General features: G+C 47.1%; 1 protein-coding gene across 1 annotated transcript; it reads left to right on the top strand.

Annotated features, from left to right (window-relative positions):
- Positions 1–24,880: 24,880 nt before the first annotated feature.
- MFAP3 (microfibril associated protein 3) lies at positions 24,881–47,185 on the top strand. The gene is made up of 3 exons (XM_069653981.1): positions 24,881–25,101; positions 44,817–45,240; positions 46,082–47,185. Exons 2-3 carry the CDS (start codon positions 44,952–44,954, stop codon positions 46,861–46,863), a joined length of 1,071 nt encoding a protein of 356 aa, XP_069510082.1. The 5' UTR covers positions 24,881–25,101; positions 44,817–44,951; the 3' UTR covers positions 46,864–47,185.
- Positions 47,186–72,089: the final 24,904 nt, after the last annotated feature.

Raw genomic sequence — 72,089 nt, 5'->3', positions numbered from 1 at the left:
ACCAGATACAAGCCCTCTGACCCAGCGGATACTGTTAGGGCCTTGAAAATTGAGAGTGTTTATGCTAAGGCCAGAACCTACCTGAATCGGTCACATATAATGGACCTTTTACACAATATCATTCTTCTAAGATACGTTAACACTGGTGATATTGCCCTGGTTGACATTCGTGAAGATGTCAGCAAGGCTACTTCAATAGTTTATTTTTTCACTGTGAAAACCCTTTCATACATTTTGGAACATTGTTACTCCTTCTATAAATTAGGGTATGAATGCTCAATGTTTGTGACAAGCAAGAGACCCTCAACTGTGAGGGGCCACTGACATGGCAAGTAGGGTCACAAGCGATAAAGGCCGACTGCCTGTGCAATCTAACTCCCTCCCAGTACCAAATACTAATGCAACCAACACAGCCCCTAAGCACAGACACGACTACACTGTCCACGACACACAGCAAACACACATAAGAAAGCAGTAACAAAGGTGAATAATCTGTAGAGGAGTCGCATTGGTCGTAGTTGGCCAACATGGTGGCAAGTCGGGGGGGAACTGCGATCCTAACCCTGGGCTTACATCCCAGTTTTTCCTGTTAAGCTGGAACACCGATGGCTCAACTCATCTGTTCAGTGAAGACGGTCTACTGGAGCAAATAGATTGTCTGAGCATAATAGCTTTACAGGAAACATGGTTGATAAATCCTTTAGTAGTGGATGGGTGGCATTTGATAACTCACCCTGCGGTTTAGGGTACCAGAGGATGCCCTTAAGGGGGGGCTGATCTTGGGCGTAAGAAGACCTATTAGAATGGAAGAGGTACCTTCTGCATCCCAGAACATTCTTATTGGGAAAGATGCCTTTCCTCAAGACTACCCTCAAACTACAGTCCGAGAGCTCTGTGTAATCAACATCTACGTACCCCTTTATGTCAAGAGCTATTGTGTGGTGATGAGGGTGCTAGAGGAAACACTCATTTGAATACCAGAAGCATAATACTGGTTTGTGGCTATTTCCAACTACCCTTTGATTAGACGGCAGCGACATGTTGGGCTCAGCCCCATTACCCGCACCCCCCTCCCCACCCCCGGGGACTAGAAGGATCAATGCAAAACAGCGGCTAAAGTGGATTTGCTTGATGGCCGAGGGTGGGCTTTCTATGGTTTATGGAGTGGTTCCTTCTGACTCTCCCATTAACTTCACTCGTGTAAGCAGCACTTCGAGCAATATACTGGACTACGTATTTGTTTCTAAACCATGCGTCAATAATTGAGGATATGTGTGTGTCGACACAAACGTGATCACTATCCCCTCATAGTAAGGCTACATCTACCAGGGCCATCCATTAGCAACATAACATCTGGTCAACTGTCTGTAAATAACACTTTGAACCAGATTTCATGGAAGGACTCTAACAACGAAAAAAAGTACTACCAGCCATCCTATATGCACCAACCATATACAGGGAGTGTTTTTGGGAAATCAACGCTACAACGGCGTCAAGCTTTCAAGATCAGCCCTTGAGGCATTTGTCGCTATGGTGGAGAGTATCTGTGAGTGGGGTACAGTCAAAAGTAAAACTATCAGTAGGGCCGGTTTCATCATTAACAAAATACATAGGCATCCCTATGATAGGGCTATAAGAGACAGTGAAAGGGCCCTAAGGAGTGAACTGTGTGCGCTCGCAAGGACGAGTTAGATCCGAGCAAGCCTAGTCGAAAACACAAAGTCATACAAAACAGATACTTTAAATAGCTGAGAAGGCACAAGTATCCGACTGAATTTTATAAATGGAAAGCTTTGGTATTTGCATCCCAATCCAATGATTCTGCTGAGTTTTGGCGGATCATTGGAGATGGGGCCTCGAAGAACATGGGAAACACGGTCCTAAATGGTGTATCAGAAACAGCATGGAAGGCACACATTGAAAAGGAACTAGGGGCCGTGCATGGGGAGATACGGAGTAAATATGACCAATGTTCCATCTGGTCATATCGTCAGACATCTAGAGACATTTGTAAGCTCATTAACATCACCAAATCCTCCAGGGCACCAGGGCCCGACAGAATCTGTAACTCCCTTAAAAAATCTGCCACCGACGCCTGGTCCGAGGCACTTCATGTGCTTTTTTACTCTATTGGAATTTCTCGAAAATGTCACCTTCCTGGCGTAACAGCATTGTCGTTCTTCTTTACAAAAAGGGTAGCTCAGTAGATCCAGGTAATATCAGATACTGGCAATGCTGGATGCCCCGGCTAGGATTTTTGCCAGAGTACTTTTATTGGAATGAAACATGGGCAGAGGTTTGTGATATTATCCAACACCACCACTAACATCCATTTATAGATTTTAGTGCCGCTTTTGAAACTGTTGACCGCAATTGTCTCTTGCACAAGCTCGCAGGATGGGGTATTCCCCCAGGCTTATTGAGCATGATCATCTCTCTCTATGAGAACACCTGAATTAAGATCAGGATGGACCAACACGGAAAAACTACTGCATGGATACCCACACAAAAAGGTTTAAAGCAAGGCTGTAATCTTGCTCCAATACTTTTTAATCTTTATCTTGCCAATATGGGCAATGCACTGACCAGCTCAGCTTCTATCCCCCCGAAACTGAGATCAGTTGCAATGAAATGGTTGGGAGATGTGGATGACATTGTAGTTCTTGACTTAACTCCACTGGGTTTGCAGGCTACCCTGAATAACCTGAAGGAATACACGCAACTCACTGGTGGTGAACACGTTGAAGACAAAAATTATGGTTTTCTGCCCACCTAGAAGAAAAGTAAAGAGTGTTACGTGGGAGATGAATGGATGGGAAATTGAAGTGGTCAATACCTACAAGTATTTGGGTTTGCATCTTCACAACAAGCTATAAGGCACAGTACATTTAGATTATGTCCGCACAAGAACCTCCACCCTAATCGGTACCATTCGCACGTTTGCGAACAAAGGAGGAGGGTTCTCAATTGATGCACTGCTTAAACTATATCAAGCAAAGGGGACTTCCACAATTCTATATGGAGCGGAACTATGGGCGATGGAATACCTTGCAATGGTCAGCAAACTTGAATGCATTGTCTTAAAAAGGCTACTAAGACTACCCCAGCATATCCTCCATTGACATGATCTTCTTGAGTATAATGTGTTGCCCATAGCCTCAAGAATTCAACTTTGTTGACTGACCACAGCTGGGAAATTGGCAAATGCACCGGCCCAGTCAGTTATGAGCCTCATACAAATGGTCATATTCACACGAACAGCAACACACGAACAGCAACAAAGCCACAGAACAATCTAGCTAAAATAAATACACTTATGAATCACTGGTCACAGCAAGGTGACTTAACACCAGACATTACGTTGTGCACCTTCAAGAAGCAACTCAAGGCAATGTTGAGTGAGAGTATCCACAAGCAATATATGGCAAATCTCACTGCTAAAATCATGCCTTGGAATTCTATCAGTACATGCAGCATTGGAACACACTACCTCCATACAGTCATCATTTTATAGGCAACTCTCTTGTCTGGGACTATATTAAACAAACTCAACACCGTCAGGACCAGGGAGGGCGCGTGGTATGGTCTTCCAAGGGAAAGTATGGAAAGCCTACTCTGTGGGGCAGAGATTCTGGAAACAGTGAAACACCATCTGTTTGAGTGTGAGGTTTTGGGGACATTGAGACAAACCACACAGTTGGCCATGGACATAACAGATGTCGAAAGAACGAACAGAGGATGGGAATGGTTTCTGAGCGAAAAGAGTGAAGCGTGTTCTACTTTACACTCTTGTGGAGGAATACCTCCACTATTCTGGAAATTTGGAGCTGAAATGATCACTGGACAATATCCAGATTTTCTCCTCACTTTTATATATCTTTCATACTAAGATTCCAATGCATGGAGTATGGTTTGTATTTTAGATTTGCACAGGAATCTTTCCTTTTCTTGGTTGTGTGAAAGGTTTGCTTCAAATTAAATCACAATAAAGTAAATAAAGTCTTTTTCAAAAAGGCTTAAAGTAAACCTCACCACAGAATACTTGTAGTACTGTTAGGAGCTTTTCATTCTGGCAGGCAAGTATACCAGAACAGGGACTTTCTAGTGGTAGTCCTGGCAGGTTAGTGAACCAGGAAGAAATCATTTTTGATACAGAATTGTGGTTGAAGGGTGTGAAGAAGAAGCAAGCAGTGGCAAGTCCACTAAAGTGTTTCACGAATTGTAGTGGAATCATCCAGACAAAACAGTGTTGTTGATACAGAGGAACTGTGAAAGTGTGTGTTTGTTTCTTACTAAGAAGTAGTCATGTTGAACTTTTGTTTATACCTGAAGAGATAAAGAATTGTCACCAGGTTGAACTGTTGGTTAAAGACCAATTGAAAGGCTCTTTGAAGCAAGAAGAACTTTATGATCTGAACTTTGCTACAAAATTGAATTTTCTTATTTGAGTCTTTTATTGAAATTCCTGCTTTGAATCTGGCAAAGGGGATCTGGCCCAGTTTACAAGGATACACAGTTATTAGATTTATGTTGAATCTAACTGTTATTTATGTTACAATTGAATTGTCATCCATTACCTTTTTCAGTTTGATGTATGTATAGTTGTGATGGACAGAGTCCTTTTATTAGAGTGCTTTCCTTGAGTTATTTTATAGGCATGGAAATCCCCCTTAGGTTAGGGATAGCAAGCCATTTGTCAAAACGCATATTATTTAATTAAATGGGTTCTTGTGAAAAACCTTTACCAAGTTGTCTGCCTCACATTTCTGACCCCTCACAGTGCAGAGGAGCCAACTTTTGATTTTTATTATGGGGGCAGGAATTCCAGAAACCCCACCATGAGTATGAGAGGACAACAAGCCCAATCGCTTCTCTGGTAGAACGGTGCATTTTACAGCACATACATTTTAAAAGGAATTGCAAACAGTCATATGATTTAAAGGTAGTGTGAGAAACCTGAGGGAATCCTCACTCCTACTCCCCCTGGATCCTCTGCTCAGGTGGCCAGGGAATGGTCATTGCTCTTGGATCCTGACCCAGGGGTTGGAGAAGCGATGGAGGATCACCTGGGGGGGGAGGGTCCTTGGGAATTGGGAACAGGGTACCCCCCAGGCGAGACATGGTATCCCCCTTTTCCCTGAGAAAACCAACCTAACCCTCCACCAGCCTTTATGCGCTATTGTACAACAATGGCCTTCAATTTTCCTCCTCATTCAACCTACTACAGTACTGGGACAAGGAAGAGGCGACTAGGAGTAGTGAACACTACTAACCTATTTCACCACTCTATTACTGGGAAGAAGAAGATGTGTACAGAGTATTGAGAAGGCATGTTGTTCTAATTGCAGTCAAGCAATTCTAATTGAAGACGCACACCTGCAACCTGTCGACTGGTTGCAGGTATATAAAAAGGGAGGAAACCAGCAGCACAGAGCAACAGGGAGGCATGTGTGGTAGATTCCAGCAGGAAGTCTAGTTTGGAAGGAGGCAGCCGTGGTGGGTCCTGCAGCGCAGCCAGGCCACTGGCAGAAGACCAAAAGGACTTGTGGTGCCCAGATCAGACAGGCCGTGAAGGAGCCGCAAGTCTGGGAGCCTCCATGCTCGAAGCAGTGCAGCCAGAGGTACGAGCGGAGAAGACGTAGTAAGGAAGCTGGCAGCATCCATGGAAGCAGAGCGGAGAGCAAGAACTGAAAAGCCACAGGAGAGTGAGTGGAGCTTGCGAGCAAAAGGAAATCGGCGAGTGAGGCTGAATTCAGGAAGTGCAGCCACCCAGAAGGAACGCACAAGACTGGTGAGTGAAGAAGGCAAGTCACTCGGACTGGGGCGCTCCTGGGGACTGTGGGGAATGAGAGGCAAGTGCCAAAAAAGTGAAACTGTAGGAGATTAATGAAACGAACCCAAGGCCGCAGGTTGGGTGAAATAGAAATGGCAAAGCAAATAGAACAAGTATTGAATACTGCACTGAATTCAACTTTTATGAGCAAAGGTATAACAAATGAGAAATGCATATGAACTACAACCATTGTTTTGTGAAAGCCAATTAAGCTGCAAGAAAGTAAGAACAGAAGATTACAAGAGGGCATAACGGCAAGGTGGTAAAGGAGTGAAATAACCACCAAGTGAACTTCTGTAATTGAATACAGTGTGGCAAGAAGTAAGGATTGGTTCAAGTTGTGTGACACAGTGTGGCAAAGTCAAGAGGCTGACAAGGAGAGGCCAAGTGAGTGAAAGCATCCAAAAAGGAACAGAAGCAGAAGATCCTCTGTTGGTCAAAAAGCCTACGTTCCTGGTTGCATGGCCTGTAATGGGTGGACCGTGTGCCTGGTTGCACGACCTGTAATGGGTGGACTGTGTGGTCTGACACCAGCACCTAGACCAGAGAACCTTCAACTGTGGAAGCAAAAGACCTTGTTTAAGCAAACCATGAAAGAATTAGTTGAAATAGTTATTAGGCTTACCCAGAAGGAAATAAAACCTTGCTTTGAACACTGAGTAACAGAGGCCAAGCAGAGGTTGGCAAGTTGAAGTCTTGGGGAAGAGAATCCTGAGACTTCATGAACTTAGATGTTGTCTTGAGGACAGAGCACTCAATCACCTTTTCTGTGAAACTCTTTTGCCTTGAACTTGGGGAGGGGAACCACGAGGATTTGTGGAACTGTTTTGAATTTAAAAACTGCAACCCAGAGACTTTTGTGGATGTTTCTTGAACTTGGGGAAGGGAGGTTGAAAAGGAAGCTAAGAGCTGGAAGAAGCTCAGAATGTTTGTTGTATCACCATTACTTGTGTTGCCGACATCCCTACACATTGTTTGGCTTTAGTTGTGAGGGCAAGGATAGGTTTTGGACACAGGCAGACTTTTAAGTTGAACTTTCAGACTCAGACATTTCTTAGTTTTGTTCAGGTAGGGAAATCACACATTAGCCTAGGGCAAGTTAGGCCTTCAACTATCCTGACATTTCAGTTAATAAAACCTTTTGTTTTGAACTTTGAATCTGTTGTCTGTGTATTGCTTTATGATGCCTTTGCAGGAGCTTGAAGCATATAGCAGACACAAATCACTCAACTTGCTGAGATAAATTGGCAGCCTTCTGCTTTACAACACATCACTTTACTTTTAAAGAATTCCACACTGGGTGTAGCTCCCCAATTGTGCTCAAGATGGCTATACTACAACCGGCACAGTTCATTTACATGAGTTAAAAGTCAATAGTGTTTAATCTCCAGCCATAGCGACTGTGCACAGACTAATTTAGGATGTACAGTCAGAAATTGAAAACTACATCTCTAGAGGGCAAATTGAGCTTCTTGCTCCCATTGTAAAAGAACTAAGTTCTCAGTACGCACTTGCCCACCTGTCTCTGCTCTTATTGGTAATATCTCTTTTGTTTTGCTTTTTTAGTTTTTAAAAATACTTTGTCCATTGCTTTTTCCCTGAAATGACAAAAACATCATAAACAGTTCTTCTAAGGCAGTATTTGGTTGAGTCTTGCTGTAAACAAGTGATCATGTGAGATTTACTACAATTACATTGTTAACATGTAAAGACGTACAGTTATCAGCAGATGGAGAATGTACCTGTCATTACATCTAAGCAGCATTCTCACCCTTATCTGAAGTGACCAGCAATTGCAGAAATGTCATGGCTAACCCTTGTTACTATAGAATGTGTCTCTGTGATAGTAAACTGAGGTATGTACTAAATTGCTGCTAAATAGCCTTAGGTTGACTCTGTCGTGGTAATGTGGCTCTCAAGGATGCTTCATTTGTTTACCAAAGATCTCAGGCAAGTTTTATGTGTTGGAGGTGCGCCCATGTACCATGTTTTTGCTCGTTACTACGGAGGCGATGTACAGGAACCTACGTGTTCGTACATCTTGTGTTTCAAATAGGGAGTCAGCTGCAGAGTCTTTTGGTGATCAACAGAGAAGGTTCCCTTTTGCTGCTGCTGCGGTCTCTCACTCAGTGAGGAACTTTGTTTAGTCCTCTTTCTATTGTCACTTTCTACATGCTCAAAACACCCAGCATACCGCAGAGTTGGCTGCAGAGTCTTTTGGGCTCTGCGGGCTCCGCGGCGCCACCTGCGCTTCCACGCAGCTTTGAGTGATATTGTGCACCCCATCCACCCTTGCCTCCCAGAGCGCACTCCACACAGGACCCTGTGTCCTCCACCCGCCCGCTCCCAAGCCTCGCCCCTGGGCAACATCTGAAGCACTTCCCCCTACCCCCTAGCCACCCCTGCTGCCGCCTGCCCCCAGCCTCCCACACCCAGCTGTGTCCCTTGTTAGCAGAACCACCACCCATTCCCTAACCTACCTCCGCAACCCCCCCCGAGTGAACAGCTGATTTAAGCCGGCTCGCCTCAACTGCTCCCTCCGCCAGGCCGGAGGAGCCCACTGACGGTGCTCCAACAAGAAGAACTAGTAGCCTCTGCTGCTCTCACTGTCCTGCTTCCTGGCTGACGTACCCCGCTGCCTCCACCTCGCTCCCAGTTCCCTCGCCACTCCGCCTTCCGCGTTCTCGAGAGGAGCTCCTACAACAACCCCAGATCCCGCGCCCACAACACTGAGACCGGCTCGTTTCCCCCCCTGCAGCAAAAACCACACCAAGATACAGGACGCGTCTGAATTCGAGCGCTCGCCAGCAACAAGAACAGTGCACCAACAGCCCAAAACACCAACTGTTGAAGAAAACGGGTAAAGGGATACGCACAAACTCGAAACTTTTCAAGTTCATTGAACCAATAGACCAAATCATTAATCACTGGAGAAAACGTATAAGGTGACACGTATGAACTCGAGTCTCATCCAGCACTAAGCTTATTGCAACAACAGATCAAAACACCAACCATAGAAGAAATCTGGTAACAGGACGCATAAGAACTCGACCATCTCCCCGCATCAAGTTCATTGCACCAACACAGGAAAACATCAAAAGTTGAACAAAGCTAGAAGGAGACCGAAAGGGTTCGTCCCTTGGATCCTCCTAGCCACCCACTCTGCGCATTACTAACAACAACGCGCCCAGCTCCCCAAAGCCCTTGAAACAGACACTGGAAAGCCCACCAGGAGACCGAAAGGGCCTGTCCCTTGGATCCTGGCATCAATAACACACCTTGTGGAAATACAGTAGCCCCGGGCAGGAGACTGAAAGGGCTCATCCCTTGGATCCAACCAACACCCCCGGCTAAATCCACAGAACCTCCACCAACAACTGCATATGCTCTAAAAGGACAGGCAGGAGACCAAAAGGGCAAGTCCCTTGGAGCCAGCCGATTCCGCAACAGCATACACGGCCTCCTTTAACCCAAAGAGACAAAGGAATTTGAGTGCACCTGCACACACGACAGCGGCTCCATAGCCTGCCTGCACCAGACTACCGGCGACCACCTGGCGTGTCTAACAATCCTTCCAATCAGCCAACACCAAGGTGCCTCAGCCCCTCTCTCACGCACCACCTTTCTGGGCGCCTCAGTGTGCAAAGCAATACAGATACTGTGCACTGACCTTTGGAATACTAGAAAGAGCCAGCACTCCTGACAGCACAACGCTAAAGTAACACCTACGACCAATCTGACCATCTTTAATAGAATGTCTACAAGTCGCCCAACCAAACATCCCACCCTTGACGGCCCCGAAACAAGATTGCGGACAAAACTTGGCGCTGCCGCAATGTCACAACTAGACTCTTCCCAATAAACTATGGAACAATCGCTTCCGGGATCATCCAAACAAAAAGGGGCTGCTGAACATCCCTTGCAGAAGCATGAGCTCACCCCTCCAAATTGCCAGGTTTCCAACATCCCAGCAGTTCCCACCCCTGTCTGCTGCCACAGCACAGAAAAATGTTCAATCCGAGCCTGCACAAGAAACTTCCTGTGGGTTACGCCAATTGTATTATGAAGAGAAAGACACCAAGCCAACAACCACACAACCACAGATCCAGCGAACCAACCCAGCAATACGAGCACCACCCCCTAACAACTCAACAACTGCTTTGTGATGATCAAATATCTGCGACCACAAACGACCAAACTCGTTCCGACCCAGACAATCCACAGACCATTCAACTGACCACTGGAGCCCCAGAAAACATACCAGAAACCACAACTCCGACCGCTATCCAGGAATCTTCCATACGCGCTCCAAACGATCAGAGTAAGCAGTCATTGGGAAAAGATACTCCAAATGCCTCAAGAAATCACCAAAAAGAATGCATACCCAACACAAACTCTCACCAGCCACTAAGCCCAGCAACTCTACCAACAAAGAAAGAAAAGGCAAGGCTAGCAAAACTATCCTGGCTAAAAACCCATAACTCTCTAAAACTTTCCCAACCACTGGAAATTGAACCAACAACAGAAGCAACCAAAGTAGCAAGACTCTCCATGGACATTACTGAACTTGAATCAATCATGACAAACATAGGCAAAAGAAAATAACTATTTGGTACACTAACCGGCAATCACCAATCACACTTAACCTCAACCCCCTGCTCAAAGCCACTAAATCAGCAGTTGCCCCTCCAGTCGCACATCAAAACAAGGATCCAAAGTCTATGCCTGTCACACAACTACTGCCAACTCATTTCATCTATGACTCAGATGAATCTTACCACACCCCGGATACAATGACCAAAAAGCCACAACCTCCACCAGCTCCCAAATCTTCACAAAACAAAATGACAAACACAATACCGGAAAACCTTTCCATGGATGATCATAACAATCCGAGGATTCCAACTACCATGTTGGACCTGCAAAACATGCTCATCTCAGTATTGTCGCAATCAATGACTCACTTCCTTAAACTGCGAGAAAACATGAAACATAACATTAGAGACCAAGCCACACTACTAGCCATGATTCGTGCCAAACAAACCTATACACAGAAAACTTCATCACCACCATTGAAACCCGTCTCAATACAGAAGCAGAGCAATCAAACCTCTGGCAACAAAGGTTATCAGAAATTGCAAGAGGTGACCGAAAAGAAAAATCCAAGCTAACATCCGAGGTACTCGCCCTTTTGAAAGCGCATCACCAGCACCAAATAGCACCACACTCGAAGAAACCAATCGACCAACCGACACCAGCGACTCCGATTCCTCACCTAGCACAACAACTGACAACTCCAATATTGCCCATCGGACAATGCTCCCCAAAAGAAACTATCGAAAACTTCTCTATTTTACAACCCATAATTCAACAACCGATCTCCTCGAACAAGAACAGCGCAGACCCATACCAGATCTTTTCAAAAGGGAAGAAAGTGCCTGATAATATCACCATCATCGAAAAAATACAACAAGAAGCAAACAGGTTCAAGAGCCTTCTTACAAACAGTGAAAACCATAGATCCTCCCAAGGCTCCCCCAAAAGAAAATCCACAATCCTTGCTTCCTTTGAGTTGCAACTCAAATCAACAAATCCATACAAACTCAATTCTCCCACAGAATCAAGCACCTGGATCAACTAAGGACACCATACCAATCGATGAAGACCTACTTAACCTAACCACTCATGAATAACCAACAATGGAAGATCCACCGCCATCTGCACAACCCACAACTGCTTCAGGCTTCATAATAATAGACGAATACTGCTCTGAACCTTCCTCTCTGGGACCAGACAATCACGAAGAAATCTCAGATGGAATATTGGGTGATGCAACAATCGACTTGACAACCGCTGCAACCTACGACCAAATCTCAACTGACTCATTCAAATTGCAAAAGGACAGTGTCATCAAGGATACCTTTTCCTCCTTTGAAAACCCCTTACAGCAAAAACAAATTCATGCAAACTGCATTGAAAACGAGCTCACCAGACCCGACCCACTAATCCTCAACAGAACAAATGTCCTATGACTTTTCCATGCAATACCACAGCTAGCCCTGGTATCCACACAAGATATCAATTTAATAAACTTCAAAGATGATCTCCATCTAGATAAAATTGACGTAGAACTGCGCAATTCCACTGACCTAGACCTGATATTATTGATGCGCACCCAACTCAGAAAACTCAGATTCAACTGTTGGTCTAGCTCATACAGCATCAGAACAACTACACGAAACTCCAGACGAATCAGAACTGAAACCTCTTCTTCGCCACCCAAAACCAGAAACCAACTATCCAATTCCTATACCTCCTCGGGGCACCAACTGGCACTAGGCAGAGCAACCATTTAGAAGTAACTCTGACACAGAAACCTCATATCCAGAGACAGGAAACTCGCAACAACTCAAACAGGTCAGCAGATCAGAGCAACCATTCAGAAGAAACTACGACAAGGAAACCTCAGATGAAGAATCCTCATTGCAGGAAACTCCACATCCACCAGCTCATAACCACTAACCAACCCAGACCCCACATGGTCGCTATGTTCATGGAACACCAGAGGAAACTTGCATCTCTTCACAAACCCCTCACATGAACTCAATAACTATTACATCATCTGTTTCCAAGAAACTTGGCTCACTGAACACCAGTCTGCGATGGATTCCTAACTTTTCTTAATCCAGCAATAACTAAAAAGCAAGGAAGACCAGCGTCAGGCCTCCTCACTATGATCAAGATCAATCCACAATGGACTGTATCAAACAGCGTAAACATTAACTCCTGGACACAAATCACAACAATAAAAACCACAGAACAACGTCCACCGTACCAGGAGAAACCACCCTCCAAATAAAATGAAGCTTTAATTGCAACACTGAACCTATACTGGAATCCAGCAGCAATTGCAACCGAAACCTTTATTGACGGGTCTTCATATCCATCGACAGAATTGCCGCAATACACCGGTCACTGGAAATAATAATCTGTGGAGACTTGAATATCCATCTACATACTCGAGACGGCACCCTCCTAAATCATACAAAACTATTGCCACATGCCAGAAGATGGTTGAAAGAAATCGCCACTCACAATCTCATACTCCTCGACCATGCCATTGACAATTCAACCAAAACCATCCCGACCTGGTCCAGAGGAAATTCAAGCGCGATAATCGACTACACCTTCCCATCACAGCACCTACACGCATCTGTACTGAAAACGCAAACGATACTCTCAGACAAAAGCGACCACAATCAACTAACCATACACTGTTGTGCTCTACTGGTGCAACCCAAACTCATGCCATAATGCCCTCTAGAATTGACTGGCACATCAACCAGAATACGTATTCCACCGCAAATACGAAAAATGTTCCTTTAAACCAATCACTGGTTTTTACAGACAAAAATTCATCCCCATCATCACATGTGGAACGGAAGCAATGCTAAATGCTGCGTCAATAAACTGGATGAAGTATGAAGCAATCTTCTGGCGCAAAATCCTACACCTGCCACCATCCTACCCGATGCCAAGAATAAGATACGAGATGGCAACTCAATCAATGGCATCCATCGTACTCTGGAAGAGACTGGATATATTCCAGAAAATCCTGACCGATCAAAAAACACCGGCCATACAAATCCTGAGAGGGCCCCCAAACACCTTCAACAACACAGTGCTCAAAAAATGCAAACAGACTCTACTTGAAGAAATGGTTAAAGAGGACATATCAGAAGAACTTCTAACTCTCCGGCCGCAACATGCAAAAATCAAACTTCAACTTAACGATTGGATAAAAACCATTCAAATCAAAAACACCTATCAACAGAATCTCCAGTGCGCCACAGACTCTCCAACAATCCACAAATTACCTCTATACCTCCAATTGTTTCCAGACCCGACCATCAGAGCGACGTTCCTAAGAATACGCCTGAATGTGTTACCTACCAACTCAAACCTTGCTGTAACCAGACAGATACCCATCACAAACAACTACTGCCGCTTTTGCAAGGTTGGAACTACGCCTGAAACCCTATTCCACCTTGTGATGGAATGCCAGTTGCTCTCAACTCAACGGAAACAATTTGGCGCTATTTTTGAACTTTCGGCACAACAAATGAGCACAGACAAAAGATGGGCGGCACTACTCAGTGGCAAAAACAACAAATACACGCACACAATTACCTTATTTCTCCAATCGGTCTTGGAACTCAACAAAAGAACTATCTGAGACACACTCTTATTCTAGAACCTTTAAATGTCTTTCCTGTCAAATAAAAAGTTTATAAATATACTAAACCATTAAAAAAAAATGAAAAAAAATAGGGAAAGTAGCCCCAAATGTGGTGCGTTCAGGATTTCTTCTTTTGTAATTTCACATGCCATTTAATCACTTGAAGCTAAAAAGACAATATAGGTGGGCATATCCACGCTAAATGGATAAGGTATGCTTCTGGTGTCTGGCATCTAGAGCATAATGGAGAAACGCAAGATATGAATGTAGCTTGACGGGAGTGTGATACACCTGATGTACGTGTTTAACACGCAAACATTAATATCTCACGCAAAGTGAAAGGGACTACGCTAGTGAGCAGGTTTGTGCCCACTCGGTTATATTGTAAACTAGCTATCTATCGAGTACTTGCTCCCAGCGTTGACGCTCCTTATCCTGCGCCCATTTCTTGGCAGTATTGGCCATCTTATCGACTGTCAACACCATTTTATCTATAGTGGAGTCATGAGACTATATGTTGGGCATTGGAGGTTCCCTAGGTGTGTAACTCTTATGTTGTTTCAGTACATACTTCAGTCTCCAATAGAGCAGCATTGTAATGGCATTCACAGTGCCCCTTTCATTAAGATGGTCCATTGTGGCCAGCTCCCCTTCTTAGTAAAGGTTTGGTAATGTCTAGATTTCTGGGCTGTGTCTGAAATACTTTCTCAAATGTCCAGTCCATTCCGTTAGAAGAGAGACGATTGAGAATGATCAAGGATATAAAGACTCCATTTCTGTTAATGCCGATATTTTATCCCATGCGTTACATGTGGTGTACACCGTTTGCGTGTCTTTTCTGTTGTGTTTATGGTTCTCCCATAATATGGTGGCTAGAGTGGCCAGGTACAAAGATACTTTTTCAAGTTTGATGTGCAGAAACTCATGAGTTTGATATACCACCATATCGCGTATTGTATCTGCGTGGCCAAGTAGTACATAAGTCTGGAGCATCTAGTCCCCCTAATTCGTGGGGCTTAGCAGGGGTTTTATATGCAAAGTGTGGTGCTTCCAAACTGGTTTCACAATCACACTTTTTGTCCTGACCCAGTAAAATGTCAGCAGTATTATGGGTATATTATTAAAGATGTAGAGGAGTTATGATACCACCACCATTTTGGCTAGTGAAATTCTAGCAGTTAGGGACAGTTGAAGACCTATCCTTCTGTCTATTTTGGAGTCCAGGCTATCCAGCGCTTTTATATAGTTATCTTTGTGTAACCCGTTGGTGTCTGTAGTGATTGTGATTCCGAGGTAGCGTATGGATTGCTGGCACTATTTAAAAAGGTGGAAGCATAGTTGCCTTTCTAGGTATTAATGATCAAGGGGTAGGAGTTTGGATTTCTCCCAGTTGATTTTTTAGACCTGATCGGTTCCTGTACTTTTTGATCTCTATAACTTTCAGTTGTAGATTATCTTGTGGGTATTTCATGTATTAGAGCATATCTTACCCGTATAGTGATATTATGTTGATTGATGAGTACATCTTAAACCCTCTTTGTTCATGGTACCTTCGGATGTAACAGGCAATGGGTTCTATCGCAAGTAAAAATAGCAGATTCAACAGTGGGCATCCTCCTCTCATGCCTCCAATAGGGAATATTGAGATTGGGCGTGTCTAAATCATTCAGATTATTACTTTAGGGAGTGTTCACAAAGTTGAATCCATTTTAGATACCATGTACCCATGTCCAATCTTTTCAGTACTTCAAACAAGAAAGTCCCATCAACAGAATTGAATGCCTTCTCTGCATCTAATGTAGCTACCACTGTTGAATCACAGGATTTATGTTATGCATTAATTCTAATAACCTTCTAAGGTTGTTCGGTGTTGATCGGCCGGGAATAAAGCCATCCTGATAATTTAGGATTAGCTCTTGCATTAGGAATGTCACCACTTGGGTTGTTGGATAAAGTACACAAAAGTTCAGCTTCAAGGCATATTTTATTCTGGTGACAAACAATGCAGTTATCTGAATCTTGCAGCTCTGTTTGGGAGCGGTTACCTCAGGAAAGCCCCGTTTTCTACTCCCGCCTCTCTTCTCCAGTCACTTGCACAGTCAGATCAAAATAAACCTCTGGCTGTCTGTAGGTTCCCAGGTTAGCGGAATTCCGCTAGGGCGGTGAATGTCGCTTACAGCTGTCCTATGTCCCTTCAGCCCCAAGTAACACCCTATGTGCACAATAAAAGTAAACTCTCCCATGCATTTCCCACGGGGCAGCGATCCTCATTATACTCCAATCCAAGGGTGGGTGAAGGGGGAAGAAGTCCCCTCCCTGGCTTCCCTTGGTCTCTCTCAGTGCATGCACAAAACATCAGCAGGCTCACCTGCACCCACTGCAGCGGCGTTCTGCTTTCGGGGCCTTTCTCTCTAATCTCTGTCGAATTCCCTGTACTTTGGTATCCAGCAGCGTAGCACTCGAGTCATGGCTGCGACAACCTGCTCGCGAGCTGCAGTCTTCCTGAAGGATCCTCACAACTTCTCTTAGGAAGTTGTTACGCTCACCTGGTCTCTGCGGGGACGTAGGGGCACGGTTGGAGCACTACCTGGACTTGGCTCCCATGGATCGGTTCTCTACCCCAGCTACTGCAATGTTGACTGCTCCGGTTGCTGGTACTGCCTCTGGTTTCTTGCAAGGATGAGCTCTCTGTGCTGCTTCTCATTAGCAGGGGCGCCTTGGATGGACCTAGTTGCTTCACTGGTCCGTGGATGTGGCGGCCCAGACCGGCTGCAACAGAGCACTTGGAAAGTAAGAGTCTTTTAACAATGATTATTGTCCGTGTTCTAATGCAATGTCGTTTTTGCCATGTTTATAGTTCGTAATTATTGCAATGTCTTTTTGCTGTGATTTTAGTTCGTAATTCTTGCAATGTCTTTTCTCTCCCCTATAGGTTTGAAGATGACTGCACAGAGTCGCGGTGTGTAAAGCGAGCCCCAATGAAGCCCAAGAGAATGGCGATGCTCCCAAGTAGGTGTTAAGTTGGCTTTCAGGGTAGAATGCAAGACTCAGGTGTTGCGCGGCCAAGCATAAGTTATTTATGCAGTTTCTAACCTTGTGTGTTCTTTTCTCTTGCAGGGAGGGCCTGGCGACATCAAGCGGGAAGCGGCTGTCCAAAGGCCTGTCCGCGGTTGCAGGATGGAAGACTCTGTGAAGAGGATTGATGGAAGAAGCTCTCGCGTAGCTGGATGTCTGGAACAGGTAAGGATGCGCTCCAACTCCGATGACTATGGAACCAGGTAAGATGCGATGCGCTGCAGGCGATGGTGTAGCTGGAGCCAGGTAATGCGCTTTTAGCGATGGTGTAGCTGGAGCCGGGTAAATCGCGCTTCGAGGTGATGAGATGGAAAACAGGTAAGGACTCTGCAGGCGGTGGTAAGCGTTACGCTTCAGAAAGCAGACTAACGCGAAGCGCCAGGATGCGGGCGGGGTGGCCTTAAATAGGCTGGGGCCGGCCCCTCCCTTTGGCCCACCTTGTGGCTCCACCTTGCCACTCCCAGAGGTTCTTGCATGTGCTCCCCAATGTTCTCCTATGGCCACGCCCGGCCTGGATGCACGTGCCTTAGGAATAAAGTGTGGCAAGCAAACTTTTGCATGAGCCTGGTGCCAGAGGCGCCAGGACTGGGTCCATTTGGACCCTGTAGGTGGTAGAAACATGGGCTCTTGTCCAGTGGCCATGACAGCACTCCCCCCTCAAGCCCCCTCTCACGGGCGCTCTTCTCCCCGGTCGGGTTTGGCAGGGTTATTACGGTGAAACCGTCTGATTAGTCGACAGGTTCCCGTGTGCGATCCTGAGGTCTGTAACCCTCTCAGTCGATCAAGTAGTACAGTTTTGATCGTACTATCTTAGAGTCCAGGATGTCCTTAACCTCGTACTCAAGTTCTCCCTCTAGGATCTCAAGCTCAGGTGGTTTTTTAATCCTAGTCTCTGGTTTCACAGGTTTTAGGGGGGAAACGTGAAATACTGGATGGATCCGCATATTGGCAGGTAGATATAATTGTATGGCAGCAGGATTAATAATGGCCTTGATAGGGTAAGGTCCGAGGTATCTTAGACAGAAGGGCCGCGGACCCTTCAATGGAATATTCTTGGACGCCAACCATACTTTATCACCAACTTGGTAATGCGGTGCTTCCCTTCTATGCCTGTCTGCAAACCTTTTTTGTTGTTCCATGGCCTTGATCAGGTTCTTTGTTGCTTCCTTAAGAGTTTGGTCTTATGTAAGGAGGTGATCGCTGGCATTTCTAGTTGATGAAGTGGATCAAAAGAGGATGTCCGAGGGTGCCGTCCATTCATGGTATAGAATGGGGTTTGTCCAGTACTGGTGTGAATGGAGTTATTGTAAGCAAATTCAGTCAACCAGAGAATGCTTTTCCAAGACCCTTCTGTTTGCTACAACATACATCTCAGGTATTGTTCTAGCGTCTGATTGGTCCTTTCAGTCTGACCATCGGTTTTTGGGATGGTGACTTGTGGATAGGCGAAGATCGATTTGCGCTATCTTACAACATCTCCTCCAGAAAGCTGAAACAAATTGAGTTCCACGATCCGAAACCATTACCGAAGGAAAGCCATGTAGTTTAATTATTTGTTCTAAGAATACAGTGGACAGGGTTGCAGCAGTGGGAAGCCCCTTTAGTGGAATAAAATGTGCCATTTTGGAGAATATTTCTACTATGACTAGAATTGTGTTGAAGCCGTCGCAGGGTGGCAGATCGGTAATGAAGTCCATGGACAACGTATGCCATGGTGCTGGTGATACAGCCAACGGACGCAATAACCCTGCGGGACTTCACTTTTGAGATTTTTTTTGTGCTCAAACACCATAGGCTGCAATAAACTGGACCACGTCCTTTCTCCAGGTTGGCCACCAATAGTTTTTCTGAATTTTGGCCCGAGTCTTGGTAATTCCAGGATGTCCCTCCACTAATGACTCGTGGTTGTTTGCTACAATTTTGTTTTGTATTTCCTTGTCTTGAATATACAGTCTTCCCTGAAAATAAGGTAAATTGTCCTTAATGGAGTAATGGTCCCCTTTAGCTAACCATTCTCGTTGGGCTGTTTGCTCCATGTGAGATTGGAGATCGACTTTCAAGTCTTCCCAGCAGGCGGTTACTACGATCTGGTTTTGAATCCGCTCTTCAGAAATGATGGGTAATGGCTCGGATGGTCTGTAAGTGATAAAGTCGTATTCTGCGAAGAAAAGAGCCCAGCGAAGTTGACGCGAAGATTGGGCCTTAGCATTTTTCAAATACTGCAGATTACAATGGTCTGCAATAACTGTGACTGTATGTCTTGCTCCTAGCTGGTTGTGATGCTGGAAATGCATCGGAGGAACAGGGCCTCTGTATCCTTGTCTTTTACTGTTTTTTATCGTGTGTTTGGTTGTGTTTTCCGCACAGGAGTTCATGTGGGACTCCTGGCGGTGGAGCTCTCTCTTTTGGTTTTGGTGAACGGACCCATGGAATACCCTTATGGCATCCATGGGTAGGGGTACAACCCTGTGCCCCTAGTGTATGTTTTTGGGCACTTGTGTGTGGCCCACAGAGCAGGGTAAGGGCTGGTGGCAGCTCTGTGCTGAATTGACTGGTGCCCTGGGCATCCTCCATTTTGGGATGCCCAGGCTCTGTCATTGGAATCAGTAGATTCCTGATGAAGGCAAGATGACCCCCGCGGCCTCTTGCCTTCCATCGCCTGCTACCTTGATCATCCCGAAGTCCCGGGAAGCCCTGAATCTGTCCCTCCCACTGACTGGCTGTTGGGTGGAAGTTACATATATGGTAGTGTGGGGAAGTGCCGACCAGACTGGCTGGAGCCTTCCCAACGACCGTATGTTGTGGGTACACCTGTGGGACCTGTGGGACCTGGGTGAATGGAGTGTGTGACGAATATGCACTTCTTGTTCTGGATGTCTAGTTTCTGGTGTCTGACACAATGACTGAGACAGCCCTGCCCGAAACTAGTATGAATGCAGTGTGTAGTGTTGAATGGCGTGGTACTTGTCCGAATCCACATTCTGTGTTGCAAGTGTCTGGATGGAGAAGAATGGCCGGAATGCACCGTGCGCCTGATTGGCTGACAGACTGTTGAATGCCCTTCGTAGTGATTGGATGCTCGAGTGTGACCCAGCGGAATGAATGGGAGATCAACAGTATATCTGGGGACCTCTCACTGCTAGGAATCGTGTTCAGTGCTGAAGTCCAAACTACAAAGAGTAACTGAAGTGAAACTGACGCCTGACCTTGAAGCCATGCTGGAAGAGAAGAATTGATGTTGCTCTCCTTCATCAATCTGAAAGCTTCTGTGTCTTCGACCTGGTAAGGCGCCCTCTTCCCGAGCTACGAGGGACCATCGTGCACCAGCTGATCTCTGCCAAAGCTCCCTGGTAGACAGACCTACGACAGGCTGCCGACCCGAGATGGGGACTGCCGCGGAATCCCAAGGAGAAGCGCCCAGACGATTGTCCACCACTTTCGACGACCGGAGCCGCCATGTTCCCGTTTGTCTAAGAAATCTTGACCAAGAACGCTCTCGTCCGCATAATCACCCGTCTGATCCCGCTGGAGAAGGCCAGGCCGTCGTCGCGCCGAGGAGCATCCACCAGTGGGTTTCCCGCTACCGAAAGACCACGAGACACCGACGACTCGACGGCCTTGCTGGGCCACAGTTCTTCAAACCCCTTTGCGGTCCAGAACTATCGACATCGAGGTGCCCCGCACGCCTCTTCCTTGCAGGACATTTACGCTTTCCCATAGATGAGCACCGCTAGGAAAGAAGCTGCCACTTCACCGCCGTAGTTAACCCTGTTCTCCGCTGGACGACCCGTGACTCCCGTCTTAAAGGGAGGTCACTCAAGAAGGGCCATCGATTCCCTGATGACGAACGCTACAACGCCAGGTACTTTGGGGTTGCAGAACTATTGGAAAGTCTCTTGTGAACAATATATGGACTGGGCTTGGGCTATATCTTTATTCTACAGGTTGCCCAGGTGGGGATCTCCACACAGAACTGTGTCTAACGGTAGGGGCCAGTATTCTGCCAATTGTTCTAACCAACTGCTTTCCTCTCATATCTATTGTTGGTTTCATTTACAAACTGATTTGTGTGACATTTAACCGTACAGTTGATGCACTTTAAAGAGATCTAATAGTAATTGTGGTACCACGTAGAACCGTATTTTTGCCATTATAGATAACCGAGTACAAAGTGAGTTATTGTGATATTGTACATAACCTTGAATATTAATTATATAAAGACTGTGTTTTAACCGATACAGTGTGCGGACATTCCTTTGCGGGTGCTTGGGGACTACACTGTACTTAAGAACTAGCCCGCACCACCTCCTGAGAAGTTAGGCCTTGATTGCTCGACCACATACCAATAATAGAGACTCTTGGCTGGGGTCCTCTGTGCCTCTCCTCTACCATATAGAGAGCAGTTGTACAGACACCCCCCTCCAGTCCTTCACACAGGTAGTGTCTCCAGGTTTTAAGAGCTCCTTTAATTGCCAGTAGCTCTTTGTCAGTGATGGCATAGTTCATTTCTGGTGCAGTAAACTTACGGGACCAAAAGGATATAGGATGTAATTGCCCCGTGTGCGGGTCCTTTTGTGATAACACTGCCCCCATGGCCACGCTGGAGGAGCCTGTCTCAACTACAGGGCAGGTCAGGTCGGGGGTGCCAGAGAACTGGTGCTCAGGTGAAGGCCAGTTTTAATTCCTGTAAGACCTTTTCAGCTTCGGGGGACCAGGAAAACTTGTATTCTTATTTAATAGAGAAGTGATTGGATGAACGATCTGAGAAAACCCCGGAATAAACCGCTTGTAAAAGTTGGCAAATCAGAGTACGCTCTGCACTCCCTTGGTCGATTTTGGAGATGGCCACTGAAGAATAGCATCCACTTTTGCGAGTGCCCATGTGAACCCCTCGTGGGGTAAGCATGAAGCCCAAAAATTCGACTTCTGTGACATGGAAGAAGCACTTTTCTAGTTTGGCAACAGCCGATGCTTACGAAGCTTTTCCAGAACTGCCCTTACATGGCCAACATGACCTTCCTTGGACGCTGAGCAGATAAGAATGTTGTTGATGTACACGTGAACGCAAAAATCCAACAATTGGTGATGTACATTGTTCATGAAGAACTGGAATGCTACTAGTGCGTTGCATAACCCAAAGGGCATAACCGGATATTCGAAGAGCCCGTATTTGGATCGGAATGCGGTTTTCCATTCGTCACGGTTTTTTACCCTTACCAAATGGTAAGCTCCTTGTAGGTCCAACTTTGTATAGATTTGAGCATTCTTCACCTGATCTAGTAGCTCGGACATGAGCGGCAGAGGGTATCTATTCCTGACAGTGATCTGGTTCAATGCCCTATAATCTATACAAGTTCTGAGGTCCCCTTCCTTCGTTGGTACAAAGAAGAGAGCCGAGGAGGCAGGAGACTTGGATGGGCGGGTGAATCCGTTGGCTAGGTACTGGTCTAGGTACGTCCTCAGGTGCTGATTTTCTTGCTCAGTGAGAGCGTAAATTCGACTGCAAGGGATTTGTGCTCCAGGAACCAAGTCGATTCAACAGTTGTAAGGTCTGTGTGAAGGCAGGGTGTTAGCGTGTTCCTTTTGGAACACATCCAGATAGTCCTGATATTCAGGGGGGTAACGAACCAGAGATTCCTAGGATTGGTTTCGCCTTGAGTTGTAGATTCCTCACGTCTCTGTGGTAGCAACTCTTTGCACATTCTTGAGGAAAGGTCAGCTCCCTTGTGCGCCAGTCAATCCTAGGGTTATGGGCTTCTAGCCACGGCATTCCTAGGATCATTTGGAACTGGGGGCCCCAGTAAGATCGAAAGAGATGTGTTCCCGATGACCATCCTGACACATTAGCATGACTTTGTCGGTATGTTGCTTTACTGGGCTGGAGGACAACTGAGAGCGATCCACTGCAGTGACGTTTTCCGACTGTAGTTTTTGCTGGAGAGGAAGGCCTATCCGGGCAGCCAGATTTTGATCGATGTAGTTTCCCACCGCTCCACTATCAATGTAGGCTTCTAGAGCATGCACCTTTGATGGTTGTTGGTGGTTGATCAATAGTACCGGGATGACCAGGTGTGAGGTCTGTACAACTTTCTTTATTCTGCTCGACAAGTGGACCCCTTCACTTGCCGGGCGTCTGGGTTTTCTGGATTCAGCTCAGACTCTTTGCTGTCGTTGTCTGTGGCACCTACTATTTTCTTAGGGGATTTTATGGGGCAATCACGGCAATTCCCTGGATCTTCCACTCAGGTTGGCCCTGAATCATGCTGTGCCCATTGACCGTGACTCCTGCCTACATTTTTCTTGTTCCCTTGCAACATTACCTGCCTCACTAACCTCTGCAACTGTTTTTTGTTCTTCCCTCTGCTTCTCTGCTTTTTTCATTGTTCTTTTTTCTGTTCTCTTTTACTCTCCCTCCCCACCTTCTCTTTTTCTCCTCCCCACTCTTACTTTTTGCTATGCACTTACTCTATCTGATTGGTCCCTGGACCTATTATGATAGTAACTTTGTTTGTCTCCTCCCCTCCTTCTTACTTGTTATCCCCCCTTCTCCTCCAGCACTATCTGAAATGTCATCAGGCCTAGTACGATAGTCGCTTGTTTTGTTCTTCTCCCCCCTTCTCTTTCCCTCACCCTCACCTTGTGCAATTCTCCAGCTCTACCAGAAATGTCGTCAGGCCTAGTATGGTAGTAGCCTGTCTGTTCCCATTTCCTTACTATTTGTGTCTTACCACAGGCCGAGAATAATTGTTTTTTTTTTACATTCTTGTTGTTCCTGGTCTGTAAGAATGTTTTATATTTTTTCCCTTGTTCCCTCCCTTGTCATGAAGCGCTTTGAAACACGTGTATAGGCGCTATACAAATAAACCATCATATCATAACCAAGTTTGGCTGGGGTGCTATTTAGCATAGCTCTCAACTCACCAGCTTTTGGCAGGTGTCACCTGCCCTGTAAAGGGCTGACTCACCCGCCAAGACTCCTGCACGCCCATTCATTCTAATGGGCGTCTCACCCGCCAAAAACAAAATCGCGTGATTTCACCCGCCTTTGCAACACAAATGGTTGAGAGCTATGTATTTAGGGTACTGTGGGTTAGACCATGAAGGTACATGATGAAGGGGAAGGGTGTGGGCTGATTGCACACTATTAATTTCTATTGTGTATTTTTTCATAAATGATTTAAAGCCACAGCAACACAAGATAGTAAAATGTGTTCAATGAGAAACACACTGTAAAACACCTAAGACAAAATGCCTTTGCACAATTTTTAGGACATTTTTGAAACCTGTGAACCCACGTTTTCGGTTGTATAACTTGATGGAAACTCAACTTGCAAAATGCCACCTTTTCAATAAACGCAAACAGCTGGGTAAAATGCTGCCATAAGCCAGTTAAAAACATCATTTGTATTCAGTTTAGTACCATTTACCTGGCGTAGCGGTAGTTCACCCGATGGACCCTCGCCCTAGAAAGCACCGAACTGAAAGGACACTCAATCTCCAATTGGGAACTTCATTGCATGTGACCTTTCACACCTATTGCCCAATGTGGATAAGGATAATAAGTCGATAGGGGAAAACATGGCCCTATGTTCATAATGCCCTGCCTGATGGGTGGGAGTTGCTGGACTATACTTCACTGGATTGGCCATTTGAGTCTCTACGTGCTGTCACATCAAGCTTCCGGGTTTACACGCCACGTCGACGTAAATTAAGACCTCGATAGCAGGTCAGATGTCAACGTACGATCACGTGTCCGGTGTCGCTCAACGGGTGTTGTAAGCTATTAGAGGGGGAGGGCGGGGACTTATGGAGCAAGGTCTCACCTGCCTGCTTCAGTACTGCGCGCGGCTCCGGCAAGTCTCCGGCATCAGGCGGAAGTTTACAATTTGGACCGTTCGAACACGGTAGTAAATGATGATGCATTTCCGGCTGCTGCAAAACACGGACACTGCTGGTAGGTAACAGGACGAGTCCAGTGACTCCAGTCTGTGTTTGTTATTGTGTGGCGAAGGTGCGCGGGCTCGGGGTCTCTTAGATCACTGTTATTAATCGGAGGAAGCGACATGGGTAAAGGATTCGTCAAAAACGGGGTACGTTTATTTAGACACATCTTGCAAATTATGTTGCATTTACGGGTCGATCGACACAGGCTTTAAAGAGTTTTACTTATCATTCCCCCCCCAGGCTCCTCTTCCAGGAAGTCTCCTCTTCCCCATGCTATACTTGGAACATCCATTCAACCCCCGCCACCTTGGATTCTGAAACTTGTAGCTTTTTTCTTCCACATAAAAATGTTAGGACACAACCCTTAGCAGAATTCCAAGCAAAAACAGCACTAGATTTCCTTCTCAAATGTGACCACGGAAAACGTGAGAGCTCGTCCCAGTATTTACTTATGAGATGTCTACCTCTAATCCAGGACCATTTCTCTGACTTCACGCCTCTTCGGTTTACATAATGCATAATTTACCAATAATCCAACAATTAAAACACGTTGTCTTTGATCGAGGACAGGGAAAAGGATGTACCCAGGCCAGGCTCTCCTTTCTGTTTGGCATAGGAGTCCAGCTGAAGCGGTCCTAGGTTGCTGTATCTTGCTGGGATTAGGAAGTAAGTAGCGAACACCCTTCGTGTGGATCTGTGTAGCGAAGCTGTCGGGGGGAGCGATGATGTAGTTGCAAGAATAACAGGAAGCGTACATTCTGGGGAAGTGGGTACTGTGCAGTTCCTTCATGCACGCTTTATGCGCTGCTTAGTCAACTTTATTCAGCTACGAACATGGTATGCCTGGCAACTAAAAATCTGTATGAGATTGTCATCAATCTGGTGGCAATGCCCTGTGCCCGGCGGGTAAACCTTGTCTTTCATGTATTCCATCCATACGACTGCCTTCCATATTATCCGCCCTGGGGCAGTGGCAGATGTGGGGTTACATTGCACTTCAGAATCCAGCATGGTCAGGTTTATTTATGACTTAAAGGGGGTGGACCCACGAGCAGGAAATGGCAACCCACCGCTCGTGTGCAAGCGCTCGGTTTGCTTCAACGCTTCCATGTTTTCCACCCGGATTGATCATGTAGTCTGTGAGTTTTAGAGGGATCTACTGTCGGGAGGCAACGGGCGCGACATATTTAGGCCGAGCTCCTTCTATGCAGTCTGCCAACTGCCATGGCACTTCGTTTCTGCCGAATCTGGGGGAATTACAGTTCACATGCACCCCAATGTTCTATGATGTAATCGTGTCATCAATGGCAGGCGCATCACGTTAGGAACCCTGACTGAAGAAGCATATACATTCAGTGTGCGGTGGTCTTCCATGTGGGTGATAACGTTCCTCCATGAGCAGTGTCTATACTTGCCATTTTGGCTTTGTTCTCCAATTTCCACCTGGACCCGCCTTAGCAATTTGTGGTTTGGAATACTGTTCTGTTTTGAACTATTTTTTTTGTTGGGATCTCTTGCCTGACGTCTAGGTATCTTGTATCCAGATCATTGAACTGTAGTTGGAACTCCATTCTCAACTATTCTGTTAGGCCCTATGGGAAAGGCTATTCCTTACATTACCCATCAACCTACCCCCTGGAGGATTACACAGAGCAATAACGATTTGGTAGTCTCCCTACATCACCTGAAGACTGTCTCGGACGACTAGGCCAGTGAATAAGACCGCCATGTTGAATATGGGTCTGTCAAATGCCTTGAAAGGACTCCGTGATCCCTTCATTACCTCCTTGTCCCAGCACTTATCAATAAGGTGTCCAACCTCCACACAGGAACCGCTTCTCTACTTACCTGATGAGTATGGGCAGGGTGCCCGGTCCCATCTACTGCGCTGGCATAGCCAGGTGCTTGTCGAGGTTGCCCGCCCCTCTCGGGGATGGGGTGTCTGTGGGGCTTCGTGGAGTGGCTCACTCTCCAGGTCTGCAAGGCCGGGGTGTCCCTCACCCCAGGCAGAGGTAAGCGGGGGCGGGCTTGTGGTTCGATTGTGTGCACCTGGCCTCCTGTGCTGGGTTTGTGTCCCCCCCCCCCCCGCTGTGGCTGTTACATTGGCTGTGGCTGCTCCTCTCTGCTTGCAGGCCTCAGCTTCTGGTTGTTAGTGCTGGCACCATGGGGAAGTGCTCCTCCAAGTCTCGCTGTGTGGAGCCTCGCTCTCCTTCACCGTCCTTTTCCTCTTCTTCCTGTTCCCCTCCCCTCCTGTGAAGAGCCCTTCAGGGGGGGGGGCGTTCAGCCTCATGACGGGCGGTGTCCCCTTGTCCTCATGCTCTGACGTCTCTTCCTGCAGGCTGGGCGATTCCCGGAGGTCGACTGATTTCAAGGGCAAGTACCTGGGCAAGGAGACCACATCAGATATTCTTTTTCAGGTGTCCCATTACATGGGGTTTCCAGACTTTGCTCCCCTCTGGCTGCTCTGTCTACTCTGGCTGAAGGGGTTCGGCCCCCGCCCTAGTTTAAGTGCACTGTCAAGAAGGGTCTACTGCTTCTCTCTGAAATGAAGACTGAGATTTTGCGGGAGTGGGTTTATTTATTTATTTGGATTTATAAAGCGCCCAGCGGCCCGGAGGCATCGTGGCGCTGTTACAGGATATTTACTTGGTGCATGTTATACAGGATATACACTTAGTGCAGGTAATAATTGCAGGAGTAGATGTATACAGCAGTATGACATTGTAGAGAGGTGTTACAGGTTAGAGAGAGAAGGCGTTGGAAATAAAGCATGACAGAAGGTGGTCTAGTTGAACAGCTTTGTTTTTAGAGCTTTCCTAAAGGTTTTCAGGGATTCTTCTTTCCTTAGACTGAGTGGGAGTGAGTTCCAAGCTTTAGGGGCTAGAACCTGAAAGCTAGAGCCGCCTACTTTCATTCTGTTGAATGCTGGGACTGAGAGTTGGTGTGAGTATTGGCCACGTTTCGGTCTGTGGGCTGGTGATTGGTGTATTCTTTCCGTTAGGTAGGCTGGGTCAGACTGGGCGATGCATCTGTGTGTGATGGTGAGGGCTTTGAATGCTATGCAGTCTTTGTCCGGGAGTCAATGGGCATCTTTCTGTGCCTGGGAGATGTGCTGTCTCTTGGGTATACTGAGTGCGGCTCTGACGGCACTGTCTTGTGCGATTTGTAATCTGTTGATGTTGTTACTGGAGGTGCCTCGAAGTAGAATGTTGCAGTAATCAAGTTTTGCACCAATTGTGGCCCTTGCGATGTTGAGGCAGCTTTTATGGGATAGGTATGGTCTCACAGCGTTTATGATTTTTGATGTGAGTGCTGCCGCAGATGAGATGGCGCTGACCTGCCTATCCATTGATAGGGTGGAGTCCAGATAGACTGAGTGTTTTGACAGTGTCTGAAGTTTTAATGATGGTGACCTCGATGCTGAAAGAACTATAGTTGTTTTTTAAGGCTTCTTTGGGGCCTACTAGCAGTATTTCGGGTTTTTTCCCCGTTTAGGCATAGACCATTTGCCGCCATCCAAGCCTGGATACGTGCATATGTGTCTTGAGGTCTTGCTCATAGTTACCTGTTAGAGTTAGGAGAATTTGGGTGTCATCGGCATAGTTTGTAAAAGCTATGCCGAAGTCTTCTAGGTCACTAAATAAGGGGAGGGTAAAGAGGTTGTAGAGGGTGGTGGAGGTGCATGAGCCTTGTGGAACTCCGCAGCCTGGGCCGATGCCTCGTCTGCGAAGACTCTCATTGCTCGACCGTCCAGGAAGGAGGTGATCCAGGCGGTGGCTTCTTGGGAGAAGTGTGCTGTGTCTGTGAGGTGTTTGCACAGGATCTTATGGTCGATCAAATCAAAGGCCGCCGAGAGATGTAGGAGTAGTGAGGTCTTGACTTTGTCCATGGCTTCAAGTAGTTGGTTCTTGAGATTGAGTAGGGCTGACTCTGTGCCATGGCGCGGGCGGAAACCTGATTGCCTTTTTCCAAGAATGTTGTGCATTTCCAGGTAAGCCTGGATTTGTAGGTATGCAGCCTTATCCAGGATCTTGAGCAGAAACGGCACAGTGGTAATGGGACGGTAGTTTGGGGGCGTCCGGATCCAAGGTAGGTTTTTTTTAACAGCGGTCTTACCCATGCTTCCTTAAGGGCGAAAGGATGTATTGATGAACATAGTTACAAAAGGGGCCAAAGCTATGGCACAGTCTTTGATTATGTTGGCTGGGCAAATGTCTCCTTTGCATAGAGATGGTTTGGTCTGTTTCATGATTAGAAGGACTTCGGGAACTGTGACTTGCCTGAAAGAGAAGGGTTTCGGTGTGTTTGCTCTGTGTGCATTGTTATTCTTTAGTATGAATATGGGAGGCTTAGGAGGTGGTGGTGGAGTGGTTTTGGGAAGGAAGTTGGTCGAATTGGGATTTGATTTTGTTCTGAGTTTTTTGATTTCTAGCATAGCATGTTGCACCATGTTGTTTTTTTTTCGGCAGGTTGTGCTGATGAGGGTGGGTTGGTCAGCTCGTTGTAGATGGCGAATAGCTCTTTGGGTTGAGAGTTGGCTTTCTCTGTCATTGTAAGTGGTCGCTTTAGCAATGGCTTTTTTGTATAGTGCAGCAGTGAGGTAGGTGTGTCTTGTAATAGAGGAGGGATTTCTCTGCCAGGAGGTTAGTGCTGTTCTTTTGGTGGTTCGGGCATCCTGGAGTTCTTGGGTGAACCAGGAATTTGCATGGAGTCTGTTTCGCTTTTTTCTTTTCCAGTGGGGCTACAATATCTATAATCTCTTTGAGCATAGTGTTGTAGATTTCAACTAGAGTTGTGGGGTCCTTGACTGTGGGATGAACCAGTGCCGACGTTTCTAGGAGGGGGATAAGCCTTTTTTTGATCTGGCCATTGTGGCTGGAGCGGGTAGGTTTGGGCTCCCTCCTATTTTAGATGGTATGAAGAAGTGTAGTAGGTGGTCAGTCCATGGGCGGGGTGTGTTAGAGCTGATGTCTTCCGCACTGTTGTGGGCCGCAATCCAATCCAGGATATGACCTTTTATTGTGGGTCGGTTCGTTCACTCGTTGGGTGAAGCCTAAATCATGTAGAGCTTTGGCAAGTGCTTTGCTTATCTTTTGGGTCTTTGAAGCCTAGGTTGCGGTCTCCTATGAGTATGGCTCTTGAGTTTGTTTTGAGATTGTCACCTATGATGTGAGTGATATTGGACAAAGTCGAGAGTTGGGCCTGGAGGTCGGTAAAAAAATGTGTATTGTAATAGTGTCATTTGGTGAGGGCGATATTTTTGCTGATCGCAAGTCGAAATTGTCAGCATCTGATGTTTTTAGCTGTCTGGCGTTGAGGGTCTTTTTGAGGATAAGGGCGACCGCTCCTCCTTTACTGGATGTCCTATCCTGGCGTAGGATAGTGTATCCTGGTGGTAATGATTGGCATATGGGTGGGTCTGAGGCTTCATGTAGCCAGGTCTCAGTGATAGCTAGTATATCTAGGTCAAGATCTGTGATGAGGTCATGGATCTCTGTGGCGTGCGCTGGGAGGGATCTTGGTTAATGAGTGCGCATTGGAGCTGTTTGCTGGTTGTTCTTTTGTTTCGGTATAGAGGGCAAGATCTTGGGGGTGTTGAGGTTGCTGGATGTTTTGGGTGTGGGAGTAGTAGTCGGTGATGGTGAGTGTTTGGAGTGCTTGGTGATGAGGGTGTTATTGGGGGGGGGCTGAGAAGTGCTTGGAACGGCAGCCTAGCCTCTGATTTGCAGATGACGAGGCAATGTGTAGGAGTGAGTTTGTGCGCTGATGGGTGGTATGGTGTGGTTATGCAGGGAGTCAGGGCGATTAAGGTTAGTGGAGTATGTGCTCACAGCTGGTAGGAAAGGTGTGGGTGGTACCTTGTCCGAACATGGGAGTGGGGGTGACATGTTTGCGTTGAGATGTAGAACAAGTGTGGGCTGGCAACAGGCTATGCGCTGGAAACAGGAGTAGGTTGTAGGCTAGTCAGAGTTTGGATTACTTGACTTGTGTACGGGGCTAGGTCACTGGTAGGCTAGGCACAGGGAGTAAGGCAGTTGTGGGCTAGGCATTTTTTAAGAAGGTATGCTGGCACATGTATAAGAAACAATGTTGGGCTAGTCATAAGCTAAGGCACAGGAGGTGGAAACAGTTATAGGCTAGTCCGAAATCTGTACAAGTCCCCAGTTTCCTTGCCAAGCTGTATCCCTTGCACGGGGAGGAGATGGCCCCATCGCAGGTGGTTCTGGTTGATTAAGTCATTCCCAATCTGGTGGAGAGGTCGTCCTTGGACTCGGACGATTCTCTTCGGGACCCCATGGATCATAAAGTGGATGCCTCCTTGAGGAAGGCTTATGGAGGCTGCCACTTATGCCTCATACAGGGCGGAAGCTGCCCTTGGGAGTCTGAAGTCTGCCCTGAAGGCGGCAGGGGAGGGCCTGGATACTGCGCCCCTTCTTCAGGCCGTCAAGTCTCAGATGGAGTTTTTGTCTGACTTTCTGTATGATGGGTTCCATTGTGGGGGTGTTGTCAGCACGTTCTTTCCAGGTATTGGACGGTGGACTCCCCACAGAAGTCTACTGCCATGAAAATTCCCTTTTGACGGGACGGGTGCTGTTGGGAGATTCCTTGGAGGACAAGGTCTTCAAGGCAGACAAGCATGCTTTGCATGTACGTAGGACGGCTGACCACAGGGGTTCTGCCAGTCCGCTGCCCCCCTGCCTTATGGGTCGGCCTGTGCTTGGATGGAAGTGGTTCTCGGGTCTGCCCCCTCGCCAGCACAATTCTTGACACCGGCCTGTTGGGGGCCACCTGACGTTATTTTGGATGCAATGGTCCCGGCTCTTGGAGGATGCCTGGGTCAATCATCTGGTGAGGTAGGGCTACAAGTTGGATTTGGTATCCCCTCCTGTTCCGTCTGTTCTGCCCCAGTGCCCTGTCGAGAGGTTGGGCATGTGGGGAACTTCGCTCCAAGAGGCTCCTTCGGGCGGGTGCCTCGATCAGAGAGGGGTTTTGGGGTTTACTCCATTGTCTTCCTGGTACCCAAACCTTCAGGTTCCTTCTGTCTTTTATAGACCTTGGTTTCGAACCGGCACATTCTGACTCGGCAGTTCAAAATGGAGTGCCTTCAGTGGGTCCTTCCTCTGAAGAACTCAGGATTTCATGGTTTCCCTAGATCCTCAGGACGCCTACCTGCTCGTTACTTTTGGTCTGCCCTTCAGAATTTGCTATGGTTTGTGGTGGAAGTCTCATCTGCATCCCTCACAGGATCTTCAGTTCGTTGGGACCAGGTTTTGCACTGCTGGCGGTGTGTTCTACTTCCCCTTGTCAGAGGTCAGACACTGCAGGATTGCCTGTTGCATCTTCTGGCTCGGGAGTCGGCCCCTGCCCGGGACTTTCTTCAGGCTCGGGGGTACATGGTGGTGTCTTCCTTGTTCCCTGGGTGAGACTTCACCTATGGCCCCTGTTGCTCCATATTCACAGGTTCTGGAAGGAGTCATCTCTGGACTTCGAAGATCCTATCCCTGTGGGTCCCTCCCTCATGGTTTAGCTTCGTTGGTGGCTGCACCTGCCCAGTCTGTTGGGGTTCCCGCTTCGTCGGCCCTCTCTGGTCATTGTTACCACAGACGCCCGCCTAGTGGGGTGGCGGCGGCCCTGGGTCGGGAGCTGCAGGAGAGGTGGCCTGGGGGGGGGGCGCGGGTCCTCCGACTGGAGGGAGCTCTTGGCGGCCTTCAAGTCTCTGAAGGCGTTTTTCCCAGTCTTGGTCCTTTGCTTGGACAATACTTGCCACTGTGGTATGTATCTACCGCCAGGGACTCTCTCTGTCCCAGTCTTTGGGGTCTCCTGCTCTTCTCCTCTGTACTTGTGCAGTTTCATCTTCTGTTGCTGTCTGTCACATCAGGGGCCGGGACAATGTGGTGGCGGATCTCCTCAGCCGTGTGTTCCCCTCAGGGCAGTGGGTGCTGCGGAAGGTGGTCTTTCAGAGGGTCTGCAGGGTTCTGGGGGCTCCTCGAGTGGATGCTCTGACCTCCCCGTTGCCGCTGGGGCTCCTGTATGCCTTTCCGCCCCTACCTCTCATTGAGAAGGTGTTGCTGCACATCCGGGACTCTCTAGCGGTGGTGATCTTTGTTGCTCTGCTTTGGCCTTGCAGGTGCTAGTTTCCCCTTCTCCTGGACATGGCGCTCTGCCAAAGGAAACGCCAACAGTGAGAGCTCCAAGTGAGAGCTACACGTCTACCTGTATCTGGATGATGGGTTGATCAGGACACCGACTCTCCACATGCAACACATGGTAGGCATGAAAGCCTGTCTTGCATAGTTGGACTGCTCTCTAAATTATGAGAAACCGTTCATGAAGCCTTTTTGCTTTCTTGGAGCACACCTGGGCCCCACGACATATACCGCCACCCCATCTGTTGACCGGGTCAAGTCTATGCTCTACAATATTCAAGACTTGTCCAGATAAGTGGCCTCAGTCATAACACACAAATCCCTCCTAGGCATGATGTATTTGTGCATCCTGCTTATTAAGAATTGCAGGCTCCACATGCGCCCCCTGCAAGTATTGAGATCCCTGCTGTGATCAAGTCTCCTGCCACTGGGACAACATGTCCTTTGCCAGTCCTTTTCACAAAGCACTACCCTTGTGGAGCAATGGTGCCAATCTCACAGGTTGCCCGCCCTTCACTCTGATTTCCCCTCAAGCGACTGTAACATATCCATGGAAGGTTAGGGAGCCCACACTGCCAGTCTGCAAATCGGAGGCCTATGGTTAACTGAAGAAAAATCACTTCACCAACATCTTGAGCTAAGACCAGTGTTCTGGGCCCTCAAATCTTTCTTGCTGCATCTCATAGGGAAAGTGTGGGTGTTCACAACAAAACCACCACGATGTAGGGAGGCTCAAGAGACGCTTAATCCCTATGGAAAGGGTTTTTGGCTCAGGGAATGTTCCTCGCTTTTCACCGACCAGCCACACAAACCTTGGTGGCCGATTTTCCACTGCCAAAAACGGGAGCTCCTCCAGTACCAGGTTGATGTCCTCTTTACTTGTGCAACGCCATAGATGGACCTCTTTTCCACAAAGGACAATGCTACGGATGGATCTTTGTCCCAAAGGACAACACCGCAGGTTCCATCATATCGCCAGCCTGGAGAGGATACCTTGGTACAGAAGCTTCCCATATGCTTTCCCACTGTTTCCACTCCTATCCAGAGTCGTCCCCACTGCCAAAGTGCAGCCGTACAGATCGGTCATTGGGGTGCTGGATTGGCCAAGGAATTTCTGGTTCTCTGAGCTTCTAGCCATGCTCAGCAACGGGGATGAGGTCCTCCACCCCGACCCTGCTCCACTTAAGGGCTTGGCTACTATGTCTTCAGCTTTTGACCATTGTCCGGCCCCAGTACAGCAGGGATCTTCATGCCAAGGCGTGGGGCCCCAGTTACCTCTCCTGCTATACAAAGAAATGGAAGCGCTTCACTATCTGGTGCTCCAGTCACGGGGTTGGCCCCTTCATTACCTACCACAACAGATACTGCCTTACATTACCTGGCTACCAGTGTTCTTGCCCACTCTTGCATTAGAGATATTTATTCTGCCACTTCATGCTTCACGTGTGCTCCAATGTCGTCTTCACTTTGGTCACTATAGGCTAGTGAAGGAATTCAATTTGTGGATGTTCCTTGGAACCAACCCACTTCGCAAATCTTGTTTTGTTGTCTAAATTAATGAGGGCCCCACTTTGAGACCGTGCATAGGGCTGGTCTAAAGTTTGTCTCTTAGAGTGCGTTCTTGGTTGCGATCACCTCCAGAAGTCTGCAAAATTCTCCTCCGAAGCAATCCTTCATTTATGCCCACGTTACTATCATCTTTCCATCCCAACAAGCCTCTGGTCATGGCGGTTTTCTCCAGTTCTCACTGCTATGCTCGTTGAACACTCTCCTTAAGTTATAGGGGCCCTTAAGTACTATGTTGAATGGACCAACATTTTTCCACAATCCTCACAGCTGTTTGTTGCATTTGACCCTCCGTCCGCTTGGACAGCACTCTAAGGCTTCCTTCTGACACACACCAGATTTCACTGCATGAAAAAGAATTCTGTGGAGGGTTCCATGATTGGACACACATTCCTTTGTTACCTGTTTACATGAGGTGATCCCACGCCCCACCTCCCCCCCCCAATTGTACAACGTGTTGATTCATGTTCATGGTTGATACTGCTTTGTAATCTGTTCTACGTACCTGTAACTCCAGTTCTCCAGCATTAAATATCTTTCATAGATTCACTTAACACGCCTGTTCCGCATGCGGCTCATATTTATACTTTTAGTGCTTTATAAGAATTTGAAAAGTACCTCCCATGGTGGAGCCAAGGGATGCAGTGCCTTTTGATCACAGGGTAAATTGCCCAAAACAGCTCTGAGAGAACACTAAAGTGATTGCAGTTTCTGGTTTCAATGAAACTGCTGAATGTTACCGCATGTGAATCTTGAAAGATGCCAATGCTGGAGAACTGGATTTAGAAGTCTGCAAATTATTCCATCCTATGACTGGAAATCTTTTCTTAAGTCACTCACTTTTATGGAAGACTTGTAGTGAACCCTTGTTGCGTCCCTCTGTGCCTTTTCTGATTTCTCCGAGGCTGCCAGAAGGCTTTTGACCTGTTAATGTAAGCATTTTCCTCAGCCCTGGTCCTCCATCTGATTCTAAAGGCATATTTGTAGAAGAGGCTGATGCCTCCACTATAGTTGAAGGCGTGATACTGTCGCAGATATGCCCCACAACCAAGTGTTTTCACCCAGAATTCGATTACAGGAAAATAACCTTGGCTAAAGAAAGAGCCTTTCCTGGAATGAGACTATTGGCCATAAACGTACCGTTTAAGGAATAGCGACACCACTCTTGGGGACCCAGTTTCTGGTTACTTCTTACACTGATCACCAGAATCTCCAAGCAGTGGGTTTGATCCAGTCCAACAGTGCCAAACGAGCCAAATGGCATGTTAGACTTCGCAATTGCTCCTGATTACTTGCCGGTAATCTTCATTATTACTCCTTCCTGGTCACAGTACTTATTTCATGAGGCCCTTGCCTCCGACACAGGACCTGCTTTTATTTCTATTTCTTTTGTATAACTCCTCAGCTTCCAGTTTAACATATTCAAGCCAGAGCATGGGACCCCCGACTCCCATCAGAGCATTACCTCCACGACCACTCTTCCTCGTCCCAGTACTTGCTTCATGAGGCATAGGCATACCATAGCAGCAATGGGGAAAGGTACCAATGAGAGACATACAGAAGTGACCAAAAAAAACACACCTTTTATTGACTCTAAAAATTACATCCCAACAGACAAAACGCCAACCCTGAAGGAACCATCCTCCGAGTGGGAGACATTCAACCGATCGTGGTTTGCAAAGGTGCTCTGATGGCAGCCCTACAAATCTCCTGTAGAGAAATCTTAATTTCAACCCCGCAACCTCCCCCCCGAGCATCAACCAAGGAAGCGGCCAAATAGCTGGTAGAGCGACCGTGACGAGTGAGGCAGGCCAGAAGCCACATAAGCCATGGAGACAACAGTACAGATCCACTGGCTAATGGAAACCACAGAGGCCTTCCTCCCCAAAAGTAACCAAGCGGCAATCCGACTACCGGAAAGGGGCAGTCCAAGCCAAATATTCCAGAACCTCCCGTCACACGTCACTGGCATGCCAAGCCCCTGCGTCTGCGGATCCCGGAAAAAACGCAGGGAGAACCAGTTTCTGAGAAGTGTGAAACCGAGACACAACTTTAGGCAAAAACTTTGGATCCCATTGCAAAACCAGAGTCTGGCAGAACTCTCATCCAGGTGGCCATCAGACTCCACCAAGAGGAGTTTAATGGAGGCCCATTGGGAGCAAACCATGGAGATCGCCAGGACCTTATCAAAACTCTCTTGGAGGAACTGGAGAATAGCGGGCAGACAAGATATGATATGGCATTTGCAACGCGCATATACACAAGTGTTTCAAGGCGTGACCATGCAAGGGAAACTGTGGGAGGACAAGAACAACAATCTTACTAGGTCTACTGACATTGAGATTGTGCAAGTGCAGGGGAGTGGGGAGGGGAGAATTGCCAGGGGAGATATGGGGGGAGGGGGGTGGACAAGTGCAGGACAAGGAATCGGAGTACAAGTAGTGCATCCAACAGGTGGCAGTGTGATGGTTAGAAGTGCAGACAAGTGTCTAATGTGCAGGAAAGGGGACTTGGAGTTCAACCACATTCTTTCTATTCCTTTTAGTGCTACAAAGGAAATTGTAAATTCTGTGCCGGAAGCAACAATTCCCCAGACAACTGGCGGTCTGTGGTGCGATCATGGCATCATCTAGATTTAACGCCTGCATTCAGTGTTCACGGCTCCTCAACGTGAGTGATTCTGATGCTCTGTGAACAGCATCTCTCCTTACTTTGTGATTTTTCTCTGGTATATTTGACCATCTGCTTCGTTCTACTGCTTACTCCTAGATCGTTCATTACGGTTTGTGGTTTGACTATGTTTGACCCTGGTTCTGTTTTCTTACTAGTCTGTTTGGATCACCTCTTGCCTGATGTCGTCTGGATATATTGGGGAACTGTAGTTGACATCAATTCTCTACTGGAGATATTCTCTTTAGTCCTGTGGGGAAGGCTACTCCTTTAATTCCCTGTCCAACTTCACCTCAAAGCATTACACCAGGAAGTTACTTTTGTCTGTCTCCTTGCTTCACTGCCTGACCCGCTTACTGTTAATTTTGGCTGATGGATAATCCCTTCGTCCGTATATTTCTAGTCCCCCCTTTTACCTTGGTGAGGCCCCTGCAGACATCCTGGACTTGCTGTACAGTCAACGGTGCCCCGTTTTTGGTTCTATTATCTGGGGGTTTGCCTGGTCTGTGGCACATATGTCATCGGACATTTGACTGGCAATCTGCTAGGTACTTCCCTGGGATGTCTCTCTTATGTGGATATTTGGCAAGATAGCTGAACATGTTATTGACTTCTATTTCTTTCAGTATTGAACAGAGGATGTATTTCTTTCAGTATTGAACAGAGGATATTTTCTTTTCTGAACGTCCACAACCACAGAGAGAGTTTGGTGGTTCCCCTCCCGCCTGTTCACTGTATTACCCACTGTGGTTAAAGCATTAAACTAGTGGTAGGCAGCTTGGGAGGAGAAGCTGATACACTGCTGGCGCTTATTTCTTCGGACAGCCACTGCTTTGTCACTCCAGCTGCTGCCATTACCCAGTCTGTCCCTTTCTCTGTGGGACAGACTACCAGAGCCTCCCCTCCTCCGTTTCTTCACCCCACAAAGTTGGTTGTCCATTAGCCAGCCAATAGTTGGGAGGGAATGGATGAAAGGGTGTACCAAGACTCTGCACTCCATTTCTAGGGTTTCTTTTAGCTCCATCAAAACAGGAGTTGGCGTCATCTTCTCCTGTGATAACCAGTATTATTTCAGTGCTGAGGTTGGAGGGGAACTCCAGTGGTTGAGGGTTTAAAACAGTTTGCAGTGGATCTAATTGACATTGCAGACAGAGTGATGTTGACTGGTGCCAGGTTTGAGACTACTTAATCCAGAGATGGTGTACTGGAGAATATACCAGACTTGCCTTTTGATAGTATTGACCTGTTCGATGCAACCACAGATTTAAGATGTCCTGTTAACTGCACTCGACCTACCAATTTTCTTGAAGCCACCACAGAAATCCTTCATTGTCTCCCAAGCAGAGGGTCCGATCCAGATCATTTGGAAGAATCAAGGGTTTTCAAAAGTGTTGAGTGGGAAAGCCTGATCAGGTCACCAACTGCTCACAGAAAGAAGCAGCTGCACTCCACCCCCTTGTTGGTCTTGCCAGGGTTCCTCCACCTCCCACTGAGCCCAATATCAAGCAATAATGCATGTTTTGACTTCATGCCACTCTAGTGGGTGGGAGGATCTTGCCACGTGGAGGTTTGGATGACAATATCCAGAACTTCCTGGTTTCTTTTAGTTATTAGGTGGAGTTTCTGCCTCCATTCTCAACTGCTCCTCATTCCGCCCCTCCCTACTGCCTCCAACAGTTTAGATTGCTGCTTCTAATGCAGAACAGCCACTGCTTTGAGGTAAAGCAATTTCCCAAAAAGTTGTGCCCCCACCCCCTGCAATGTGAAGCAGTCTTCTTCTCTAGGCTGTTCAATGTGCCGAAGCCCAGCCACCCAGGCCTGCACAACATCCTGGATCTTTCTTGTTTTAACTGCTTTCCTACCTTAGAGCAGCTCAAGAAGATAACACCGGCGCAGGCCGAGTCTGCTATCGGGCAGGGCAACTATCTTTTTTGCATTGAATCTGCAGAATGCCTAACTCTGCAGTCCAATCTCAAAGCCTCACTGCAGGTTTGTTCACTTGTCCCATGGGGACAGGCAGTTTTAGTACAGGGTGCCACTCTTTGGGTTGAATGCCTCTGCCTCCAGAGGGTGTTTAACAATCTGGCAGGGTCAGCTCATCCCAGGCTCCAGGGAGTGCACATTTACCATACCTGGATGAATCCCTGATTCAGCCTGCCGGCTTGGGGAGGAGTTAGACTGAGGCGATTACTGGATATTCTCTTCAAATTGGCCTGTTCTGTGAACTCTGACATTTTCAGTGACCGCTTCCTAAAGCCTGTCTTTTAATCTGTAAGGCTACCAGATCTGATGCCCCCCACCTGCCACGCCCCCCACCTGCCACGCCCAGAATGAGACCTGCTCAGCTCTCCTGTGCTCCATCAACTCGCCCACAAAGGATATTGATCCCTTACCTGTATCCCTTGAGAGAGGTCCTCTGGTGAAGTAATTTGGCATGTCCCGTTCCGGCGGGGGGAGGGGGGGTGGTTGAGTCCGCATTTTTAGATCCTGTACCTTCTGTGACTATTACAATGTGCTGGGATGGAGGTGTGGGGGTAGGTTACAATAAACCGCTTGCAGGTCCACGATTTTGTGTTCACCAGCCCAGCAACAGGCACATATCAGTGTATTGGAGTGATCTTGTGTCTTAAAAGAATTCAGAATGTCGCAGATTCATTTAGTCCAGACCTTGACCAACGATACAACTGTAATGCTTTATATCAACATGGTAGTGGATCTGTCTGAAAAGAGCCTTGGTTCGAATCATTCTCCTGGCCTTTGACCTTACATTGGAGAGCATTGAAGAAGCACACTCCTCTGCAGACTGAACTCCAAAAACCATGAATGGGAATTGTACCCAAGGTAGTTGAGGAGCTGTCATTGATTGGTGTCAACACATGATGATCCACTTTGCCACTCGCAAGAATGTGAGGTGCCCTATTTATCTCACCTGGGGAACAGCATCAACTCATTTGGGATACTATGTCCATTCTTTTTGAGGGACAGTTCTGTATGCTTTTCTCATTCACAGGGTGATCCGGAAAGGTCATGAATTCTGTCGGGTATCCATGGTTCTGGTTGTCCCCTATTCACTGGCAAGGTTTTCGTTCTAGCATCTCTAGCTTTTCATTGCCCTGCCCAACCGCCCCCATTTGGCATGCGTGCCCTAGAAGGGCAACATCTCCTGCAGTTGGCTGGAGGTTCTGCAGGCCTCCAACCAGTTCCTCAGTCTGGTTCCTGAATGGTTAGTTTTAGTCACCTCACCCACTCTGAGGGCAATATGAATGCCATTCTGGTGACTATTAAGAAATCCATGCGAGAACACAAATTGTCCAAACCCCCCCATTTCCTCCCCTACCCCCTCCACCTTATTATGTGGGTTTTTGCTCTGTGCTCTTTGTGGCTTGGATGCTCATACTGTTATTTGCTCCCTAAAAATTGGCAAATGCTCCCATAAAATAAAAATGGAGACTAAAAATAAAGAAATGTAGAATCTCTTGCGCCCCTGCTTTCACCTCAGCTCTTTGGATCTGTTTGTACCAGTAATGCACGTATTATCACAGGAATTAACTATTTTTTAACTGCCTGATAATCTTTTCATGTACTTGAATAGCTAGGTGCAAATAAATATTAAACACTTTTCGGTTAAACCTATTTTTACTCGCATATAACATACTATCATTGGGCATTGGACTTGCTTATTTACGCCCTAAAAAATAATTGTTCTCTCCTATTTTAAAAAAACTTCCAAACCTTATATGGGGCCAAGGCTACTTCAGTGTCCTTCCCATGTCTACTGGAAGGTAATTCTAATTGGGGTGTGGTGGGGGTACGGGGAAAGGAGTGGGTGGGACTGATGGGGAGAGGTGGCACGTGAAGGATTGTTGTCACATGCACACTTCTGCCTATGTAAACATTCAAACTAGTGAGTAATATATTCAGCTTTAAACACCTCAGATTATGTATTCCACCCCACCGCCCCATGGACTGGAAATCCCAAGATTATGGAGGGGGGTTGGCTATGGGCTAGCAGTACAGTAGTTTGTACAGTGAGTAACTTTTACTTCTCTTCTTCCCCTGACTACTGTATTTGTGATGAATCTGTCATCACCCCTTTCCCTGAGGTTGCCTCTCCCTATATGGCCTGGAGAAGGCTATAGGAGGGAGGACCAGTGGGACGGATGGATGGACGGACGGACGGACGGACGGACGGAGGGGGCCAGGGGGGGGCCTTTAGAGGAGTGAGGGTGACCTTGGGTTAGATGACATGACCTCATTGGTGGAAGACACATACCCCCCCCCCTTTTTTAGGGATGTTTCCTCCATTCCACATGCCTTAATGGTATATAGTAACTCTCCCTCCTCCTCTTGCTAGGTCTACTTTAATACTCTCCAATATCTCCCAAAGAACAGTATGCTAACCACTTGGGGGAGGCAGGGAGCAGTAATGATTACTCTGCAATGAGGTATCAACTTCATCCCACTGTCTCGTAACAACTGAGGTGAGAGAAAGCAATGGAGCAATAAAGATGACAATGCCGGTATACCAAGGCAACGGTCTAGTCACTGGATAATATGTAATCCTGCTGGGATGTTTCAAGTCGCGTCCACTACAGCTGACACAGAGAAGGGGCGGAGAGAACTGTAGACTGGGCTGCACTGCGACCTGTGAAGCCGCCAAGGACCAGGCTAAGGGAAATGCGCCGTAGGAGACTGTGTGGTAACGAGTCCAAGCATGGGAGAGAAACCCAGGTGCAGACGGTTCGTTGCCCGAGAACGAAGGCAGTGGGAACCACGCATCGAAAAGACACAAGACCGCAGTGATTGCGGGCTCGGCATGCATTCCGTAAGAATCCCAGTGTGAAGCAACCAGTAAACGGCGAGAAACCAGATCGGTTGCTTGACCGAGCCTGCCGCCTCATGAGAATTGTGCAGCCTGCCGCCTTTTGAGAATTGTGCGGGAGATGCAAGGAGAGGCTAATGAAGCAAATATTGAAAAGAACTGTGTGAAACAAGAGTGGAAAAGCCAGAGGTGGCCTAATGGGACAGACCCATTTGTTTTGGTTGTTGTAGGGAAAATGGGATAGCGGGGCATTTTCCATCACCCATTTATTTCAGTAAAAGAGTTATAACCAAAAACCATGAGTTCTCTGTGTCAGGCTCTCATTCCTGGCGCCTTGGTTACCTTTTTCTTTTATTTACAAAAAAGTTTGTCAATTGAGCTATGTTCACTGGTGGGCAGGTGATAATATCATTCATTTTGGCTTGCTCCATATACTGTACTTCATTTTTAGTTCTCGCCTACATGTTGTAGATCTTGAACATCCATGTCGACTGGATGAACAGTGTTTTTGGACACATGACTACACTGTTGAGGATGACAGACTGTGAAGGAGAGGGGCATAGGGGAACTAAGGTGATAAGGAAGCTGCAGCTAGATGGGAGGTGAATTATTGGACTATAGTCCGAAGGTTGAGAGGGAATATGTTTGTTGGTACCACAGAAAATGCTTGACAGGTGGATTATGGGTTGTCATTTGGATGTGTTGATTAGTTTACTTCAGTTCAGAAATGATCCTGCAGAGACTGCCAGAGTCAGAAATGAGAATTGTCTTCTCTCATGAAAATGGCATAGGATTTCTTTGGTTTAAGGTCCTGTCCTTTCATGCCCTCTCAGGTTATCCTTGAGCAAGTATGAGAAGTATGAAAAGTCTGGATAGCTTAAGTTGATGCCAACTCGACGGGGTTCGGGGGGGGAGGGTCCTTTTCTCTCTCCATGCCAAATAGTGCTATAGTCATGTCGTATATTAACTATGTGGACAGATAACCCATTTAAAGCAACATTAACAAATATGACAGTGTCTGCTTTTTGTGTGGCAGTTGGATACGTGGCACATTATCTACTGGCTCCATATTGCCCCGGATGTAGTTCCTTCTTATTGGGTGGTGCATGTTATCCAGGAGCTACTTATCAAATCTTCAATTCAGTCCTGGGATTATCAAATGTATAATGTATCTGAACAGCAAAAATGAGCCAGACTCAGCTAGCATCAATACGTTATTTCCTAACTATCAATCTGTTTTGGTCTGCAAAGTACTTATAAAACAAAATGCATTGATAACCCTAAAACAAAACTGCCCTTTATGAAGGCTGGCTGTATGCAGCTCCTGGGTTAATTGGTGTTGCTTGCGACACTAAGAAGCTGAAACTATTGCATTAGAGTACAGATGGGGAGGAATGGCATATGAGGGACGTGCAACATATAGGTGTCATCAGTCTTCGGTTCTTGCCCTCCTCATCCAAAACAACTCCTCATGGGAACTCTTCAAGATCGCTTTAAACTCGCCTTACGATCAAACTTTACACATTCGCAGTGTCTGCTAAAGTTTTTTACAAAACAGTCTTCTGAGAGTTAATTACTTATTTGGAGTTGTAAACCTGCTACTGATGTAAAAATGTCTTACCAGGTCTGCCTTCCGGCACTTCATGTGCCCTTCACTAAAGTTCTGTCAAAAACAAGAATTGGCAAAGCCAACAGTTTTGGCTTGTGAGTATTAGGCTTTTGTCAGGCACTCATATTAGCTGCCCAGTTACTCTAAGCATTTTGCACCCGCTACCCTCATTGGCCAGTTAATGACACTAGGGCTGTGCCTGGCAAGTGCCTTTCCCATGCCTTCACAAAAGCCCACGATTTGGCATTGCCAGTGCTTGTTGCTATTTATCATTCCACATTTACAGCTTGCCATGGAGTGTTTGAGTACCCAGCAGCAGCAGGACCCTCTCAACTCATGCAGTCCTGCACAGCCAGACAGCAAAGTATGTATCCCGAGGACCCTCTCCGTTATTACATTTCTCCTGTCTACCTATTGCTTCCTGCGATTTGTGCTTCAAAATTCCATCAATTTCCCAATGACATTAAGCTCCAGGTATTTCTACTTGGGTTCAATTGGTGATATCTATATACAGTTTGCTTATTTACATCATTCCTTCATTGCAATAATTATGTGTTCTGCTTTTGATGAAGTTCTAAAACATTTTATATGAAAAACAAATGTGATCCTATCTTGTTTCTGCCGGTTATGTTCATGTTCCAGCATAGTAGGCCCATCCTATTTCAGTATGGTATGAATTCCTCATGTTTCTGATTTATTGTAAATTTGTTTTCGGCTAAGCATAATTTCCCTGCATTTCTGAAAGTCTGTTGTAAATGATCTCATTATTGCCCCATATTTCATCCTGTATTTCCCATATGTTGACGTAAAGAAATCGATTCCAGGATGCTTCACCCAAATATGTCTTAGTTTATCTTGTTAACCCGCCTCAGGTTATTTTTCACTTTGTTGCTTTTCCTTGGTCTATTTAGGTACAAACCCCCAAGGTGCATTAGTGATGTAACGACCTAGATTAAAGGGAAGTCCTCCTACCACCCCAATGACACTTGTCCAGCAAGCAATAAATCAAGGACTCTGACACTGTTCTTCTGCTCCTACTTGCTTCGATGGAGTTGTATAGCTCTGTGTTCACCTTTGTGGCCTGCGCAGTTCTCTCCTCTGTCTTTGCTGTGGAAGATGTCGCCAACAATGGAACAAATCTTACCATTCCTCTGTCCCTTTCCAACCACTCGTTTCGTCCCCACCTTCAGTTCTTGGCTGATTCTCCCACACATCATGATATCATTGCGAAGGAAGGCACAAGCATGCAAATCAACTGTAGCTTGAACATCAGCAGGGTTCAGGACATCCAGTGGTACAACTCGAAGGGGCACCTTCTGCGTGAAGCTGGAGGAGGTAAGCATCATGTGCTTCACTCATTCTAACCATTGGTTGATTGGTGCTCTGTCTGTGAAGTGTGCAAAGAATGGGTACAGGGGGTGTTTAGCTGACCGAGGGATTGAGATATCGAGGTCACATTAGAACTGCCCAGACTACTTTACTTAGTATTTAAACCATGTAGGTTGCATGCTTGTGAGCTTATTGCCTTCTCTCAACTTCTCTGGTGTAAGAGGTTAGATATATTAAGTCTACAGTGTTGGCCGTATAATAGCATTACCACTACATCCCTCTTCCCTGTCCGAGTTCGTAACATTGAGGCAATTGCCAATTTTTAAGGATTGACTGGGAGTACTCAGCAAATGTTTCTTTAATAACATATAAAATAGCACAGGTATTGTCAGTCTGTCTTCTGAGCTTAAGTCCTGAAGATAATCGGTCTACTAAGTGTCTATGTTCAGACCTTAAAGTGGGGAAAGATGAATACAGCCTGTGAGAACACATTAACGTGGTGTATGAAACTGGTTCATAATTGACAACATTGTTTTAGGGTTGATGGGAGCTCATTGTCTTGATGTGCACTGGTGGGAACAAGTTTCTGAAGCAGATGTCTTCCTTTCAAAGAGCAGGTGGGGAGGTGCGGTAAAGGTTTTAGGGAATGCTTTGTTAATGGCAATCATTGGACCAGCGAGTTTAAAATTGCTCCAGCAGAAATATTGCTCCAGATGGAATGTACTCCTGTTTCTCTCATTTGGAATTCACAAAAAATATTACGTAGCATTTGCTATTTTACAGGTTTAGCATGTGCAATTGTGAAATGTTTTCACATTTTTTTTTTTTTTTTTCTTTTGGTTGTCAGATGGAAAATGGTTGATCTCGGAGGATGGGGCTCTGAACATTACCAGCATTACGTTTGCCGACCGCGGAAGGTACAGTTGCCTTTTGCAAAGCTCCAATGGCACCACTGTGTACACAGTTACCCTGCGAGTTATCTTCACATCAGGAGACATGGGCATCTACTACATGATTGTGTGTCTTGTCACCTTCACCATTATCATGATCATGAACATTACCCGCCTTTGTATGATGAGCAGCCACCTTCGCAAGACTGAGAAGGCCATCAACGAGTTCTTCAGGATGGAGGGTGCGGAGAAGCTGCAAAAGGCTTTTGAGATTGCCAAACGTATCCCCATCATTACTTCTGCCAAGACCCTTGAACTGGCCAAGGTTACGCAGTTCAAGACAATGGAGTTTGCCCGTTACATAGAGGAGTTGGCTAAAAGCATTCCATTGCCCCCGCTCATTCTCAACTGCAAAGCCTTTGTGGAGGATATCTTTGAGGCTGTACGAGTGGATGACCCTGACCAAATGGATGAGGCTATAAAGCAGAGCCAGGCCATCGGTGGGGCAATCTACACTATTAACCCTGAACTGAAGCGAAGCAACTCTCCAGCAGCTGACTCAGATGATGGTTCTGTCAACCAGGACTGCCAGGAGATAGCAGTACAGGTGTCCATTCACCCACAGTTTGAAACACAGAGCATTGATACTACAGCCTCCCGTGACAGCTGCCACTCAGTGCCCACTGAAGAAGCAGTGACCCTGCTGACTGTAGGTAGCACTCCTGGAGTCTGTGTTTGAATGGCATTGCAACTTGTAGGTAGACATGTGCTCTTGTAGGATTGACTGACTGTACTTGTTGCACACCACAACATGGACCATTTATAAACAGACATCCTGATTCTCCAGATCTTTTGGACCATAAGCTCCTAGAATTCGACAATCTCTAATTCAGTAAGTGTGATATGAAATGTTGGATGTATAGTGTGAGCACATACTAACATACCCTTTTCTTTGTATAACTTGTGGGTATATAGTGGTCTAAATCTGCACAGTCCCATTTTTCTTTATTGGTCACTTGGCTGTAGCAATGGATCTGCTATGTAAAGCTCAGAGTACAGAATTTTGATTTGTGTAGTGCTGTTCTTTCTATTGTGGAACACAGCTTATGTAGGCCCGCTTGTAGAATGTTTCAGCTTAGCACATCACACTCGTATGTGCAACTGGCTAAAACTACACATAGAGGCCCCAATCCAAAGAGTATTTTGGGCCATAAATCGGTATATAGGTTCACCCTTCTGGAGCATAAAACAAAAGCAATAAACAAGGAACAAGCCTCCTAAAAATTGGAATGGGGGGGGGGGGGTGGGCTCTTGAAATGCTTGAAAAAAAGGGTTTTCAAGGCTAGCACTACTTCTGGTGGTGCGATTTTTCAAAGTACTTCACCCGCGCATCATAATTTACAGAAGGTCTGGTTGGCTGAAGAAAAGTTGGCTGAATGTGCTATCCTATTGCACCATTCCCCAACACACAGATGCACATAATGATGGACTTTCCAGACAGTTTCCCTTCTACGCATTGCGACACTGGCACAATGTTATCCCTAGTTGCCCCATGTCCCAACATGTGTGCTGGTTTCTTTAAAGGGTCACATCTAGAAGGGAAGAGGTTTAATTTAGGAAAAATCAGGACTGAAACTGTTCCATTTTTGGGGTCAGCCCCACCAAAGCAGAGCACTGCGAGTTGTGATGTTGATCTCATCTCTGTGATGGGCCACTCTGTATTCCACGAGCTTATATGTTTGCACGTACCCGTTGCCTCTTAGAAAGAAGCACTTTTTTTGGGACCATTGACCTTTTTTTTTATTTTTATTTTTAAAAATGTAAAAAAATGTACAACCTGCAAATTTAAACGTTCTATGATTGCCCGCTTTCTTTGAGTTTCCCAAAAACTAGAGCAACCTCACTGCTCCTGTTTCACAAAAGGATACCTTCGCATGGCTTGATGTACTTAGATTTGAACCACTTTGTGATTTTGAGTAAGATTTACGTTTGCTGTATAACCCATCAGAAAACTGTCCAATGGGTGTTACTCCTGCACAGGTTCTACACAAAAATGGCTCTCAAAGACATTGTATGCAAACGGGCAGACCCAAAAGGGCGAGTAAAGACACAATTGTCACATGGAACAAAGCGAGAAAATCGGAACATCGATCAAGAATGAAAATGGGAGAATTAAGAAACTGCACCAGAGGGAATATTACATTCAAAACGAAGCAAGAGTAACGGACACTGGAAACGGGTGAACCAGAATGAAAAGCAGGAAATGGAGCATCTAATACTGGCAATAAAAGCTTGTTTGATTGCTTAAATATCTGTTGCTGACAAGACGAACAGTTTAAGATACGGAGTAGGTAAAGTGGCAATGGCAACAGTAATAAACGCAAGTGAAGACGGGAAGTAAAAAAAAAAAAAGCAGACTGCACCAGCGTTCCACACTTGGAGTAGAGTACAGAGACCTATACAACCTGATCTGTAAGCCTGCCCTCAAGAATGTACAGCACCTACTATTTTACAGCTAGAGCAACGTTGATGTGCATTTGGACATTAGCCACAAACCTGCTATAGAACTGGCAGTCTTAGTTAAAACTCAATTTCGTTTTCCTTTTATTGTGCCAGAGTGTCATAAACTGCTTACATATGTTTGCATGGTATTAATTGTTCCCGTTGCAATGCTTTGCTTGTGATGTCAGCAATACCTTGCACTTGCAATGCCTTTTCCAGTAGTCCAATTTGCCTGCATGCTTTTAGTAGTTACTTGCTTTCTTCGTGCGATTTTTAATTTTTTGTGGGTTTTCTTGGAATGGACAGTTGTACACTGTGGCGTTTCTCTTTTAATGGTGTCAGTGTTTCCTTTAATATAGTCGTCTTATCACTTAAAGGGAATTACAATTTCAAGTGGGCGTAGAAGAAATGCATTGGTGCTAAATCCCTGTTTAATCCACATTGTTCTTAAAGAAGGGCAGGATGGATGCTTGCGACTGACCATTAGTAGTACTAAAAATCTTAAGGCTGCTCTTAAAATTGGGTGACTCTCAGGTTTGTTTTGCTAGCTGTGACCAGGAGAACTATGACGTTTGTCAGAACTTTGGTTTGACCACAGTCTCTGATGTCTTGGCCTTGGTACAACAAAGTGATAAGGTTATACCTATTCCACCAGACCTTTTTTGTCTGCTGAAGGACATGCATGAATTTGTGGTACCGAGTCCTGTCTGCTTGGAAATTAGTACTTGACCAGCTTCATGTGACTCATCCAACAGTCCTTATATCCTTTGTCGTTCTGCTGATTTCCGGGTCTATTCACTTAATTCCAAACTCTAGTCTTTACTAACCTATTTGAAATGATTCACTGATTTCACTCTGCATTGGTGTTCCAGTTCCATTTCTGTTTCTTCTGGTTAAGTATTCCTTCACTTGTACCACAGCCCCCACCGGATGTGGGTCAAATCCTGAAGCGTTTTTATCAGCAAATGGTAAGTAAAGTGGTCCTTGCCAAATGTAGCTCACTCAGTCATATGCTTTTTTTCAGGGAGAATGGATTGCATGTAATGCTCTGTTATAGCGCAGTTTGAAGATCATGCACTAGTGCTCGAGGCTCTAGTCCTCTCTTGTTATACATGAGGTGGGTTTTTGGGTGAGTGGGATGTTGCTTGTGGTGTGATATGGTCTCCTAGCTGGAAAATCCAGTACAGTTACTGGAAAGTACGTAGCCTGTATGGCTGTTAGCAGTGTGCTTGGTCTTACTCTGCAGGAAGGTGTTCCGCGGCTCTCACCTTCCCTCACTGTGATGGCTTAGGGAGCCCTAAATCTACTATTGAAGCATGGAGTCTGTGAGCATTTTTGGAATGGTGTCCATCTTCACCACATGCAGTTCATGCGCTACTGTATTTTATAGTCTCCGAGCTGGTCTCATTGGGCCACATACTTGGAAAAACTGGTATTTGCGGACACAGATATCTCATTTAAACAGTAAACTATATATGGCTAACATTTGTTTGAAAAAAAATAAGTTCTGGCGGCTGTATTTTTAAATATACATATTTGAATGTCATGTTGGTTACATCTTTAAACCAAATTATGTTACAAGCATGAGATGGAAAGTATTTGAAGTAATTCTGCTGTAAAGAAATTCTCTGGTAGGCACTATGGTTATTCATGCACACTTGCAGGGAGTTATTAAATTGGAGCACCAATGGGAACTCTGTGGTCCAGATCATTGTAATAATATACAGACCACTTATAGAGTATGAGAAAGTTGGCAGGATCTATATCGAGAGCTGGGTGGAGCTTCGTGGTTCAACCCTTGCTTGACAATCCTATCCCCATTGTACTGTCTTGTGTGCAATAGCTGTTGCCAGTGGCTCAGTCCTCCCTTATAGGCGCTACGTTTAGTCCCATCACCTCCTATACACTGTTATGTCAGTGTATGTATTTGGCACTGTTTTCTTTTTAGTTTATGTATGATCTGTAAAATAAACTTGAATTATCTGTGACATTTGTCTTTATCCATCTCTTCCAATGAACATTGGTACATTGAAAAAGAGTTCAAACCTCTCTAAATTTGCATGCTTACAATTTACTTTAGAGATCACATGGTTGTTGCAGCCAATGTTTTATGCAAAATCGAGCAAACTGCTGTGGAAAAATAACACTGAAGGGAAAGTTGGCTGACATCCATTTGATATGATTGTGTATAGGCGCTATATAAATAAACTGTGTTTCAAAGTGCTTCAAGGCTAGGGAGGGAACAAGGGAAAATACAATGACTTTCTTACAGGCCATGAACAGTAAGGATGTGAAATTAACTATCGTACTCAGCCTGACGACATTTCAGATAGTGCAAGAGCTATGACACATAGGAAGGGAGGGTGGAGTGGGAAGTAAATGGAAACAGACAGGCGACTATCATACTAGGCCTGACAACATTTCAGATCGTGCTGGGGGGAGGAGGTGCGGAGGAAAAAAAAACAGTAATGGGAGGGTAGAGGAAACAGACTAGGTTGCTATCATATTCGGTCCAGGGACAATTCTGATAGAGTACATGCATAGAACAAAGTAAGGAGGGGGACATAGGGAAAGGGAGAAGGGAAAGGAGGAGAGAACAGAGTAAGCAGTCAAAAAGAGTGGAAAAGCAAGAGTGGAGAGCGAATACAATTGCAGAAGTCAGTAGTAACACAATGTTGCAAGCCAGGATACAAGATGAAGATGGAAACAGCATGATTCAGGGCCACCATGAGTACAAGATGCACAGGAAGTCCTGCATGAGAGTTGGGAACGGGTGATCCACCGTGAATGAATGAAGTCCATAAAAGTCAAATCCAGCATTGGCCACAAGACAGTGATAGTGAAACCAGAATGTATCAGGACGGACTCATGCAGAAGTAGGCTGGAGGAGGTTGAGGGGAGCAGGGTAGAAGTATCAAGCAAAACTGGCAACACCTGTGTGCGAGAAGGGGGGGGTCTCAAGGGAACATCACAGAGAGACCAGAGAGGTTGGGGATGGCCTGTGGGAACAGAGGGGGGTAACATGTTGGTGCATGCTTACCTGCTCTCTGAGCAGGGGGTCGGACCCTGGGTCCTCCTGCTCCAAACAGGAATTGCCCTTTTCTTCATCTGCCCTTTGCTTCAGACGCCCGGGTGAGAGATGCCCTTGATCTAATAGTTAAGAGCAGGAAGGAAGAGGCAAGGCTAAGAAGGTGGGTGGTGCTTAGGCCCGGTGCCCTAGATCCACTTGCACCTGCTCCCCATCTGCAAAGGAAAAGAGGCTGGAGGGCTCCTTAAGTGGTGAAAAAGAGCGGCAGGAAGGCACTAGGTAGGCGGGGCTTAGGGCAGGTGACCTAGATCCACTTGCACCTGCTCCCCATCTGCCCCATAATTTCTCTTAAAGTTGTCTAGAAATTGAAACCTGATCAAGGGAAATGCTTGAACCAATGATTCTTAACCACTAACAATGATCTGGGTAGTATACAATCGTTTACCAGATGTGTATATCATTAGAGAAGGGAGATGTTATCTTATATTTGTTAGCGCTCCTGCCATTGGCTATGTCCTTAGCAGATTTGACATGGCCAAATATTTTGTTATGCAGTGCTCCCTTCGGGGATGGGATTACCGCGGTTGGTTCTTTTCTATAATAGTGCAGCTAAGGATATTTAGTTATGTCAACTTAGCATTTGTGTGTGCCAGTAGTAAAATATAAGCAAGTGCAGTTAGGTGAAGTGTGCTTGGCTAGCCCATGACGTTGAATGCAAATTGCATTCACTACCTTCCACCACATCAATGTGGCTGCCATGGGGGGAAAATATAGCCTAACCATTGATAAAGGATTATGTGCTGTGCTAAATGAGGCTGTGTTGCAAGTTGGTGGCAGTGTGCTCAGGGATACCATGTAAGTAATGGTGCGCTCTGCTTTTTATCATGTCATTTTAGGGTGCAAAATAGAAATGGATCATGTGGTGCGCTAAGTGAGGCTGTGCTTTAGGGGGGGTCTGACAAATCCATGCAATTGGTTATCATTGTGAAGGAGGTAAATTGGGGTGAGCTGGACAGTGGGAAGCGCTTAGGTTTCTGATTCAATTTGAGCGTAGGATAAATAAATGCGACCGCTGCATACCAATGAAAAGTAGAGATTTAACCCCTAAATCTCATAACATATAGATTAATTAAATACACTTTTGCGGTTGTGCGCTTGTAATTCAACAAATAATTGTTTAACAAAGAGTTATATTTTAGATTTGATAGCAATGTTTTAGTTCCTTGATTGTTTAATCTTGCTGATGCGTGCTTCGACCCTCGGTTGTTTTCAAGGCCTTACTTTATACAGTCAAAGATGTATTTTGAATGGATTGTGTCCTCCCACGTATTACTCATCTTAGATATTTGTATCTTCCAGCTTTGCTCCTTCGGGGGAAAAGAAAATGTCCACCAGAGCGCTAGCTCTGTGCTTGAGGTTGCGGCTTCTATGTCCCTCGAGGGCTGCCATCAACGTCATCTGCAGTATAAAGGGCTTGAGCAGCGTCAAATCCTTCCACGCCCAAAACTGGCTTTAAGAAATGTCAGAAGGGCGGGAAGAAGATGTCGATCACCAACCCCTTTTCTACATCCCCCCACCCCCATATTAGACCTTGCCTCTGGTATTTGGGCCCTGGCCATCGGGATGAAGAGTGTGGTTCCTGTCAAGCCATGACCAACAAGGCTCTTAAGGAACGTAGAGGTAAACTGGCGGTGGGGGAGGAATCCTTGAAGTATTCTTTGAGAAAGGAAAAACGAATCAAGAGATTCGAATGAGAAATCCTGGCATAGGTCGAGAAGTTGTTCGAGGGAATCTTTCTTGTCTTTGTCAAAAAAAAAAAAATAAACACTAATCTCCTTTGTCCTCTTCCTCGTTGGTTGACGCGAGGGTCATCTCATACCCTTCAAAACATGATTTACCCCCGAAAAATGGGACGCCTTCAGGGCCTTGATGATGAAAATGTTCAAGATCGCGGCCCATTTCCCCCACAGAAAAGCTGCATGGAGACCATGCCCCATCTCACTCCAGAAGTGACAGGGGGAGGTCAAAGACCAGACATGCGAAATCCAGCGACAAGTCGTCGAGGGTGTCGTCGGAAGAAATTTCCCCGACACCTCGTAAAGAAAGATCAGACCTTCCTGTGCATAAATTGGAGGTGACGACTAACAAGCTGGTGCCGGTAATCCACCCGCCATTGAAGTCGATGTCAAAGGATACTTCGCATCTATCTAAGTCGCTCTCGAAGCGGACTTCGAAGATGGTGTTGACACCTTTTCTCTACTGTATCGAAGGCTCCTTCGTTGTCTAAGCCAGCGACGATGACATCAACACCTTAAACGCCATTGTTGAGGCCAACTTTAATTACGGTTCCAAAATCGACACGTTTGTTGAAACCGAGGTTGATGCCTATTGAGTCACCCACAAAGATATACCAACCACAGCCCAGACAAGACTTTTTCAGGTCTGTCATCCATTTATGTGGAGCAATACTCTGAAGAGGACATTACACTGGCCGGAGTGAAATTTGGGACCAGAGATGTCCCTGAAGTAATAGACCCTAGAGCCAAGATGGCTGACCTGTATGAATGCCTACAAACAACCAGTGGCCTGGATACTTCTCCTGAAGTAGCTTTTGATAGATCCGACCCTGCAGACTCTGTGTACAGCAATTTGATGAATAGAGTCATTGAGTTTATGGGATGGAACACTAATTCCCCTAATTTTGATCAAGACGACATGACGAATGTGAAGGCCTTCAAAAGGACCCTGTCCTTCCCTTTCATAAAGCATTACAAAAAAAGTCATGGCCACATGGGGAAACCCCAGATTCTGGCCCAGCTATAAATAAAACATTTGTAGGGAAGAACAGGTTTCTCTTCTGACCTGGAATACCTAGCAAAACATCCCTTGCCTAAGAGCTTAGTGGCGCAGTAGCGGCAACTATCCCCTCAGCTGCTGCAAAGCCATTCTGAGCCCTTGACCCGCAAGACCCTGGTGGGAGGCAGAATCACTGTATCTGAATGAATGGCGGGGCATTATTTCAGATGCTTGGGCACTAGAAACAGTGGCCCATGGTTACTGTATTCCGTTTCGACAAAGGCCTCAGGACCATCCACTAGGTGCGAGCTCTATGAAAATTCCAGACCTGCTTCTTGTGCAAAAGATTGTAACCCTGCTTGAGAAAGGTGCAATAGAACATGTAGCTGAGAGGAACAAGGGTTGGTACCACCCTTATTTTCTCATTCCCAAGAAGGATGGAGGATTGAGACCCATCATGGACTTAAGAAATTTGAACAAATTCCTCAGGAAGGACAAGTTCAAGATGGTGACCCTTTCTCAGATCCTTCAGGCTCTCCAACTCCAAGACTGGTTGGTTTCATTGGACCTTCAGGATTCTTACTTTCATGTGCCGATCCATCTCAAGCCCAGAAAGTACCTGAGGTTCGCGATTGGTGGTTCTCATTATCAGTTTCGAGTGATGCCATTTGGGCTGACCCCTCCCCCCCCCAAGGGTTTTCACCAAGCTGATGGCTGTGGTGGCAGCGAGTCTCAGTCGAGGGGTTGTGGATTCACGTCTACCCTAATCTGGATGATTGGTTAATAATGGCGAGTTCACCTGATCGAGCGCAGGAACATGTGACCATGACCTGCCACTTGCGCAGACTGGGTGTCTCCCTCGATTACAAGAAGTCACAAATGATTCCACTCCAAAAGCTCCAATTCATTGGAGCAGTCCTGGATACTGACTCGGGCAAAGCCTCGCCTCCCGAGGAGAGAGCTCACCACATTCTGCAGATGGTAACAAAGTTTCAGAATGCCCAACATCTGGCAGCCTTCGATTTTTCTGAGGTTGCTCAGTCTCATGGAATCCAGCGTTTTTCTAGTGCCGGAGGCCAGATTGAGGATGAGAACCCTTCAATGGGCCCTCAGGACTCCATGGTCCCAGTTTTTGGGGGATATGTCAGATCTTTTACAAGTCCTGATCATAGTGGCTCAGGATCTGTTATGGTGGGCTGGCAAAGACCGTATCCTCAGAGGAGAATCTTTTTGGCAACCATGGCCAGAGATAACTGCCTCACTCAGAGGGTGGGGAGCCCACACCAACAAACTGACAATCAGCAGTCGTCGGTCTCCATTTGAGTCCAAACTACACAGCAACCTTTTGGAGCTGAGGGCAATCGGACTATGATGATGGACAACACACTACCTCAACAAAAGAGGTGGTGTAGGGTCACTACCACTATGCAGAGAGGCAATGCAGCTCTGGTTCTGGGCAATATAAGAAGGAATCTCTTTATTGGCAGTTCTCCTAGCTGGAGAGAAGAACAAGGTGGTGGACGCTCTGAGCAGGCAGAGCACAGTCTCCACGAGTAGGAACTAGCTCAGGAAGTCCTTCAAGAGACCTTCACCCTTTGGGGAACCCCTCAAGTGGATCTGTTTGTGAACGAGGTGAATCTGAAGTGTGAACAATATTGCTCAAGGGAATTTCCTCCAAGAGAAGCTTTAGGGGATGCGATCGTAGTGGACTGGGAATTTCCACTCTTGTATGCGTTTCCTCCAGTCCCTGTGATTCCTCGTGTAATCGAGAGGTTGAGAAAGTTCAGGAAGACCTTGATCATGATTGCCCCGGATTGTGCCAGGAGAACGTGGTATCCGGACCTTCTGGAAATGTCCATCTGCCCTCCAATGCGTCTTCCACAAAGAGAGATCTCCTCTCGCAAGAGGAAGGTTTAGCTCTCCATCCAGAGGTCAAAACGCTAAACCCTCACGCATGGCTTCTGAGAGGTTGAGGTATAAGGATTGGGACCTCCTGGATGACATTATGGAGATTTTGCTTTCGGCCAGAGGCCAGAAACAAATTCCTTGTACCGGTGTTGTTGGAACACGTTCAGTGATTGGTGCAGGGAAAAGAATGTGGACTTATTCCTATGTAATACTCCTATGGTGCTCTTTCCTGTTACACTTGGCCAATTTGGTGCTCCAAGTTGGCACTATAAAGGGATAGTTGGCAGCGTTTTCTATTTTCAATCGCTCCTCAGAAGAGGTATTGGCTCACAAATGTGTATCCTCCAACACCCTTTCAGGTTTCCATCTGGCATTTAAATTTAGTTTAAAAAATGTCACACATTTATCCCTTTTGAGCCATTACATTCTTGCCCGTTAAGGCTCCTCACTTTGAAGACATTTCTGCTAGTGGCAATACATCAGACCGCAGGGTGAGTGAGTTACAGGTGCTTTCTCGTAAGCCTCCTTGTACCATTTTTCCATAGGGACAAAGTTACACTTTTTTTTTAAACCAAAAATAGTCTGACTTCCACCTGTCACAGAAAATTACTGCACCTTCTTTCTATCCTCATCTGCATGCAAGTAAGGAAGAAGAAAGGCTGCACAGACTGGACACGAAAAGGGCTCTCCGTTTCTATATCTCCAGGATAATTTTGGCAATTACTGAATGCTATAAATTGGCTGTTAAAGAGCCTCCAGATGGGCTAAAGGCCCATTCATCTAGGGCAATGGCGACTTCAAGACTTCAACAGCTCTTCAGAGCGGTGTCCCGGAGCAAGATATTTGTGTAGCGGCCACCTGGTCGTCAATGCACACCTTCATGAAGCACTATTGTTTGGACACAATATCATCTCAAGGTGGCCTTTAAAGCCGTCCTTCACGTGGTTCATGAATACATTTCTGGGACTCCCTCCTCCGAATTCATACTGCTTTGGCAGCCTATCTAAGATGAGGAATATGTGGGAGGACACAATCCATTTGAAGAACAAGTTACTTACCAACTGACGTTCTATCGATTGGATGTTCCGCCAATATATTCCTCATTGACACTCCCAGCCTAGCCTGCCGTACAGTTTACGCTAATTGCTCTCTAAATTCATTAAGAGCTGGAGGTCAATGAATACCTGGTCATCTGATGCACTTCATCATATCGTAAAAACAGAACTGAAGCCAACGGGCACGGCTCAAGCCCTTTATACTATAGATGTCGACGCTCGACGGCAGACCTCGAAAGACATTGACGCCGCACCCCCGAGCACAGCGCCCTCTGGTGGAAACATGTATTCTGAAGCAGCAAATCTGGAAGATATGAATATCTAAGATGAGGAGAGGAATATGTGGGTGGAACATCCAATCGAAGGAACGTTACAGTTGGTAACTAACTTATTATTCTCATCTATTGTTTTACGAAAGGACTCACACGTTCCCTTAATTCAAATTTTGATAGAGGCTCTTGAAATGTTTAGGTTCTTGTAGTTGGGTAACGTCAAAATTGTAGGTGATTATTATGAGCATCAAATTAGGTTTTGGTTCTCCCGAACCAGAGCATTATCCTGGTCAGGCTTCGGCATACTGCGTGGCAAACTCCTGTACTGTGTGGCAAACAGGGAGATTTACACACAGTACACCGAAGCCCAACCAGGGTAACTCTCCAGCCTATATCTAATTTGAATTCAGGGAACCTGTGAGTACATTTGCAAGACAATAGATGAGAAATACATCTTTGACTGTATAGAGTAATGCCTTAACAATGAAGGTCTGTTAGGCAGGAATTTATGTAGTAACCCTGTGGGGAGACTACACAACACTTGTCCTCTTGATATTAGATAACCCACCTATTGGTATAGGGCTGTACTACACAAGTTGCTAGTGTGACTGAGCAGCCAGGCTTATCTCAAGAGGGGTTAATGTGAGCTGTAGCAATGAAATCCACCAATACAAGTAGCCAAGTAACACTTGCATTCCAGGTTTGAGTTTGAAATGGTTATTTAACCTTAATTTTTTAAATGAGCATTCTTAAAAAGGGCGATATATGTAACAATCAAATGTACTTTTCCAGAATCCACACAAAGCTTGTAGATACTCTTGAGATTCTTACACACTGAGGTGACTTCACTAGCTAGGACAGTAATGGCATTTACACACACACATATATATATATACATACACACTAGTATGCTTCGAATCCAGAATTTCTGAAGCAAAACCGAATGCTAAAGAAATCTTCTCTATTTTCAGAGAGCTAGAGACTCCCACCCCTGCCCCCCAGAATTTGCCAAAGACAAAAAATGGTGCGATCAATTTCAATCAGCCATGTGCAACAAGTTGAGCTCTCTCCAAACTAAAATACAATCCACAAAAGAAGCGCTTCCTAATACTCCCGCCCCTTCTCTCGCCCTCTCTCTCCTCCTCCCTGTTATTCTCATTCAAGGCCATACAACAGCAAGACATGATCAACCTCATGAGGACCATAAAACCATCCAACTGCAAGGGGGACTCCTGCCCTGCCACCACTGTTAAGGATTGTGCCGAATCACTCGCACCATTCCTAACAGCCTTTGTCAATGCCTCCTTTACCACAGGGAAAGCCCCTGCCTGCCTCAAAGAAGCTTGTGTCCGCCCCCTATTAAAATACTGGGCAAAGCAGCATACCTGCAGGTGCAACACTTCATTGAAGAAAACAAGCTCCTAGGACTACACCAATCTGGCTTTCGCCCAAGGCACGGGACTGGACCTAAAAAACCAGATGGATTTTGCCGGAGACCCAGGCAAACCAGCCTGTGTTTTACTCCTTGACCTCTCTGCGGCATTCGACCTTGTAGACCATAATTTCCTATGCCACCACCTCTCCTCCACTGCCAGATTCTCCCCTGACGCTACGGCCACGGCCTGGATCACCTCCTTCTTGCAAGACAGGACCATGTCAGTATTCTCTGACTTAGCCTCCGCCTCACCCACAAACATGCTTTGTGGAGTATCCCAAGGATCCTGCCTCTCTCCCACGCTCTATAACATCTTTACTCGCCCGCTCTTCCTCAATGCAATGGGCATCTCGTAGACCAATTACGTGGATGATACTCCGATCCTCCTCACCGGCAACTATGACACAGACTCCTCCACCCTCATCCAAGCTTGGATGGCAGACAACGGACTATGCCACAACTTGGACAAGACAGAACTCCTTCTGGTAGGATCCCCAGACACACTAAAAAACCTTGATATCCAGTTCAGCCACTTCACTATTGACACTATTAAAATACCAGTTTCGGACTCAGTCAAAACCCTCTGTGTCTACCTGGACTCATGTCTATCCATGAATAGACAAATCAATGCAATCGCCTCCTCTGCAGCTTACCATGCAACGCAGCCAGGCCTTTTTCTATCCAAAGAGAATTGTACGAACATAGCCAGAGCCATCACATGCTCAAGGCTAGACTACTGCAATGTACTCTTCCTAGGGACCTCCACCAAAAACCTGGAAAGACTAGAAGTCATCCCGAACAATGTGCTGTGCACAGCCCAAGGCATCTCCAAAAGAGAGCACATCACAGCAGCCAGGAATTCAGCCCATTGGCACCCCATAAAACAAGTCATATTTAAGGCATTGACTCTGACAAGTGCATCCACCTCACTGCACCTGAATACCTATCACAAAGGCTCCAAAGAACTAGAGCAGGTGGCTTTAGCTTCCCTTACCTCGCTCCCTCACACTGGAATGCCCTAACTCCTACCCTCTGATGAGAAGTATCCCTCATGGCTTTATGCAAGACCTTGAAAACTGTTTTCTTTACATAAATATGTTCCACAATCTTCAGCCCAGCCTGACAACCTCAAATGCATTGTGTAATTTGTACTCTTTCTAACTATGCACCCTAAATCTATCATTGGACAAATGTCTCAAATGCATTTCCCAGCTGTACCATCCTTGTAACTAAGTTCCCTGCAAGCAGCAGCGCCTCGATGCCCACAGGCTGTCTGTGTGCTATACAAATGTAATAAATAAATTTGTAGAAAGGAAAGGTTAGAGGAAGGAAAAAGGTTAAACCGGTTTCTTGGAGCATGTGAGCACTTTAAATCTTCCAAATAAGTCTAGATAAAGACCTTTCCTAGCAACAGTAGTTTAATACCAATGCATCACCTATGAGGGACAGTAAGTATCAAAGTCAAATGGATTAGGAGAGTCTACAGGGAGCCAGGACACCGAAGTCAAGTGGAGCACAGTCTCTGGAGCTGAGACGCTTCTTAGATGGCAAAGTCTTGCACACAAAGTTAGAGAGTTTGTTGAAGAAAAATAACTGGAGGGTCACAAGCTGTTACATTTGTGAAGGGGAGAGCTGAAATCGGCTCTAGCAAAGCAACTATTGCAAGTGTCAATTGAGAAGAGCAAAGCTACAGATGAGTTAAGTGCCCCAAGTCTGAACAGTACCTTAGGTTAGAAGAAGTGGTCCAGCTGGCTTCTGTCTGGTTGTAGTGCTGCAGATCCTGTGTTCCCGGGCCTCAGTCGTGGGGACAAGAGGGACGACTCCTGCACAGCAATTTGGAGGTCGGCGGCAGCTCTGTGCTCTTTTTGGATCATCAGCACTTTGTGTGCTCGGAAGCAGCACCACCAGATCTTGGATACCGGTTGGGCTTCCTGCATTCTGGTGAGGGGACTTGAGCTCTGGTCATCCTGCTTTTCGAGGGTCCTGGGGAGACTCCTGAAGTTTCTGGCTGAATCACAGATGCTGCACTCTACTATGAATGTCTTGACCCGTGGCACTCTGTTCCTGTAGCGGCAAAGGAGTACAGCCAGTTGGGGAAGATCTTCCAGTGGAGTTCTCTAGGTTAGTTGGTCCCACTAACCCAAAGGAAGAAGTCGTTCCCTTCTGGAGCTTCTCTTGCCGATCAGAAAAAGGAGTTTCAGCAGAGCAGCAGGACCTGACCGGGCAGTTCAACGGTCCGGGGGATGCAGCAAGCTTTGTCCAGTTTCATCGTCGGGTTGTTCGTCCCAGTGGTTGACTCTGTCTTCAGTCCCAAAACCCTCTCCTTTTTAAGCAGGTTTCTCCCATTCATGCACAGCTTGCCTGTCACTCAAACAGCAGGGTGGCTGTCCATGGAAGGACAGCCAATCAGGACTGGGTGCATTCAAGCATTCCTAAAAACAAAGGACAGGGTAGTTTTGGGAACCTCCCTTACTTCCTGCCCTTCCAGACACACTGGAGCCAGAGGCGGGTTTCAGTACTGAAACCTGCCAAAGGCAAAATGAACAAAAGGCTCAAATCTGGCTTGGCATGCAGAGTAAAACCCAAGAAAGACCTCACAAATAGAAAATGATTAAAAAAGGAGACCGGGGCCATTTTGCAAAAATGGTAACACATTGGTGATATACCGCAGCGGAGGATTCACCCTGCGGTAGAAAAGCACAATGGTGGGGAAATTAAACCACTCCCACCAGCCATTGTAAGTAGTGAGGTTAACATAAAAAATGTTACATGAGTAGGTAGGAAAAAGGGGCTACTAAGTATAACCCCCCAGCACTCCACATAAGATGGGGGTGTGCAGGACCTACAAAGTGAAAAGGTGAGTAAAGTCAATTTCACTTTACTATTCTTGGGAGCAGTAGTTTACCCAAGAAAAGGTATTTAGACCTGCACTGAAGGTGCTGTGTGTCACCATTCGAAAAGTAAATGCCTATGTAGTCAAAAACAAGAATGCATAATCAGGTCAAAACACATGAGAGAGTGGGAAAAAGTGCTCCCTCACTACAGAGCTAAAATGACAAAGTCCTTAAGTCCAGGAAAAGAGGTAGGGGTCTCTAAGATTGAAGGGAATTGGCACATAAATGAGAATTCTCCCTAACAAGGTCGAAACACGTCAGCAAGATTTAACAGTCAGGCAACTAATATATTTTCATCAAACATTTACTTCGTTAATATCTAATAATTATAAGGCTACGCGCACAACAATGAAAGTGTATGTAATTCATGGATATTGTGAGCTCTGCCTTTCAAATACTTGTAGTAAAAGGAACATGATAAGGCATCGCAGGAGGTTTGTGGGGGTGGAGAGATGATACGCGTTTAATATAATCTACAGTAAGAAAATAAGGTGCATTTCAGCAGTACAAATTTGGAGAGATGTGAGGTGGCTGGTTTGAGACAATACGTTACATACACACAGTCAAACCTTCCCTTCTGATTACCTTTAACCAACACACGCTTTCAGCCTAGCTGCAGATTTATCCTCCAGGTTTTCATTGTCATTGACCCAAACTCGCCCATTGGCACGCATCTTTTTTGTTTTATTGGGTGCCACGTTTAGACTTGATACTTCAGAGTGCGCACAGCTAAATTGGAGTGCTCGGGAAGAGGGTAGTTGAAAGGCAGGATTGGAGAATAAAGGGGCCAGCACGTGAGCTGTTCAACAAGACTTGAATTGAACAGGTCTATTTTTTTTTATTGCTAAAGCTCATTCTCGCACGATCTGAATGACTTGAGGCCTAGTAAGATTTTGTCTTGTTCTGCCTAGAAACACTTGTGTGCAGGTGTGCTATAAATGACATACCATAACTCCTGCCCAAAGGTACTGTGCACTATTGTCCTGATAATTGAGACCCTGGCGAAGAAAGAAGCGCAGTGTGTAATGCTTCATGTCTGATTTCATTGGCTATTAAGCCATAGAAGAATGAAGGGTTGAGTGGAGCCCGCATGGAGTCGTAGCAGTCTCTGCAGTAAATAGTTTTTCATGCTGTGAAGCATGTCCAGCAGGCCTATTGGTGATTATTTAGTTGGCCTGTAAATAAGTGATTGAATGCAATATTTAACTCTATTAACACAATAGATAAAGAAACATTGATTTCAGAATTATTCAGCATTGGAAGTTATACAGAATTAACCTGCACCACAAGTTGGGCATTTATAGCATGTGTTTCCTTAAAAATGTGTTAGTACGGATTCCAAGGTGGCTGTCTGCTGCTGAGGACGCATATCTCTGGTGCTCTGCACAGGCAGAAACTGAAAGGCGACTTAAAACCAGCACAAAACGCACCAGCAAGAAGCGTTCCGTTACGAATCGCTGGGAGAAGTGCAGTGAAATTTGTGTTTGCCGAGCTGCTCTGCGGGTCGGCGACTGACTGAGGAGATTGTTGGGCAAGAAGCCCTGAGGATGCCTTGAGGCCTGCGCGCCCCCACAGCAACGGGCGCAGTAACTGCCTCGGAGGTTTGTACCAACCAGCAGAGGGAGAAGAGAGAAGGCGGTGCCCCCCCAGCACCACCAGTGTTCCTGGCGGCCTCAGGGTCCCTGTTGGTGCAGAGGAGAGGTTTGGCGGGCGAAAGCGCCAACGAAGGTGGCATGGTGGGCGCCACCCCTTAGTGGGGGCTGCCCAGCCGGCCTCCTCCCCCCTCCTCAGGCACGTCAGGGGGTGGGTATGGAGGAACAGGAAAGCCCGCCCCCGGAAGAAACAAAGAGCGCGGAGAATGAGGGGCAGGGCAGGGAACCGAGGGAGAGGAAGGCCCTATAAAGAGACAGTCTTCCAGGAACTCGTCCAGGAGCCAAAACCAACAGCGGCCGCACAGAGGACCCACCCACCTCGCCCGCCACCAGGCCATGGCCCTGCGAAGACCCAGACGAAACCCACAACATCCGGGCTGAGCTACGCTGGAGTCCTAAATCCACCACCGAACCCGCCGCAAGCAACCACCTCAGCGCAGGAAGAGGTAAGAGCGAGCTCCATCGACTGGAAGAGCATCATCGTGAAGATTGCAGCTTTTTGTTGCAGGGCTTAACATCGACCCCGCCATGACGACGGTGGCACAGCTCATCCTGAGCCTATTCCAGGGCGAAAAGACGAACCAACGTGCCATCTAAACCAAACTCCGCCATCGTGATGTGGAATGCCAACGGTATTCAGAAGAAGACAGACGAACTCCTTCACTTGATGGAAACAAGAAAGGTGAGTGCTGCTTTGCTTTCAGAAACCCACCTGCAAGGAAACCAGAAGCTGAGCCTGGCGAACCACAGAGTGTACCGGACCGACCGACCTACAGGAGCCAAAGGAGGGGGGACAGCAGTGATAGTGAAGACGACGATCGACCACCATGAGATTGCACTCCCACCCCTCAGAAGCATTGAAGCCACTGGAGTGCAAGTCAAGACTGCAACAGGACCACTCCGACTGATCGCAACCTACTGCCCCCCGAAAGCAAAGCTGGATCTCCGAGACCTGGATGCTTTGCTGGATTCGACGGTTCTGACTCTCATCGGAGGAGACCTCAATGCCAAGCACCGATGCTGGAACTCCAGGACTGCCAACCAGAGGGGACGGACACTGCTGGCGTATTCCAGGAACAGCAACTGTGTGGTAGCAGGCCCGACTGAGCCCACGCACTACCCAGGTGTAGCAAGCCACAACCCAGATGTGCTGGACATCGTGCTACTGAAGAACCTGCAACACTCTGTGGAGCTGGAAACACTGGTGGAGCTGACCTCGGACCACAATCCAGTAGCAATCACTGTGGGAGATGAGATGGAACCCTACCAGCAGGCCGAGAAGTACAACTTCAGAAGAGCTGACTGGAGCCGCTTCAAAGAAGAGCTGAACAGCAAGGTCACTCCAACCCCGCTGAGCACCATGGATGATATCAACAGGACCGTGGAAGCCTTCACGACAGCAGTCCAGGAGGCAATCAAGAGCAGTGTTCCGAAGCAGAAGACAACCAGATGTTCCATCTATGACCTACCGAGAGGCATCCAACAGTCAATCGCCGACAAGAACCGCGCCCGACGACAGTGGCAGAAGCTCCGCACACCTGATCTCCTGCAGAAGTACAACACGCTCGCAAGACTCCTGCGGGAACAGATCCGACAGCACCGTGGAGAGAAGTGGGAGTCAGCAACAGCCAAGCTGAAGGAGGCGGACAACTCGGTGTGGAGAATGACTCGTCGCCTGACTGGGAAGAAGGAGCCAAGCCCACCAATCCAGGGACGAACCCACCTTGCATGCAGCAACAAGGACAAGGCAGAGGTCCTTGCCGAGACACTGGAGGCTTCGTTCACCCCGAACAAGGTAAGTAGGCTCTCAGACGGAGTGGAGGAAGCAGTTGAGAAGTACCTCGCAGATCACGGAACCGGGCTGGGAGCAGAAGACATCAAGGAGTGCACAAGCTCTGAGGTAGCAGGACTTGCAGAAAAGCTGGCGAACGGCAAGGCACTGGGGAGCGATGGAATAACCAACCTGGCAATCAAGAACCTCCCACCAGCATCAATGGAACATCTCACAGAGATCTTCAATGCATGCATGAGGCTCCAGCACTTCCCGAGTTCCTGGAAAGAAGCAAGGGTCATCGTTTTTCCAAAGGCCGGCAAACCACTGAGGGATCTAGCAAACTACCGCCCCATCAGCCTGCTTTCTGGATTATGGAAGCTCCTGGAGAAGGTCCTCCTCGCTCGACTCAGCGACTTCACCTCCGAAAGAAATCTACTAGCAAAGGAACGGTTTGGATTTCGAAAGGAGCATGCAACGACTCACCAGCTACTGAGAGTGGTGGACACCATCAGCCACGGATTCAACATCAAGAAGTCCACAGGAATCGTCTTCCTGGATGTCGCCAAAGCATTCGACCGAGTCTGGCACAAGGGACTGCTGCACAAGATGATTGGCCTGGGATTTCCGAACTACCTGGTGAAGACGATTGCAAGCTACCTGGGAGGCCGCACCTTCCATGTCGCCATGCGGTCTGAGATGTCCTCTTCACATCCCATCCGAGCAGGCGTGCCACAGGGATCGAACCTCGGACCCTTCCTGTTCAACCTCTTTACCAACGACATCCCGACAGATCTCCACAAGACGAACTTGGCGCTGTATGCAGACGATGTTGCAGTCATTCAGTGAAAAGGAAGTGGCGAAGAACCTGCAAGCTTCATTGGATACCATCGCAAAGTGGTACAGCGGCTGGCGGATAGAACTCAACACCAGCAAGACAACTGCAACGCTGTTCACCAGAAAGAAGATCAAGGAGCACCCACACACCAGCCTCAACGGGGAGACCATCAAATGGGAGAGCAGCAGCCGCTACCTCGGTGTGACCCTGGACAGCAAACTCAACTGGGAAAGCCACATCGAGAATACTCAGCAGAAGGCAATAGGAAAGATGGCAGCGCTGTACCCACTCCTGAAGAGCAAGTCCATGCCCCTCTGGACAAAGATCAACGTCTACAAGGCGATCATCAGACCACCCCTGACTTATGCCTCCCCAGCATGGATGACATGCCATGAGCGACACCGGAAGAGTCTCCAGATAGTCCAGAACAAGGCCCTGCGGATATCGTCTGGAGCTCCAATCTTCACAAGGATAGCAGACCTTCACAGAGACCTGGACATCGAGATGTTGGATGAACATCTACCGAAGCTGAGTAAGAACTTCTGCCAAGAACTGGATCAGAACCCGAACCCTCTGATCAGAAGACTCACTGGCACCACTGCAAACCCCTTCGACCGCTACCCGCGGCCCATCACTGCGAAGACCCTGTGAAACCAGCCCTACTGTGACAAGACCACACAGACCAAGAAGAATACAAACCCACGACTACACACTCAACCTGAGAAGATGGAGTAATGAGGCTCAAGCCTCGGTATCCAAAAATCACCGCTGATGGATAAAAATCTATCAGCAAGAAGAAGAACAAGCGCTGAACTCGTCCATTATCCCTCAGTTCCTGCCTCGCTGGATCACGCATTTTGTTTTTCCTCACGACATCGCGTTTCAAGAGCAGATCTTGCTTCCTGCCTCCTGCCTCCTGTTTGTTGCTGCAGTTCAAAGGAGGAGTAGTTTCCAGCGTTGGAGAGGCCGGAGAATCCACGTTCCTGAAGGAGGGGCCTTGTTTGCTGGTGGAAGGTGGTCGAGGGCAGTACATTTGCAGACAGGTACTGGTCAGGAGTGCAGCATGGGAATATCAAGGTTGGGGGGAGTGGAAGCGGGTAGTGTGGGAGGCCAGTTCGGGTGGCGGGTGAAGACAATGTTTGCTGTGTTGGGTCGGGGCGGGTATATAAGGCGGGCCACATCGGGTTGCATCAGGATCGTCACAGGAATGGCCTATAGTAGTGAGGTGGGGGACGTGGGCCGGGGAGCTGGGCGTTGCGAACGGCAATTTCGAAAATTGGGAGGTTTGTGCAGGCCTGCTGCGTCCCAAGTAGTTACGTAGCAATTGGAGGACAGCGATCAGTGAAATAATAGGTATAGGCAGAGAGGAGTTTGTCATGGAAAAGTGCACGGGAGCACAATGATGTTGAACACGGGGGTTTTATGAAAAGAGCGATTTCTACTATCTGAGATGCCACGGTAGTTTTTTATTTTAATGTTCTTTTGTGTACCTTGGTGTACATAAGATGTGCTTCGTACGATGCTGTGGGATGTGCACAATACATGGGTATTTTCACTCCAACGCCGAGAAAGCAGCATTCGCTGGCTGAATTTCGTTAGATATACTACGTGCTTGGGGTTCACAGAAATAATTCCCATAAACCAGCTTTGTCGTGTTTGGTTTACTTCTTTCTCATATTGACAAAGCTTTCGTAATTGCTCTCACTGCGATTCCCAGAATGGAGCATGCTCTTCCCAAGCTTAGTTTCCCGCTTCTATACGAAATGCCTTGGGATTCTTTCTCAGAGATAAAACATGTTTGGATCCCAGTGACATAACATTTTAGTCAAAATCCCGGAATCCGGGGTTTTACTTTGGGGGCAGCTTTGGCGCCTGAATGTCTGTTGTATTCTGGGTACTTGGGGTGGGGGTCACGGAGAAATGGTTGTGCACTACCATCGTCTGGTGCGAACAATTGTAAACCGGGCCCTTTTGGTTACGGGTTTGTTCGGTGGGCCTTCGCGCCTTTGCAATGGCTGCTTCAGGGGACAGCGATTGTTTCCACGAAGCTCTGGAAAGCTGTCTTAATCTGTTTTGTAGCCGTGCCACGAGTGCATTAACTGTCCGTCACCCGGGGCCCCACTAGGTTGATTTTGCATGTTTTGCTGGCGCAAGGTGGGGATGGCCTCTGGCCGCGCAAGGCATTTCCGGCGTCGGTTGCATTTAATTTGTTAACACGTCTTTAGGTTGCCAGGCTATTTATGAGCTAGGCCGTCGGGCAGCAATTTTGAATAACAAGTAGTTCTTTGAGATTGTGTTGATTTATACAAAGAGTTGGCTTTTGTGTGTTACTATAATTTGTGGCGGTCGGCCGCAACAGTTCAGAAGGAACATACCTTGTTTTCACTTTAAAAATTGCACCATTTTTGTTATCACCAATATTCGTAAATTGTGTGTGGGGGGGCGGGGTGTTACAGTCTTGTGCCCATGAAACAATGTTTTGGGAAGAGAGCAGGGTAATTATTTGTGGCAAAAAATACCCCATTCCTTAGTATGAAGTACGCACAAAAATATGCACGCACTCGAACGCCTTCATTCTCACGCCAAGAATGCCATCCGTAATGTGTGGGGGTGATGCAATTGCTTTCCGGGTTTCTTAAAATAATTCGATTTTCAGTCAAGTCCCGTTCGCCAAGTGACGATTTGCGGGTGTTGGCAAGTGTAGTCCGTTTTCTCTGCACGTCTCTCATTATTTTGGCAATGCTGATTTGCAAGGGCTTAAAAAAAAATGTCATCTCATGGGTTCGGATGCGTATATGCAAGTCGCATGCGATGGGAATTGCATATTTTGCTATATATATATATATATATATATATATATATATATATATATATATATTTTGTCCTTATATCGGTGAACAGTATGCTGCGCTCGCAGTGGATAGGCCGTTGTACTCTGCGGGATGACATTTCGGGATCATGCATGGTGTCCAGATGCCTTGGTCCTTGGTCTCCCCCCATGGTGGGAGGCCAATGGAGCTGCGCGTGCTGTTTACACCACGGTTGGCGGACGCTTTGCCCCGGTTGTATGCCGGAGCACCACACATTCGCTTCGAGCCGCCTCACCCTGAGCAGAGAGTTGCAGGGGAGTGGGGTGGTCGGTCCGGTCAAACAGGGAGAAAGTGGGGCACAATATTAAGGGGTACAGAATCAGACACAGCGAAATGTGCCGCAGGTGCAAAGTGCGGTTTAATGGAATGGGTCATCTCCTTGAAGGGGGCAGTAGAGAATTCACTGGAAATAAGTTCCAATCCACTATAAGTACACATGGTAAGGAAGATAATCAAGTTGCAAACAAACTCTACGTAAGGGCATCACTTATTTAAGTTAGGGTCGCTCTAAGATGAATTTTCAAATCAAGCATTATATAATAATCAATACAGGGCTCTTTAATCCTTTCTCTGCATGAACGAAATTAGGGATTTGCCGACCGGTGTAAGTTTTCTACCCCCTCACAGTTACGAACCAACCTGGCCTAGGTCGTCAACCCGACAATGGCAACCAGGGGTGGAAGGCCAAGGGCGACCCGGGGCAGAGGAGCGCAGGAAATAGAGTGCCCTATGCAGGCTGGGGGGAAACTCTCCGCCGCCGGCAGCCAGCAGAGAGTCATGGAGGAGTCACAGGTCAATCCCTTTAGCAAAGCACTGACAGGCCCATAAGGGGAATGATCAGCCAACAGATTAGATTTTACGGCGCCCTAAGAGTTCTAGACTCAGGGGAGGCCCTGGGGAAAAAGGGGAGGGATTTAGGGGACTTGGAAGCCAATTCCAACCCACAATTGCGGGGCGTGGGGGGGGGGGAGGAGGAATAAACACAAACCTACAACAAAGGTCTTCAAGGGAAGGAGGAGAAGCAAGGGGAGACTACGGGGCTCAGGTAACGTTAACAAACAGTAGGGGGAAGTCTTTACGGAAGGAGGGAGACACGAGGGCGAGGTGGGGGGGGGGGGCCTAAGACAGGGCAGCAAGGCGACCCGAGGGACTCAAGGTTTAGGAAGGAAGGGGGGCAGGCAATGATCAAGGCTGGGGGGGGTAAGTGACGGGGGGGACGGCAGACTGGGGCTGGGGAAGCCGACCTTTAGGGGGACGAGAGGGCCTAGGCTGTGCTGGGGCGGGTGGCCTGAGGCATAGAATCCTGGGGACAGGAGAGGGGACAAGCAAGCCAGAGATAGGAATGGTCAGGGTTAAGGGTAGGGATCACGGAGGAGGATGGGGCTGGGGGGCTCTGGGATAGATCCGGTAAGGAGGCTTGGGGAGAGGGCGCAGGGGGTTAGGGGGCCCGGCGAAGCTCTGGCCGGGGGACTGCAAGGCGAAAGGGGGACAACTGGGGCCGGATCAGTTGGGGCGAGATGCTTGCAGCAGAAGCGGCACAGTAAAGGATGTTGGGGGGCTGGTTAGTGTAGAATGGTGCGCTAGGATAGCTGGACATCGCCAAACGATGACTGTATAGGCAGGGAGAAAGGTGTGAGTTGGCACCGGAGGGCGGTGTCGGCCCGTGTGTAATGTATGTGGGGTATGAGTTGCATTGGGACACTGTCGGTGGTGTCTGTATAGGAACCTGCTATTAGCGAGGCACCAAGGGGCTGACTGTTTTGGATAGAAGCGGACATTGGACACATTGAGGTGTGTTGGGCGGGGCTACGCACCGGTCCTTGGAGCAAATGGGTGGACAAAGTATGAAGTAAGAACCATGAAAAAAAAAATGAAACATTGTATGGCCAGGGGGTAGAGAGAAGTTGATAGCAAGGGCCGGGCTCCACCGGAGGCGTCCACCTGACGCCGACGGGAGGGGGGGGGCGTACCTAGGTAACTTCACATGGAGTAGAAGAACCTGTGGTGTGGTGAATTACGGATCGCCTATAAGATAACTCCAAGACTTTATGCAAATAAAGCTGCTGAGGCATTTAACTCTTCCAACTTTACACAGTGTCTGATGTGTTATTTCTGGTGTTCAATGCATTACCTGTGCGGGGCAGCACTGGGGGAAGGGGGAGTAGGCAGAGGGGCCAGGTCAATGGAGGAGGGGGGGCACGGCACTGGGATATTCACGCTAGGGAACGAGGGGCCGGGCCGGGGCTGAGACCAGCGGTCGAGGTGTACGGAGGACTGCAGGAGGGAGGATTGCCTGCCCAGTAATGATCCAACACACCCCACACCTGGGGTGACGAACCGGCCGGTTCAGGGTTGCAGACCCGACTCCCGCCCTGCAGAGGGTGGCGCCCACTTGTGTCCAGCTGGCAAGGTGGGCCAGATGCGGACCGCCAACACAACGCCTGAGCATTGCAGAGTGAAGGAAAGGTGGTCGCCCCTGGACGCGGAGCGGCTCGCCAGCCGCTTATCAAGCAGGGTGACTCCAGCTTGCTGAAGGACCCCTGGTGAAAGGCTACAGAGGTAGGCGGATTAGGGGCAGCCGCCTGGCAGGCCACGGCCTGTACCCTACCGCCCCAGCACAAATTCCACACAGCAGACATCCAACAGTGGGGGGTTGGGGTCAGAGCACCGCCATGGGAGCCCCACACAGAAATTGACTACATCCACAGGGGTCCACATGGCACAAAGGGAAAATTAATAAAAAAGGTTCTGGACAATTTACTACCTGGAGCCTGACCTTCCCAGGCTGGGAGACCCTCCCAAAAACAGGGCACATCTTCCGGACAAGTGCCCTCAACAGGAATTGCAGACATACCCCCCAAACTTATAAGGTCAGTAGTGACCACCCCCCACACACCTACTAACACAGCAATACACAAGACCTTGGGCCTGGCACATTACAGTT

Source organism: Ambystoma mexicanum, chromosome 3q (assembly GCF_040938575.1).
Source record: "Ambystoma mexicanum isolate Mex_15411 chromosome 3q, UKY_AmexF1_1, whole genome shotgun sequence".
NCBI classification, from domain to species: domain Eukaryota; kingdom Metazoa; phylum Chordata; class Amphibia; order Caudata; family Ambystomatidae; genus Ambystoma; species Ambystoma mexicanum.
The sequence above is the reverse complement of the archived record's forward strand: the minus strand, read 5'-3'. Positions and strand labels throughout refer to the sequence as shown.

What these genes read in the sequence shown, in the direction of transcription:
- MFAP3 (XM_069653981.1), top strand. Translation starts at nt 44,952, where the DNA reads ATGGAGTTGTATAGCTCTGTGTTCACCTTTGTGGCCTGCGCAGTTCTC. An exon ending in TCTGCGTGAAGCTGGAGGAG is followed by an intron (nt 45,241 to 46,081) that starts GTAAGCATCATG and finishes TTTGGTTGTCAG; the next exon opens with ATGGAAAATGGTTGATCTCG.